The 72,089-nt window shown below is 36.3% G+C and overlaps 3 protein-coding genes across 6 annotated transcripts; 1 reads left to right on the top strand and 2 right to left on the bottom strand.

Moving 5' to 3' along the window:
• The first annotated feature begins 197 nt into the window (after window positions 1-197).
• Window positions 198-719, top strand: LOC113280338. Its single transcript, XM_026528979.1, has one exon. It carries the CDS (start codon window positions 198-200, stop codon window positions 717-719), a length of 522 nt encoding a protein of 173 aa, XP_026384764.1.
• A 13,041-nt stretch (window positions 720-13,760) lies between these two features.
• On the bottom strand, window positions 13,761-17,281 carry LOC113280337. The gene is made up of 8 exons (XM_026528978.1): window positions 16,208-17,281; window positions 15,737-16,048; window positions 15,243-15,460; window positions 14,992-15,075; window positions 14,611-14,934; window positions 14,434-14,533; window positions 14,286-14,352; window positions 13,761-14,188 (listed from the first exon to the last, which is right to left on the bottom strand). Exons 1-8 carry the CDS (start codon window positions 17,279-17,281, stop codon window positions 13,761-13,763), a joined length of 2,607 nt encoding a protein of 868 aa, XP_026384763.1.
• Window positions 17,282-44,023: 26,742 nt separating this feature from the next.
• On the bottom strand, window positions 44,024-52,127 carry LOC113283978 (leucine-rich repeat receptor protein kinase MSP1-like). 4 transcript variants are annotated; one of them, XM_026533360.1, is made up of 5 exons: window positions 52,002-52,127; window positions 51,753-51,797; window positions 50,397-50,501; window positions 48,891-48,971; window positions 44,024-48,268 (listed from the first exon to the last, which is right to left on the bottom strand). In XM_026533360.1, exon 5 carries the CDS (start codon window positions 48,166-48,168, stop codon window positions 44,296-44,298), a length of 3,873 nt encoding a protein of 1,290 aa, XP_026389145.1. In that variant the 5' UTR covers window positions 48,169-48,268; window positions 48,891-48,971; window positions 50,397-50,501; window positions 51,753-51,797; window positions 52,002-52,127; the 3' UTR covers window positions 44,024-44,295. The 4 variants fall into 4 exon arrangements, with proteins under 4 accessions (XP_026389145.1, XP_026389146.1, XP_026389147.1 ...); XM_026533361.1 differs by lacking the exons at window positions 51,753-51,797; window positions 52,002-52,127 and adding an exon at window positions 50,812-50,910; XM_026533362.1 differs by lacking the exons at window positions 50,397-50,501; window positions 51,753-51,797; window positions 52,002-52,127 and having other exon boundaries at window positions 48,891-49,159.
• Between the last annotated feature and the right edge of the window lie 19,962 nt (window positions 52,128-72,089).

Raw genomic sequence — 72,089 nt, 5'->3', positions numbered from 1 at the left:
AAATTTGGAGATCTGCTGCACTCATAACTGTAAAGGAAATATGCTTTCATAGAAACAGAATGGTGTACGATGATGAACAACCTAATGCAGAGGTTTTGAAGAGGAATATAGTTCAGTTCACTAAGGAATGTGAAGTCAGGATGAAAGGGCATATGTGAAATACGATTTAAGACTTACAAATCCTTAAAACCTTTGGCATGAAATGCATAAAAGTGAAGTATATCAGAATTCAAGCAATCTTCTTCTCCTTACCCATTAGACCTAACATATTATTATGTTGTGATGGTGCTGCAAGAAACAATCCTGGTGAAGCAGGATATGGATTTATTGGAAGAGATAGCGCAGGAGGGTTCGTAATTGCAGTAGCAGGTGGAATGGGTATTGCAAGCAATTATATGACTGAGATTTTTGCTGTTATAAAAGCATGTGAATGGGAAATAAATAAGGGATTCTTACAGCTATGCATAAGAACTGATTCAACATCAGCTATCAACTCTTTCTCTACCAGAAGAATACCCTGGTATGTACAATCCAGATGGAATAAAATTGTTGTTGCACTTATCAGTTTGGAATTCATACACAGTTTGAACTTCTCTGCAGATGGGTTAGCAAAGATGGGTGTCTCCTTGCCTAGAGGTGAGAAGAGAATTTTCTTGAATAAGCCAATTTTTTTGTCAAGTCTAGAACATCCAGATAAAGTTTATTATAGATTTGGGTAAAAATTGAGAGAGTTGAGTGATTGTAAACATTCACTTTGAATAACTTTTGTAATCTTTTCGGATTCAATAAAGTTTTATTATTAAGCAAAAAAAAAGTTGGTGACTGGATTTAATATGGTCTATAATTAAAATCAATCAGTGGAGATGGACTCACGATTTAACTCGGTAATGACTAAGATGACTTGATTTAACTCAGCTATAGTGAGGCGATTCGAGGGAATTGATGTCTTTTACTAAGCTGGATAACTACCACCTATGCACTAGCGGGTGTTTAGAAAAAAACTGGGTGGAAAAGGTCAAATGTGTGACACTAAATGAATTCTGAGAAAAGTAGTGGCACTTTCTTAAATATGAAATTGGAAGTGTAGCATTTTATTAAAATCTCCAACTTCTAAAAGAAACGAAGTATATATATTTTTCATGCTTACCTCGAATAAGGAAACAATGTTGAGGGCTAATGCCACCGTGATGCATCTTGGTAAAATCGATAGCGTCAAAGTTGGTTCTAAGCTTACGAGGCCTCCGATGAGAGCTGTTGAATACAACGAAAATATCGTCGCTATGATCACAGTTGTGAAGATCTCCGCTGCATGCCTCTTCACGAGTTGAATTATGCATAAACCTTATACTCCCTCCGTTCCACTATTAAGTGACCTAGTTTAAGTTTGCACAACTTAAGGCAAGCAAGAGAAAAGAGTATTTTTAAGCATATTTTACAATTATACCCTTATGGATAATAATTAGTGAAATTTTGAAATGATTTATCTCTCAAACTACACCACGGATGTTCGCAAACTTCACACCACTGAAAAGCATTTTAAAACGCCTACATAACGAATATAAACATGCCTATCAAATAATGCATATTTCTTATAATCAATTAAAAGGATAATTTTAGAAACGGGGGAAAATATTTCTAGCCCATTTTCCTTTTTTGTTATATCTAAAACCCACCAATAAAATGATAGATATCTAAAACCCATAATTAGTTTTAATTTTCCTATTTTTACTAAACTAACCTTAAACTAAATAAGGAGGTTATTTCTGATTTAGGAAAATATATAAAACATATTTAGGAAAAATATTACTGCCCGCAAAAGTCAAAAACAAAGATATTTAGGAAAATCCCCAAAATCTCGTTCACCAGTAATTGTTTGTAATTTTGGAGACTAATTCTGTTTTCAAAATTCGCAATCTTAGATTAGTGATTCTTTCATAAATTAAGGAACAAACAATTTTTTTTAACTAAAACAACCTGATTTTTTTTTCTAAAAAATGTTTTAGTTAATGATAATCCAAAAAGAATATCTACGTTCTATTTTTAATTTTTTTACTTCTCGTTAAGAGTGGAAGCATTCTTTTTTGTCTTTTTTAAATTGTAAGCACACACTGAAAAAAGTCATATGGTAGAAAAACACTGAAAGTTCGGCAAAATCACAATTAGCACGTTGAAATTTTTAGTTTTCACGTTTTGCAACAAGTTATGTCTTGAAAAAATTGCAAAAAACTATGATTTTTACATTTTTTTAAGAAAATTACAATTATCACCACTATTAAAAACTCGATTTTTCACAATTATCTTGGAAAAATTGCAATTATCACCATCAATGAAAACTCCGATTTTCAGAATTATATGATAATCAGAATTATAATCCTAATGAAAATTCTATTTTTCACAATTTCAATTTTGTGATAATCACAGTTTTCAACGAATTTTTAATATAAAATCAGAATTATCACCAGCTCGGTATCAAGGCAAACCCTAAAATAGAAAAAAAAAAATAAAAATTTTTTTAGAGATCATACGGGTTCTACTAGTTCAATGAGGAAGCAAGAACTTAAGCAAAGCAACTAATGATCCTTCATTGACAACCAGAAATATTTGATAGAGAAATCAGTGGGAGCTTCTTTGTTAAAAAGCCTTGGATCAGATGTGTATCATTCGTTAGGATGTTGACAAGATGTCAGTGGAACACCATTAGACTCCGAACATCTCATACAAAGAGAGCAATGCAACCCACTGTCATTAAGCACCACAAATTCTAGAATTTGCATTCACATACAGGAAAGAGAAAAAGATCTAGAAATCAGTGAAAACCAAAAGATTTATATTATTGACAAAAGATATTACTCAGGGTTAAAAAGATTCATTAAATACAACTTCCTCTTTTCTTTTCTGATCAAGCCTTTTTTAATCAATGAAAATTGTATTTGCAGCCGAAAACCTATTAGCGGTGAGAAAAAAATGATGGTAACGGGAATGAGAAGATACTCCGCCTAAAAAAACGTCTTTAGCCATCAACCTATTAAAACTGAAATATTTTTCTTAATTTTAGTAATGCGGTTGGATGAAAGGTGAATTTAGTCCTAACCAAAATGTGAAAATCTAATACCAATCTAATCCTATTAATCTTAACCGTAGATCTAGTATTTTGGGCTACACATATATGTAATTTTAATGATGGGTTACTAAAAGAGAGAAGAACCAAACTTGGGTTCCTCAGAAATTTCCACTTCCTTGTTTAGTGATATAGATCACTTAATAGTGGGACAAAATATAAAAGTAAATAAGTCACTTAATAGTGGGACGGAGAGAGTATCAAATACAATCTGTTATGTCGGATCTTGCACTATTTTGCCATTCTCTTTTTGAACATGGAGAACGCGAAAGAAATAATAACGGATCCTAAGAATCCCATTAACATATCGCCCGCTCCAGGATAGACGAAGTCTTCGTCAGGTAATATTCACTACCATGCTTCAAGAAGAAAGAAAAAAAAACTCGGTTCTTGTTGAGTTCATACCCGATGTACAAGTATACTCACTACCTGGGTTGCACAAACACTGCATTTTATGAGTCTTGTCTGTTGTAGCAAAAATGTTCCTATAACACTCCTCGAAATTTGTACAGAAATGATATAATCTTAACTGTTGGATGGCGTAAGATTAATACCTGATGGATGATTTGTAGACCGTTGAGATGATCCACAACTTTTCCTCGTGATGCGTCCTTGATGATAGGAAAAATCCTCCTCATCTCTTCAATGCTCTTGGATTTCTAATACTCTTAATGAATGTAGAAAAGGAGGGAGGTACCTGCAAAGACACTCTGATGCCTCAATGAGTAAGGAGCTCTAAACAAGTTTTAGTGGAGAGAAAAGGATTAGAATTGTGTACTTTTACTGTTGAAATCCCCCCTTATTTATAGGTAATAGAGGGTATGCATCCAGTCAGTTACCTGTCTGCATTCATTTTGATGGCACATCTGGATCAAATACCATCCAGATTCATTATTATTTAAATCATAATTATGTATCTAGACATTTAAAAATATATTTGTCCCAATAATTTACTTTTATCCATTCCCTCATTTTAGGGTGACCAGGTTAATAATGTACTTGGACCAAATATATATCTAGATTAATTCTAACTTCTTGGGTTGAACATATTCAACCCCTTTCAAGATACGATGAATGTAGTCACCTTTAACAAAGGCTAACATATTGGTTCTTAAATTTTTATGGGCTTAAGATTTAACCCATGAACAAAGATTTTTGTTTAAATCTAATGAGTTGATGACTCTATTAAGCCCATTCCAAATATATATGGTCCAAACATCGCCCCCTCTTAATTCCCAATTTATTGGTGGATTAAGAAGAGTGTCATGGATCAGTTGTATCATAGTTGTACTCTGACGGCCCCAAGCTATGTATTGAAACGGTATGGTAGTATGCTTGCGAACAAGGTTTCTCTTGGTGTTGCCGGACGAGAGTTTTCCGTAGTTGAATATGAAAGATGCTTCATGATTATATCACGAATTTCAAGTTATGTGTTTGTCGTTGTAATAGGTCTTCTTGCTTGCAGCACAAAAAAATATTTTTTTCGCTGTGTCAGATATTGCACTGGCTGCTATAAATGTTGACACGTCTCTTGGATAATTTTATCTCTTTTTTGAGACAAGAGTTCGTGGTTGCACTGGATATGAGTGCAAGACTTAACTCTTCACTTGTGATTTGAAGCCGTAGATGCCAACACAACGGAATACTTTCTGCTCGTAGTATAGTTGTTGTATAACTTCGCAGTACGGTCACAACTGCTCATGCATTGAGAGCTTGATAAGTGATGTTCTTCTGATGCTTTTTCGAGTGATGCTTCAATAAAGTTTCTTCATGCAAATATATATTTTTTTTCCTCATTTCAGCTCCAAGAAAGCTTCTTCATGTCGATTTAATTTTATTTTTTTTATCTCCTTTCGCTCCCGCTCCAGTAAAGCTTCCTTTTGAATATATATATATATATATATATATATATATATATATATATATTTCCATTTTCGCTCCTGCTCCAACAAAGTTTCTGCATGCTTTTCTTTTTTACTCCATCCAAGTTTCTTCGTTTTTTTTTTTGGTTTGTTCCTTAGGAATCTTTATTGAAATAATTTTTTTTTGTTATTATTATTTTTTTTAGACTGTGCAGCCTTTCCAATTCTGAATTTTCATTACCTTGAAACGGGGTTCCATTGCCTATGAAATAAGGTCCTTGCTCATTCTAAGCATGCGTTAATATTAGCTTGCTTATAAATTCGTGCAAGATTGGATAAGATTACGCGAGGTTTATATTCCCTCTAATCAAAGACAATTTGTTTAGTTCTCACTGCCCTGAGATGGGGTTCCATTGCCCATGGAACGAGGTCTTTGCTATTTTTGAGCCTGCGCTAAACCGGTTTAGCTTGCTCGCAAATTGCGCAAGTATTGACTAAGACCGTGCAAGGAAAATGTTTCCTCTAATCAAAGTCAAGTTGGAATCGGTGCTGGCTATGCGAGAGTCATTGCCTGACATCTCTTGCCAGTATGCGCGGAGTTTATGTCCGATCTTAGCTATGCGAGTATTATTTTTAAACGACTCTGGCTAGTATCGAAGTGTGTGCATCATGCATTTGTTTATGAATTGTGCACTTGTATGTGAATTATGCATTTGTTGTAGGACTATGAAATACGAATATTGAAAACAAATTAAGCAATCTTTTAGGTTTACCTTATGAGGCGTGAATGGATGCAACGTCGCAAATTTGCATTCCGCGGTCAATTGTGACCTATTTCCAAGTTGTCGAAGTTCCAAGTTTTGCGATCCATTTTGCTGCTCTTCACTCAATATAACTTTCTCTTGATAGCTTATGTATCAGGTATGGTCTTCCCCAGATGCCCCCAGCTGTTTGACTATCGTGAGTAAACTCGGAATGGTGTGTAGCTCCATTTGTTTTAAACTCGTGATAGTTTTAAGTTGTATCCATCTGATGGACCAAGGGTGAATGCGCAAGCAAGTAACTCTGGAATTGGAGTAGAGACATATTGAAGATGTTTCCTCTGATTTGTTGTGAGATACAACTTGAGATTACTGATATTTGCGAGGCTAGGCTAAGAAAATGTGTGTGGATTGAATATGCTGATTGTGTTGGCATATGACTATTGCCATAAACAACATCCATGGAAAATTTCTCTTATTTGAAGTTGAAACTTTCCTCTTTTTTTTTTCGAGGTATTCCCCTCGACTCTGATAGTCAAGGTATCTCTATCGCTGGCAACTGTTGTTCAGCCAATGTCTAGATACCTATTGTCGTTCAGATTCTACGATGGCGTGATGCCTTTTGTAGCTATCATTTTTCTTGGATATATTACTTGCTTCAGGAGATTTCCTTTCTGATGATTCAAGTGTCATATCGTGATCACTTCGTACCCGTCGCGCTCTCCAACCCTCATGTGAAGATCGTGCACGCTGGTATAGAATAATACTTTTATTACTTGTTTGTGTGTCTTATCCAGTGAGGCCTTCCGAACCTTCACGATTTTTCTTCTTGGAGTCGTCATCCGGATGATGTCTCACTTTGGATGGAATTTCTGTTGTCCCCTTCGTCAGTGACAACTTTGCTATTTTTTCCTTTTATGCCCTTGCATAGCTATCTGCCCTTGCGTATAATTCTTTGAGGTTTCCTACCGGATGTACGGTTAAGGAATTGAATGTCCCGAATTCTTCATAAGACAAGGAATTCTTGTATGCTTCAATGATGAGCTCAACACCAATCGCGCCGACTTCTCCAACTTCTCGGCGAAACCGTTGGTTGAAAGTTTCCAGACTTTCATTTGTTTCTTGATGAAATCCAAATAAGTGACTGCTACATTTTTTTCTTCCCAGATCGATCTTATATTGCTCGAAAAATGCGTCTGATAGCATCCCAAAGTTCGCAATTGAATTTGATTCCCATTGTGAGAACCAAGTCAAAGCTTTACCTATCAGTGTCACAAGAAAGGTTCTGCATAACAACTCATCGCTATATCCCCACAGACTCATTGAAGCTTGGAAATGTTGCACATGTGCCACTGGATCGCCGCTCTTTCCGTCGAATAACTCTTTGAACTGGGGCTGCACAAAGTTTGCTAGTGGGCGGATGATAGACACATTTTTGTGTCTGAATTGTCCTCAGTGTATCCATTGCTAGTGCTTGATTTTATAGTTATTATGGTGTTTTTATGTTTGTGTAGGTGTTTTTGGAGAAATACACTTGTGTGAAAAAAGTTGCTCAAAAAGTGTTATTTGGACCCCTGGAGGAAAATCGCTATACGGGCCCTCATTTTTGCTAAGTGTCACCCACGACTATATGTAGCCCATTTCTTTTCCACAACACCCATTTTTGTCCACAACACCCATCTTTCTCAAATTCAAATTTTCAAAATTGGTGGGAAAATAATGTTTATCACTGTCAAATTTCAATCAAGAATTTGGAGGTGTTATAGGGAGACTAAATGGCTGAAAATTTATGGAATTTTTCCTGGGACATATACAAAGCTATTACAAGTGTTTTGGTCGATCAAATTTGGCTGAAAAATCCGTGAGAAGAAAACAGGGCAGCACGTGCATGAGAGGAACAGTTCACGGGATTGCATGAGTTTTGGAGAATTTAAACATGTTCTGCTCATGTTTGATGACTCGAGCAACACTTTGGACCTTGACAAAGATAAATAAGGAGATTTTGCAGATGTAGAAACGCGTGAGAAGCTAAATCAGGGAAGAAAATATTCCCAGAATATTTTCTTTACTGTCCGAGTTCAATGAAGAATATTGAGAATTATGGCGTGATTAAATGAGGCTGAGGAGTATAAATAGATTGCCGAGACGGAGAGTTTGGGGTCGAGAGGAGAGCTCAGGAGGCGTGAATCAAGAGTTTTCAGAACTCTGTTTCTGCTGCTGCACCAAGAACACGAAGAACAAAAGACCACCAGAGGAAGTCGTTTATCAACAGTGACAACGACAGCCACACGAGGGTCGCAGAGATACAACAACAGTAGTTCTTTTTTATCGTTCTTTCTAACAGTGTTTTGCAACAATTATAAACGTTGCAAACACCCGATTTTCATCATTTTCTCCATTTCATCACTTGTACACCTACTTTGAGCAATGAAATCAACTTTTGAGCGTGTTTCCAACATCATGATGAGATAAACCCAATCCTTGGGGCTATGGAGGAAGCCGTTGTTTCGGTAAAAGTGATATATTCTCTATTATGATTTTTGCATTGAAATAAAAATTGTTTATATGATTTTGATTAGTTAGGTGTATTTTCTCTTGATAGAATATGCTTGCTTTAGGGTTTTGATATTCTATGCTTGGATTAACATCTATTCTTTTGGAAATCTACATGTCTAGGCAATACTATTAGAATCAATTTGAATGTTGAGTTGCATAATTATTGTTTTATTAAATCACTAATATCAACCAATGATGGAATCCTAGCCCCATTCTCTCCATAATTTTCACAACATCTTTTTAATTTAGTTTGTTATTTTTATTTATTAAAAAAAATCTAAAAATCCGCTTTCACAAGTCTTGAACGAATCATATTACTACAACAACTTTGAAAACACATCAAATTTTTGGCGCCGCCGACGCGGACTTGTCTTTAGGCTAGAGTTTTTTTAGATTTTTTTTTTAGGTTTTTATTTTTTTATTTGTTATTCTTTACGTTTTTGGGTTTTTGTCCTTTTTCTTACAGAATTCGGAATTTGGAGCGAAAGAAAATTTTGCGAAAGCTTTTGGTGAACACGTAAAGACTTCGAGTAAAAGGCAAAGCGAAAGGAGCGAAAGAAGAAGATTTTTTTATTTTAAAAAAAAGAGAGACATTTTTATTTTTGTAGATTTTTTTTTTAGACTTTCTTTTTCTTTTGCACTTTATATTTTTGGACTTTGGACTTTAAATTTTGGGACATTATTTTTTTAAACCCTACGGAAGGGTAGTTTAAATATAAACTGTTTGCAGAGAAGGACGGTGATTACGATACCACCTCGGCCCCTCGGGTTCGTACATTACATAGGAGTCGTGGCTCGAGTCGACTACAAAGGTTCATCCCCCGTCTGGTACGAGAGGTAAGTTTGTCGAAAAACTCGCGAATCCCCTGTCAGCGAGTTACTGTCTTCCTTCGTATGCATATATGTTGAGGACTTGAAAACGGCTGCTTTAATTTCCTAGTAAAGGGCAAGGAATGGCCATACAAGATAAGGGTTCGGATTTCATCACCGTTCTCTTCTTTCCCGCCTTAGGAAAACGACACCAAACGCGAACCTAAGCCTAAAATTTTGACTAGAACGAGACCGATAGGGTAACGAGCTTAACAGGAAAGTCATTCGAAAAATATTGGTTACCATTTTATGCATACTTCGAAGTTCTTGATGGTTTCTGTAAGTTGAATGCGTGACTGCGCCGCCTTGTAATACCGGTGAGGCCTTGGGTATCAAAGCTCCACCGAGCTTCCCACGCCTCTATTCAACTTACTTTAACAAGGATTGATTCCATAGGGGTTTGCTTAAATTATAATGAATTCCCGTTCGAAGGATTAGAAGTTGGTATAGAAACAATCTAAGTGGATCCATCATGCTTTTTGTTTGCTAGAAATCAGTAGGTTTGCTGTGATGGAGTCAGCCTATTTTGTGTTTGCATATAACATCCCTTCCTTTTTAGGACTTTTCTTTTTAATTTTGTTTTTTTAGTGTATGCTCGAAGTTTTTAAACGGTCTTGGAAAAGAAACACTCTAGGTCGTTTGATTAGTGACAAACCTAGTAGTTCTTGTTGTGAAGGCGGGGAGCTCGAAGACTCTTCTTTTGAGAGCCCTGTTTTTGGAAACTTCAGTTTTGAGAATCTGTCTCTTCGTGAGGAAAGTATCCCTAGTACTCCTAGTCCTTTGGTAGTGCCAGAAATGACAACTTTGAAAGCTTTGCTAAACCCAACTAGGACCTCTCGTCCGTCTTGTATCAAGTTAGCTGAAACCGAGGCAAATTATGAACTGAAACATGGGACTTTACAGATGCTCCCAATGTTTTTAGGGAAGAAAAATGAGAACCCCTTTTTTCATGATACGAAATTTGAGTAAGTTTGTAGTACTCTGAAAATTAAAAACCTAAGTGATGATGCATTGAAGCTTAGGTTATTACCCTTTTCCTTAAAAGATAAAGCCAAATCTTGGTTGTATAGTTTGGACTCTGAGTCAATTGAAACCTATGACCAACTTACTTCAGCCTTTATACATAAGTTTTTCCCAAGGCATAAAACACCGTCTATTAGGACACAATATGTACTTTTTCCCAACAAGAGGGAGAATATTTATATAGGTACTTAGAAAGGTTCAATGACTTGATATCTCAATGTCCTCATCATGGTTTGGGGAAGGTTAGGTTAGTTCAGATCCTCTACGAGGGTTTAGATTATTCAACAACAACCATGGTTGAGTCCTTATGCACAGGTGGGATTGAGAATAAAACTGTTGATGAAGCGATGACATTTTTGAATGAAATCGCCGATAAGACCCAACAATGGGAAAATAGTAGGGAACCCCATAAAACAATTCTTCTAAGTAGAGGAAATATTAATAGAGTAGAAGGATCTCATGAGTTAGATGCCAAAATAGAAGCTATAGCCAAAAGGTTAGAAGTCTTAGAATTAGGTCATTCTAGTGGTAGTAGTGAAAGAAATGAGCCTTTTTGGGAAGGCCATGCTGTTGAAGAGCAAGCCAATGTTCTTTATAACAACACTATGTTTGATAATCGACAGAAGTTTGACCCATATTCAGAAACCTATAGCCCTGGTTGGAGAAACCATCCAAACCTTTCTTGGTCCAAGGGACAGAATCAAGGTCAGTCTAGTAATGCTCAGGTTCCCCTAGGTTTTGGCTATACTAAGAATCCTTAAGCCCCGACACAGTTTCAACACCCTTCGGATAAGAAGATTATGAGTTTAGAAGAGTTTCTTGCTTTGTTAACTCGTGACACTGTGCAGTTTCAGCAATCTGTTGCTCAAGGTTTAGAAGAAAATAAGAGAATAGGTCAGGCTAACTCTCAGGCTATTTCCGAGTTGAAGAGAAAGAGGTAAGTTTGCTAGTCAGACTCAACCCAACCCTAGAGGAATTAATGAAATAGGTGAAAGACCATCTGATCATGTGAATGCTATTAAAACTCTTAGGAGTGGTAGAGTGATAGAAAACAAAGTTTCCATGCCTGATAATGAACATGTTGTAGTTCACCCTTCTGAACCAGAAACTGAGGAGACTGATAGAGTCTCTAAAGAGACCAATGAGGGTCATATTGAGCCGGGATTTGTCCTTAGAGACCCATTCCCACAACTGCTAGTTCCAACTAAGAGGGAGTCCAATTTTAATGATATATTGGAGGTTTTTAAGCAGGTAACTATGAACCTTCCACTACTAGATGCAATTAAGCAGATTCCCTCTTATGCCAAGTTTCTCAAGGATATGTTTACGCGAAAGCGAAAGCTTATTGTCCATAAGAAAGCCTTTTTAGCTAGTCAGGTGAGTTCTATTGTTCAGAATACCACTACTCCTAAGTATATAGACCCTACACTAGTACAAACCTTCACATAGGCCACGTTTTTTAGTGTACAGTCCAGCCACGTTTCAGGTTATTTGTGTGGCTATTGGTCATCAGTATAACTATAGCCACATTTTTTTTTACCATGTAGCCATAGTGCACCATTTAGTCATGGGTTTATTCCTAAACCCATCAACTGTATCCATAGGGTATCGTTTGGTCATGGTTTTCAGTTTAATCCAATCACATGTAGCCATAGATGCGTATATGGCCACATTAAATAATTTTGTATGTGTCAAAAGTGTCGGATGACAATAGACACACCTTTTAGACTGTGACGGAAAGAGGATTTATTTAGCCACATTGGTTTGTTTATGTGTCCATAATATCTGGTTTATTAGACACGCATATACTAAGGAATTGACACATTATATCAAACATGACAAAAGATTGACATATGGTTACTCCATATTTTTTTTTTGGGAGGATTATGATATGGCTACACGAAAAAAAAATTGTGAACATAGCGTCGGATCCATTAGACACATGAGATTGAATTTTAACTTTTAAAGTACTAGCCATGGTTGTTACCGAGTCTTTTCTAGGCCAAATGCTCCTAGTATGCTTAATTTTCAAGAAACATATGCTAGGGTAATGTTTATGCATGTTCACTGCAATAAAGAAACCTCAAGCTCTGGTGTATAGAAGGATACATTACAAGTGATTGTGGCTTCCAAGGTAATTGCAATACAGCGGGTGCAGCCGGGTGTTTTGTGAAAATAAAACATGTATAGTGGAGTTCTGTTGTGTTACTTTCTCCCAAAATTCCCGATATATAACCATGCCAAAATCCAAAATAGGAAACCATATCTTAAACTTTTCATACAAATCTAGAAGGGACTGCAAACGACAGGAGCCATCTGTGAGACCAACCAAACCTGTTTAACTTATCAATTCACAAAAGCTTTATATTTTTAGCCAATATATTTAATGAAAAAATTTAGATCTACAACCAATATTTTTTATTTACCTCTTTCCAAAAGAAAAAAACAAAAATATTACATCAAATTGATTTTGGAGCCAGCCACTCCAAAACTACGATTGCAGTAGGAATGCATTTCTTTTGCTCTTTATATAACAAGACAAAACAATCCCATAATCAAATTCTTGATGTTTTAGATGCAGAGTTCGTGTCCTACAATTAGAGTGTCAAACTTATAGAGGCATCTGATGGCATAAAAATGACTTCGTCAAAGCTCAGGGACAATGTAGAGTGTTGAATAGTCACAACGAACCTGCAACAGGAAAATAGGGTTCTGAGTTCAAAAAAAACAAGGAAGAAAGAACGAGGGCACAACAATTAATACAAGGTGTCAGCCCAACTCAACATAAATTGTGGTCAAGACTTCTTACAAAGAGGACTTTCACAAGATATGGGAAAAACCCTGTCAAGTATGGTATTCAAAACGGTTGAGGATTAAATTGGAACAAGGAAAATGAGATTAAAATTCACTATTCTTCACAGGCTACACAATACAAACTCCTCACACAAGCAAGTGAACCGCTCCATGCAATTCACTTAGGAAAAAGCATCAGTCCGCCCCCAAATGCTTTCACCATAAAATTGAGAACCATAAGACCTTTAGCACCATCATTTTAAATTTTTTTTTTTGTGGTTAATGAACTGGAGTTTCCATCATATATCTACAGGGTTACGAATCTAATTTGGGTACTTGGAATTCAATTTCACCATATGCTTTGAGTAATGTTATGAAGTGTATAAAAGATTTCTGAAATACAAGTACAACATGTAGTTATAGTGCATGTGCCCATAAATATATTCAAGCAATAGGACAAAAACATACCAACTCTCATTCTCTTGGATATCTATTTAAAAGTGACCAGAGTAGCAAGTTGTAAAGTACAGTAGTAGAAATTTCAATTGAAGTTCCATATGAGACACGGATAAAATGATGTTATTCATTTTACAAAGAATAAAGCACGCAAACATACAGAAAGCATGCTAAGGAACAGGATTAAACATAAGTTCCATCTTTATCGTTCTTTCAATATCATGTCACTAACCGAATAACCACAGATTAAAGGAAATAAAGCGATGTACCTGCGGGAGTGTGTCATTTTGGCTTGCGTATAAGTAAACCTCGGCAGTCAGTTCAGAAGTAATCATTTCGGGATTCTTTACCCAAGTCTTGTGGATCTACAGACGGCAAGATATTATCATTCGCAGAAAAGATTACTGTACTGAATTCCTCATCGTTGCCATCGTCATCTCTATAATTTTTGGGAGGTGTCACAAAAACAATAGACTTTTTCTTATCTAACTGGTCTTTGACATAAAATACCTGCTTAGCTTGTGAGGCTAAAATAAAAGGATCATTTTTGTATCCCAACATAGTAAGGTCAACAATCTTGTATCCAAGAGCATCTCTTTTGACCCCATGTTTATTATCAACCCAATTGCACTTGAACAGATGAACTTTTCTTTCACAGTAATCTAACTCCCATATCTCTTGCAAGACACCATAATAAGAGGCTTTACCATATGTAACATCATCATCTCTAGATATGTGCATGTCATTTGCTGCAACGCTAACCCCACTATTCTGGTGAATTCTACCATCACGGGATCTTGTGCGGAATAGATATCCATTGATGCGATATACAGTGTATTTCGTTACCTCGTAGTGCGGGCCGTCTTAAGTTCTCTGAGATACTTTCTCTGTCGTCTGCCAACTCTTTTTCAACCTGAAATTCATTATTAGGATGAACCTTGAGTTTAAAGGAATATAACACATCAAACAAGACACTTTTTCTATGACCTATTACCTCATTTTTTAACCAAGCGCCAAAAGTGTTAGAGTGCTCTTTCTCTAGCCATGCTCGCTTTTTAGTAGAATAGTTAGTTTCCAAATATAGCTTGTGTCGGCTGGTATGTACAATAACCAAATGTTATTATACTTTGTACAAAAAAAAAACAGGAAAAAAAAACAAATTAATACTTACTCTATGTAAGGCTCAATTTCAGGCGTGTTCTGCATTACATAGAAATGTGCTTGTCTCAACTGTTCAGGGGTAACTATACACGGCTCTTCAGCTGATAACGGTTCTCCCTCCTGAGATGTATTATGCCTATCTAGTGGAATACCAATTGTCCTGATGCTTTTATGGTACTCACAATATATCTCAATCGTCTCTTCTGCAACATTCTCTTCGGCAATGCATCCACAAGGTTGATTCTTGTTTCGCACATGCCCCTTTATAACCTTCATACACCTTTCGAAAGGATACATCCATCGAAAGCAAACCGGACCGCATAACTTCACTTCCCTGGTAAGATGTACAGTTAAATGAATCATGATGTCAAAGAAGGATGGAAGAAAATACTTCTCTAGTAAGCATAACGTCACACAGAGATCCTCTTGCAATTTATCTAGCTCTTCCACCATGATTTCTTTGGCAGATATTGATCTGAAAAAGAAACAAAACCTGATAATAGCATATCTCACAGGTGTAGGCATAATTGATCGAATAGCGACGGGCAAAAATGTTGCATAAGCATATGGTAATCATGTGATTTGAGTCCGATCAGCTTACGCTCTTTTAGGTTCACAAGGGTGGAAAAATCCGAACAATACCCTTCTGGAACTCTTAACTCGGATAGTGTCTCCAAGAATATGTCTTTTTCTTCCGTAGTTAATGTATAACATGCTGCGGGAAGTATCGTTCCTTTGTCATCTGTCTTAGGGTGTAACTCCGATTTTAACCCCAAACGCACCAAATCCTTTCTGGCGTTTAATCCATCTTTTGTATTCCCGTTGTGCAGCAACGTTCCAACAAGACTTTGTCCCACATTCTTTTCGACATGCATGAAATCAATACAATGTTGGACATCATTATAGCGCCAATATCTAAGTAGTCGCTGCCATATGTTGTACTTGCTCCAGTAAGTGGTTTCCCTGCCTTCCTCTTCCTCACCTGACCTATCGACTTCTTTTGATATTTTTCTGATGCGCTCAATTTTCGTTTTTCCGATGCGCTTCATCTTTCCACCTTTTCCAGGTGTAGCCTGCACGTCTTCCCCTTGAGTATTCGTCCCCTTCTTTCCCCATGAATTCTTTATACATTTTACCTCCTCATATATTTCTTCCCCGGTCATTGGTTCTGGAGCAGTCTCCCACTCTTGTTTTCCGCCAAATGCCCCCTTCTGCCTTCTGAACGGATGCTCATAGGGTAAAAATCTTCTATAACCAACATAAACATTCTTGTTTGAGTCATGAAGCCTAATACTGTGCGTTTTTTTACGACACACCACACAACCATGATATCCAGCGTAGCGACAACCACATAGTGTACCAAGAGCAGGATAATCGTTTATCGTCCACAAAACAACTGCACGTAGAGTAAACATTTCTTGGGCATATGCATCCCATGTTCTCTTTCCCTTCTCAAATAAGAATTGAAAATCTTTAACAAGAGGTTCTAAAAAGACATCGATGTTGTTTCCTGGCGCACCATCTATAAGTAACGACAACATGATGAACTTTCTCTTCATACACAGCCCCGGTGGAAGGTTGTAAATCACAACCAAAACTGGCCATACACTGTGATGTTTGGTGCCTGTGTTTACATCAACTCCATCAGCCGAAACAGCTAACCGCAGATTTCTTGGATCACCTTTAATTTCTGGGAAATTGTTATCTATCTCTCTCCAAGCATGTGAGTCTGCCGGATGACGTAAAACACCGTCTTTGTTTCTAGTGGTATCGTGCCATATCAAATCTTTTGCTGTGTGCTTCGATTGAAACAGCCGCTGAAATCTTGGGATGATGTCGAAGTACCACAATACCTTTGCTGGAACATTCTCGTAAACTTTACCATCCCTGTCAACTTTCCATCTGGGTGCTTTACAAGTAGGACACACTTTTTCATCCTTGTACTCATTCCAATAAAGAATGCAGTTGTTGATACATGCATGTATCTTTGTGTACCCTGAACCCATTGATTTCAATATTTTTTTTGCCTGATATGTACTCCTCGCCATTAAATTACCTTCTTTGGGAAGCATGTCCTTTAACAAGGGTAACAATTCATTAAAAAACATGTCTGATGCACCGTGCTTACTCTTCAACTTAAACAACTGCACAATTGCAGACAACTTTGTGAAGTTGGGACATCCTTCGTATAAGGGCTTTTCAGCATTTTCAAGTAACTTTTTAAACTTTATAGGGTCATCTGCGAACTCTTCTGCAGCCTGCATCATATCTATAGTGTCTGGAGCATCAGTGGGAGTTCCCATTCCAAAATCTTCGTCTGGAGCATCAGTGGGAGTTCCCATTTCAAATTCAGCGTGCATACCATTGTTGACGTTAACTGGCTTACTACTAGTTATTGCCTCATCCTTTTCCCCATGCTTATTCCAAATAGTATACGTTTGATCGATTCCATTTACGAATAAATGATCTTCTACGTCGCCAACGGAGCATGCACAGAGATTTAAACAATTTGTACACGGACACAACATAAGAAATTCATCATATGTCTCACCCTCCTCCTTGAGATGGTTGACAGCATACCGCAGAAACGCCGCAACTCCTTCTCTATAACGTTTCTTCGTTCTATCAGTACTCATCCAGGATTTATCCATTCTGAAACGCAAAGAGACCAGTAGATCCATCAGTTGCACTCCAATGAAAGCAAAAACTGATAAATCAATTCAGAAATACAAGCTTAGCATTAACTAATAAATATGTTTCATTTCAAAATAATAGTTATCCCCTAACTTGACAATTTAGACATACAAGTCTTGAAATTACCAATAAATTCAGCACCATTTGAAACATAAAAAATTTATATGGACAAACATGGTAATAACAGATGAAACAGGCAATATGCAATTTCCCTCATACAAACCGATAATCATGCCACACAAACCCATAATCAGACATCCAGTATTAACTCAGGAAAATTGGTCTAGTACTTTCAGTAAATGGAGTCATTTCAAGTTTTGGAATAACACATACTGAAGGGTCTGTATGTCAGCCGCAGTTGGGAGATTTCGCGAGAATGAATTGCAGCAGCTCTAGGGTCAGTGTGTTTGTTAAATTAGAGTAAACACTGATCTGTGCTCTAATTGATTAACTTAGAAATCAAAATGTCATTTCAAATAAGTACTCTAATTGATTAACTTAGAAATATCAGATCATAAGTAGTATGTCCCTAGTTCTATAATTGACATAGTTGGCAACTTTTATATCTCTGGGAGCTCAAATCTTCTTCTTTAGACAGATGTGAAGTCACATCTGTCGAGAAAGAGCTCTAATGTTCATGAAGAATGATTGCACAATGACAATGAGAAAAAAAATACGAAGTACTTAACACTGGTGCATAGTACATCAAGGCTTGAAAAACATACCTATAAGTAACTTTGAGTCAGTTTTAGTGATTCTTTAAAAAAATGCCTTCCTTTTCTGGCTTTTCTCTCCTCGTCTCAAAGTGCTGATTTAGTAGAAATTAGATCCAGAAACAACAAATCCCAGGCAACTGTTGCAAAAAGTTAAGAATTTTATCATTGCAAATTTTCAAATTCTTCCAAAGGTCTTAACTGAAAATGCTCGAAACTGCACGATAGTATTATACATAAAGCAAATCACTAAATCTGTCTCTCATGGAACTGGAAACTCAATGCTTTCACTGAAGAATAATGACACCCCTGAAACAGATTGAAAACAAATACATGTACCTACAATACATCACCCATTTAGCTACAGATTCAAAAACAAATAGGATAACATCAACCATTTAGTTTTATGAAACATCACCAGATTGAATGAAACATCACCCATTCAGCTACAATACATCACCCATTTAGCTACCCATTTTACTAGTCCCTCTAATAGGATAACATCACCAGATAAGTTCTATGAAACATGCTCACAGATTCAACATGATGTACTGAACAACAAAGCAGTAGTGAGCACAGATTCTATATGTTGCAGGAAAAAAATAGACACAAACTTTAGTGCAGCGAAAAAGAATTTTAGTGCACAAACTTCAGACACAAACTTTACTCAACAGATTCTATATGTTGCAGGAGTTAACAACATTTCAGGCAAACATGGGGTATATCATTCAAGACAGAGCATGAAAAGTTCAGAGGTTTAACTAAATTACAATGAGGTTACAGTTCAACAAGCTATCATGATAATTATCAGAGATAATAACTTTAAGGTTTGAGAATGATACCTCCAGTATAAACTGGGTTTAGGCACTACCACATATTGTGATGCTCCTTCTTACCCCCTCCTTGGTTTGTATTTCAGCCTCACAAGTACCTGGTTGCTCAAAAGAGATTGTCAGGACTAACAAATTCAGAGAGCATCAATGTTGACTAACATCAAGGGAACCAGATGAAGCTAACACAGAGTGCAATGGGTTACAACAAAATTCAAAAAGCTAACATAGTAACACTTATTACTACGCAAAAATCATCTAGTATAATGAGAATTTCAGCAATCTAAGAATGAATGCTACAACATACCTAAGATGGGAGTAAATCAGACTGATTTTAGGGTTGAATCTATAGATATTCTAAAACATCAAGGGGCAATAATCCCGCCCAAAAGTTATTTCTTTTGATTTCAACCCCAAAATAAAAAGGTTAGGGTTCAAATAAAAAAATAATTGACTGGGATTATTACCGCTAGATGTTCTCAATATTCTTGATTTCATCAGATTTTCATCCTAGGAGGTGCAGAAATATTCCAAAATTGAAGACTAAATCTTCCCTAAAAATCCCCTTATTTTCTGCCAGAATATCAGTTGGAGAATTTTTTTCCTTAAGATAGAGAGATATGGATGAAGTGATTTAGAGATTTAGGGATGAACTGATAGGCGTACATGCCTGTTTGAGAAGATACCCATTTACATTGTTAACATCAAAACCGAGCATGTGTTGTCTTTTTTTTTTAAAGTTAAATTATTTCCCCACACAAATTTAATTAAAATTAAATTATAGTTAATTATAAATTATTCAATTAAAATTAAATTATAAATTATCGATTAAATTAAATTAGTACTCGAACTCGTTCCGAATCGATCAATATTTCAGGTGAAGTGTCGAGTCTTGATTATGTAATAACTAAATTATGATTATGTAATAACTAAATTTTTCCGTGTCTCGATTCCAAAGGACGAAGTTCCGTTTTCATCAGTTTTACTCGAACTCGTTCCGAATCGATCAATATTTCAGGTGAAGTGTCGAGTCTTGATTATGTAACTAAATTTTGATCATGTATAACTAAATTTTGATTATGTAATAACTAAATTATGATTATGTAATAACTAAATTTTGTGTCTCGATTCCAAAGGACGAAGTTCCGTTTTCATCAGTTTTACTCGAACTCGTTCCGAATCGATCAATATTTCAGGTGAAGTGTCGAGTCTTGATTATGTAACTAAATTTTGATCATGTATAACTAAATTTTGATTATGTAATAACTAAATTATGATTATGTAATAACTAAATTTTGTCGTGTCTCGATTCCAAAGGACGAAGTTCCGTTTTCATCAGTTTTACTCGAACTCGTTCCGAATCGATCAATATTTCAGGTGAAGTGTCGAGTCTTGATTATGTAACTAAATTTGATCATGTAATAACTAAATTGATTATGTAATAACTAAATTTTTCCGTGTCTCGATTCCAAAGGACGAAGTTCCGTTTTCATCAGTTTTACTCGAACTCGTTCCGAATCGATCAATATTTCAGGTGAAGTGTCGAGTCTTGATTATGTAACTAAATTTTGATCATGTAATAACTAAATTTTGATTATGTAATAACTAAATTTGATTATGTAATAACTAATTTTTTTTCGTGTCTCGATTCCAAAGGACGAAGTTCCGTTTTCATCAGTTTTACTCGAACTCGTTCCGAATCGATCAATATTTCAGGTGAAGTGTCGAGTCTTGATTATGTAACTAAATTTTGATCATGTAATAACTAAATTTTGATTATGTAATAACTAAATTTGATTATGTAATAACTAAATTTTTCCGTGTCTCGATTCCAAAGGACGAAGTTCCGTTTTCATCAGTTTTACTCGAACTCGTTCCGAATCGATCAATATTTCAGGTGAAGTGTCGAGTCTTGATTATGTAACTAAATTTTGATCATGTAATAACTAAATTTTGATTATGTAATAACTAAATTATGATTATGTAATAACTAAATTTTGTCGTGTCTCGATTCCAAAGGACGAAGTTCCGTTTTCATCAGTTTTACTCGAACTCGTTCGAATCGATCAATATTTCAGGTGAAGTGTCGAGTCTTGATTATGTAACTAAATTTTGATCATGTAATAACTAAATTTTATTATGTAATAACTAAATTTGATTATGTAATAACTAAATTTTGTCGTCTCGATTCCAAAGGACGAAGTTCCGTTTTCATCAGTTTTACTCGAACTCGTTCCGAATCGATCAATATTTCAGGTGAAGTGTCGAGTCTTGATTATGTAACTAAATTTTGATCATGTATAACTAAATTTTATTATGTAATAACTAAATTTGATTATGTAATAACTAAATTTTTCCGTGTCTCGATTCCAAAGGACGAAGTTCCGTTTTCATCAGTTTTACTCGAACTCGTTCCGAATCGATCAATATTTCAGGTGAAGTGTCGAGTCTTGATTATGTAACTAAATTTTGATCATGTAATAACTAAATTTTGATTATGTAATAACTAAATTTGATTATGTAATAACTAAATTTTTCCGTGTCTCGATTCCAAAGGACGAAGTTCCGTTTTCATCAGTTTTACTCGAACTCGTTCCGAATCGATCAATATTTCAGGTGAAGTGTCGAGTCTTGATTATGTAACTAAATTTTGATCATGTAAAACTAAATTTTGATTATGTAATAACTAAATTATGATTATGTAATAACTAAATTTTGTCGTCTCGATTCCAAAGGACGAAGTTCCGTTTTCATCAGTTTTACTCGAACTCGTTCCGAATCGATCAATATTTCAGGTGAAGTGTCGAGTCTTGATTATGTAACTAAATTTTGATCATGTATAACTAAATTTTGATTATGTAATAACTAAATTATGATTATGTAATAACTAAATTTTGTCGTGTCTCGATTCCAAAGGACGAAGTTCCGTTTTCATCAGTTTTACTCGAACTCGTTCCGAATCGATCAATATTTCAGGTGAAGTGTCGAGTCTTGATTATGTAACTAAATTTTGATCATGTAATAACTAAATTTTGATTATGTAATAACTAAATTTGATTATGTAATAACTAAATTTTCGTGTCTCGATTCCAAAGGACGAAGTTCCGTTTTCATCAGTTTTACTCGAACTCGTTCCGAATCGATCAATATTTCAGGTGAAGTGTCGAGTCTTGATTATGTAACTAAATTTTGATCATGTAATAACTAAATTTTGATTATGTAATAACTAAATTATGATTATGTAATAACTAAATTTTCCGTGTCTCGATTCCAAAGGACGAAGTTCCGTTTTCATCAGTTTTACTCGAACTCGTTCCGAATCGATCAATATTTCAGGTGAAGTGTCGAGTCTTGATTATGTAACTAAATTTTGATCATGTAATAACTAAATTTTGATTATGTAATAACTAAATTTGATTATGTAATAACTAAATTTTCGTGTCTCGATTCCAAAGGACGAAGTTCCGTTTTCATCAGTTTTACTCGAACTCGTTCCGAATCGATCAATATTTCAGGTGAAGTGTCGAGTCTTGATTATGTAACTAAATTTTGATCATGTAATAACTAAATTTTGATTATGTAATAACTAAATTATGATTATGTAATAACTAAATTTTGTCGTGTCTCGATTCCAAAGGACGAAGTTCCGTTTTCATCAGTTTTACTCGAACTCGTTCCGAATCGATCAATATTTCAGGTGAAGTGTCGAGTCTTGATTATGTAACTAAATTTTGATCATGTAATAACTAAATTTTGATTATGTAATAACTAAATTATGATTATGTAATAACTAAATTTTTCGTGTCTCGATTCCAAAGGACGAAGTTCCGTTTTCATCAGTTTTACTCGAACTCGTTCGAATCGATCAATATTTCAGGTGAAGTGTCGAGTCTTGATTATGTAACTAAATTTTGATCATGTAATAACTAAATTTTTATTATGTAATAACTAAATTTTGATTATGTAATAACTAAATTTTTCCGTGTCTCGATTCCAAAGGACGAAGTTCCATTTTCATCAGTTTTACTCGAACTCGTTCCGAATCGATCAATATTTCAGGTGAAGTGTCGAGTCTTGATTATGTAACTAAATTTTGATTATGTAATAAAAAAAAAGTAAAAAAAAAAAAAGGAAAAAATGAAAAAAAATTTAAGTAAAAAATGAAAAATAATGAAAAAATTTATGCCACATTTATGTCCAGCCCAGTCAATTACATGGTTTAAGCTAACACTCCACTCCAGCCCTCCATTACGATTTTACTTATGTTATTTCAAAATGCATCGAATAGGATGTCCATAGTAAATCTAACGGTGAATATATTTATCACAAGCCCAACCAATAGTTAGATTAATAGGGAAGAACCTCTTATCTTACGCTATGTAACACCTCAAAATTCTGTTCGTTTTATCTTTCCTCCTAAACCAGAGTTACAGAGCGGAGAGAACTAGAGAAACCTAAGCAGAGTAAAAAGGGGATAAAGTTCTAGGCTTAAAATCAGGGAAACATTGAGATTTGTTAGAGTAAAAAGGGAAATCGGATTTCTAAAGTTTGGAAATATTTTTAGGTCTACCGTAGGATCAAAATCAAATGGTATTTTCTTAGGAGATTTTTCCGAAAAAAGGAAATCGTAGACCAAACTCAATCGATTTTTCAGTTCACCCTAAATAATTTTGAGCGGGATGAAAATGAAACGCAAAATATTTTCGGCGGGATTATTCAATCTGTGCGACTTTATAAAGGGCCGTATGGTGTTGAGGAATTGCATGGCTAAATCTTATAAAGGTATATCCTGTTCTCAATCTTTCTTTCGTCTAAAAAGCTTAGTTATTCAAACCCTAATTGATTCAAACCTTAATTTTTGAATCAGACCCAATTGATTCAAAGGTTAAGTTTTGACTCAAACCCTAATTCTTAATTTTTGATTCATTGAAAGCAGGGTTTATGCACCTGTTTATTTCTTATTAAGAAGAACAATGGTGTGCATGCATGTTTAAGCTTTTCCTATGTTATGCTTAGGATCTTTATGCAGATTGTATTCTAAGTTGCATAGTGGCTGGATAACAACTCAGTCTTCTATGGTTATGGAAATGCTATTCTTTTATGTTTTTTTCTTTCTTTTCCGATGAATCTGATTAATGTTTTTCACACTGCAAACAATAGTTTAAGCTTCTGTGGTTCTCCCTGAAACCACTCGACATCACATTCTTATCTCATTTAGCTGGCCACATTCTCTGTCGTGTATACTCCCGTGTCATTGACGTTTTGTATAATGGGATTATAATTATGTCAGAGCTAGGTCAATTGAATGTTATTCCTTGGTTTTTTTTGTCTATTCTGATGAATGTTTTTCACATTGCAAACCAATAGTTTAAACTTCTGTGGTTCTCCCTGAAACCACTAGAAATCACATTTTTATCTCATTTTCATCAACTTTAGCTGGTCAGTAAGCTTCCATGTCGTGTATACTCCCGAGTCATTGACATTTTGTATAATGGGATTATAATTATGTCGGAGATCGGCATCCGTCGTTTGTTTTTAGGGAACTTGGTAGGTTTACATAATTGTGTATGTTTGAACTGGAGTCTTGCTTGAGTTCTTTCAATGCTCTAGTAAAAACCTCAGCGATTAATAATTTTTTAATTGTTATATCTTTTAACAATTCTGAGACGGCATCCTGCTCTTGCATCTAATCATACTAATCAAGACCATGTTAGTACTGACATAATCAAGACCATGTTAATTGACTGTTATTTAATTTTGCTTGTGTCTAGCTTAATAACTTTTGACTTTTGATTGAAAAGAATTCAGACCTTATTTGATTGAATCATATACATGTATATGCAGTTTCCTATATGACTACACAAGAGAATTCGAGTTGGGAGCCAGAGTATGATGATGATGAGTATGCTGAAAATGAGACTGCAGCCCTGGAGGCTCAAGCCTTGCAGAATTTAGGAGAGTCAGAGGATGAAGACGAAGATTCCGATGGTAGTCGCACCGGTTCCGATGGTGATAGCTCCAGTTCTGATGATGAATCGACTGAAAGTCCTGAACAGCCTGGTAATGCTATACTAGCTTGTCTGTTTTTGTTTGCTTTGGACTTAAAAAATATGAGTACACTCTTACACCATGTTTACTCTTATTTTGGGTTTTTGAACTATAAAAAGACACAGGAGCTCCAAACAATACAGTAGAGTCTAAGGAGAATAATGTTCGAGGTTTAACAAGATTGAAGAAGCTAAAGAAAAATTTTGACGGCGAGAAGCATGTGATAGAATTTGATAATTTTGGTCGATTTAAGGGGAAATATAAAGCTGAAATTGCTAGTTACATGGGTGTATTGGTACGTCGAGACGTTGGTCTAAGGCACTTGAAGTGGAAGGAAGTGAATTCAGTGATGAGGGATAAGTTATGGCACGAACTATTGGTATGTATATGCTGATCTATATTGATTTTTAATACTATATTTGTTATTAATTTGTTACCTGCCGTTAACATCTCCATATTTTGGCAGCGGTTTTATGAAATTGAGGAGACTATGAGAAGACAAATTATGAAATATTTTGGGGAACATTTGCGCAACTTCAGAAGAAAGTTGTATGTAAAGTTCATAGTGCCCAATTTGGGTAAACCTGCTAAACTAAATACTGTTCCTAAACAATATCGTGTCATTGTGAACCAAGAACAATGGGACAAGTTCGTAAAGTGGAGGTTGTCTGATAAATGCAAGGTTGTATATTGCACGTTTTAGTTTGGAAATATTGATATTAATTTCATTAATTAGTCTAACTTTTTTATGAATGAAATTCTTTAAATCTGTATGCTCAGGAGTTGTCCATTAGGGGAGCTAAGGCGCGTAAGAACCACAAATATAACCACAGGACGGGAAGCAGGGTATGCAGGGCTGTTGGAAAAATTAGTAAGTCCAGTTTGTTATACAAAATTATTATTATTTCCAGTTTAAATTATAGTATTATCTATCTAATTTTTCTTCTTGTGTATTTTATAATTACTAGATTAATGAGAAAGAGATCCTTGAAGATGAAAATCCTTCACGGTCTTTACTATGGAGGAAGGCACATCAAAACAAAAATGGAGAATACGATGACGATGATGTTAGGGAAAAAGCAGCTCAGCTTGTAAGACGACTGAAACTATCTAGCTATTTGTTTTGTGCTTGAGTAAATGTGAAAATAATTTTGATTTAATTGATTATCACTTCTAATCCCTTAATTCTTTTTTGTGCAGGAGGATTTTGATAAGCAGCTGGAAGATGGAACTTTGAGAAAACAACCAGGCAATGATTCTATCACCCTTGTGTTTGGGGAAGAACATGCTGGGCGTGTAAGATGTATAGGCAAGGGAGTGACTCCAACAACGTACTGGCACCTGCCACGGAAAGGAGCATCCAAGGAGCACATTGAACTGAAGAAACAACTGGAAGATGAAAGACGCGCGAACCAAATGGAGAGAGATAGGAAGGATGCAGAAATGAAGGAAATGAAGGCAGCAATGAAGGCACAAGAAGAAATGATGAGCAGCTTAATGTCTCAGCTAAAATCTCAAGGCATATTGAAAAAGAAAATCAAAAGCAAAAAGGCACGGGTATGTTTAACATCATCCAAGTAATTTTGATTAAGTATGTATTTCCTAATAATTCTGCAGTATCTAATATGTCAACTGCACTATATAGAATCTCCTATTAGAGAGAAGTCTCTTATGCTTGAATTCCCTGTTACAAGCATTTCTCCGACTGAAAGGAATGAATCTAATACAAATAGAAATGACCCTGAATCTGAAAATGTATCTCAGTCTACGGGATCGAAAGATAGTTCTGAACTCCAAATGGTATGTTTCTTTTGCAGGTATTTAAAATATATAGTGCTTTGAGAGTTCCATTTTTTGTTGATGTTAATATAGCGTATATTTTTGTAGTCTGGAAAATACAAACAAAAGTCTCCTGCATCTGAGCATCTACCCCTTAGTTCACCAGACAATTCTCAATCGAAAGACAAAACTGAACTTTCAACGGTATGTCCTTTTCACAGGCATTTAAGCATTTTGAGATTTGAATCTGTTGATGTCAATATAAAATTTATGTTTTGCAGATTGGTAAATGCAAACTGGCTCATGCTTCACTGAGAAATATCATTGCATGGGTTTCAGTTCTTCCATCAGTGCCAGGTCAGAAGGTTCATGGAGATCCACTCCGGGATGATTGTGTCAGAGTGACGGTTGAAAAGTCGATATTAAAGAATCATTGTTTGCCAGTCCCATCTACTCATCTCAAAACAGTAGAGGATGCTGAAAAATCTATAGTAGCTTGGCCTAAAGAGTTTGTGATCTCTTTCTCTAGTGTAAGTTGCTTTACTATACATGTTTATTACCTTCTGCATCCTGACCATATAACTGTTAACATGGTTTTTTCCCTTAATTATACATCCACTGGCTTGCTGCAGGGCCATCCACTTTCAGACCCCGGTGAACATGATTCTGACCCAAACGATGAATATGATTCTGACCCAAACACTAAGAAGACAAAGAATAAGAAACCTTCATATATGAAGAGCGGGGAACTAAAGTCTCGGAGATCCAGCAAGAGACTCAAGACTGCATCCTAATTATTAATAGAAATAGTCGTGGACTATAGGATTTGGATGTTTAAACTTTTAAGTCTCTCTTTGAAAGTTTGTTTTCTCAAGGTTACTGCACAATTATCATATTGAGATGTTTATTATATTGTGAAATGAAATTATTTTGGTACAATTCTAATTGTAGTCTTCATTAATTTTTTATGGATGGTTATTTAGGTGATTTTTGAATAGCTACATTGAAAACACTTGATGTGTCCAAAAGGTGAACAATAGCTACATTCAAAACACTTGATGTGTCCAAAAGGTGAACAAAAGCTACATTCAAAAAACTTGATGTGTCCAAAAGGTGAACAATAGCTACATTGAAAACACTTGATGTGTCTAAAAGTTGAACAATAGCTACATTCAAAAAACTTGATGTGTCCAAAAGGTGAACAATAGCTACATTGAAAACACTTGATGTATCCAAAAGGTGAACAATAGCTACATTCAACACACTTGATGTGTCTTTCGAAAAAATTTAGCCACGGTGCTACAAATTTTTAGTAGCAATAACTTATTAATTGGCCATGTAAAATGTTTATCATGTGTCCAAAAATATGGATGGCCATGGTACCATAGATTAAACGTGACTACAAATCATGTATTAGCCATGTTAAATTATTTTCCGTGTGTCCAAATGATAGAGATGGCCATGGTTGAGAAAAATTAGTGTGACCGCAACTCATGAATTGGCCATGATAAAATGAATTTTGCGTGTCCAATTGATGACAAAGGCCACGACTATAATAAAATTTACGTGACTTTAAGGTAAACTTTAGCCACATATAATTAAATTGTGTGTCTATAAGGATCCTATGGCCACGGTGATAGTGAAAATGCTTAACTACCAAAAAAATATTGAGTACCATATAGACACGGTTTTAGAGTTATGGCCATGGTTAATCATATTTTATAGCCACTCAAAGTTTATGCAGCCATAGGGATACCTTTTTGTCTCGGCACCTGATGCCACATTTTTGGAGTGAAAAAAATCCATGACCAAAAGCCTATGGACACGGTGATTAAGTGTGGCCAATGTAAAGATTTGTACTAGTGCTAGGTCCCCGACCATTTCTTGGATAATAGGTAAATACGGTGTTAAGATAGCGTTGCTTGACTTAGGAGCTAGTGTGAACTTACTACCATATCATGTGTACCTTAATCTATGACTTGGTGAGATAAAACCTACCCAGATGACACTTCGGTTAGGTTATAGGTCCGTTAAAATTCCTCGTGGTGTGATCGAGGATGTTCTCATAGAAGTTGAAAAGTTTATTTATCCAATGGATTTTGTTATCCTAGATACCCAACTTGTCCCTGACCCAGAGAACCTGATACCGGTAATTTTAGGTCGCCCGATTTTAGCTACATCCAATGCGATCATTAACTGTCGAAATGATATTATGAAATTGTCTTTTGGTAATATGACTATTGAGCTGAACATTTTTAATATTAGTAAGCTACCCTCTGAACTAGATGACTCAAACATAGAAGAGGTGAACATGATATGAACATTAGTCGAGGAGTCATTACCAAACACTTTGTTAGAAGATCCATTAGAGAAATGCCTAGCTCACTTTGGGATTGATTTTTATGATGATAATGTGATTAATGAGGTGAATGCTTTGTTAGATTCAACCCCTTTGTTAGATACTAGTAATGGATGGAAACCTAATGTCGAACCACTACCAGTTTCTAAGTCTACCCTAGTTCCTTCATTAAAAGAGCCTCCTAAGTTGGACCTAAAACCATTTCCAGATTCCCTGAAATATAGGTTTTTAGGCCCGTCTGAGACTTTACCTGTGATTATTTCTTCCGTTTTGGATAGTGACCAGGAAAGTAGGCTAGTAACCGTCCTTCAAAACAACAAGGAAGCTTTAGGGTGGACCATATCTGACATTAAGGGTATAAGTCCCACTGTTTGTATGCATCAGATCTATTTAGAGAGTGATACCAAACCTTCTAGGGAGATGCAACGTCGACTAAAACCTAATATGAAAGAATTAGTTCAAAACGAGGTCCTTAAATTGTTAGATGCAGGTATTATCTACCCCATTTCAGACAGTAAGTGGTCAGCCCCGTTCAGGTTGTACCCAAGAAATCCGGTATTACTGTAGTCCAGAATGATAACGATGAGTTAATCCCGACCCGAGTGACCACGGGTTGGCGTGTTTGTATTGACTATAGGAAATTGAACAAGGTCACTAGGAAGGACCACTTTCCCCTTCCCTTCATCGACCAGATGCTAGAGAGATTAGCTGGACATAGTCATTACTGCTTTTTAGATGGATACTCTGGATATAATCAGATCGTTATTTCCCCAGAAGACCAAGAGAAAACTACTTTTACCTGTCCCTTTGGTACCTTTGCATATAGACGCATCCCTTTCGGGATTTGTAATGCCCCTGCGACTTTTCAGCGTTGCATGATGAGCATATTTTCTGACATGGTAGAACGGTTCTTAGAGGTCTTTATGGATGATTTTTCAATGTTTGGTTTGTCTTTCGATGAGTGCTTGCATCATTTGTCACTAGTGTTGACTAGGTGTAAGGAAAACAAATTAGTGCTTAATTGGGAGAAATGTCACTTCATGGTTCGTTCAGGAATTTTTTTAGGGCATATCGTTTCTTCTAAGGGTATAGAGGTAGATAAAGCCAAAGTTGACCTTATTAAGACTTTACATGTCCCAAAAACCGTAAGAGATATTAGGTCATTCTTAGGGCATGCAGGTTTTTATCGTCGATTCATTAAGGATTTTAGCCTAATTTCTAGACCTCTTTGCAAGTTACTTGCAAAATATGTTAAGTTTGTCTTTGATGATGCTTGTTTAGAGACTTTTTAGAAGCTTAAGAATTTATTCACTACCGCCCCCATAGTCCAGGCACCCAAATGGAACCTATCCTTTGAGATCATGTATGATGCTTCAGATTATGTTATTGGTGATGTGCTAGGTCAGCGAGAAAAAAAATTACTTCATGTGATTTACTATGCTAGCAAAACTCTGAATGATGCCCAGTTGAACTATACCACTACCGAGAAGGAACTGTTAGCCATTGTGTTTGCCTTAGTTTAGACCTTATCTCTTAGGTTCTAAGATCATCATATATACTGATCATGCTGCTTTGAAATATCTTTTGTCTAAGAAGGATACAAAACCTATATTGATTAGGTGGATCCTTTTGTTGCAAGAGTTTTCTCCAGACATTAGAGACAAAAAGGGTGCCGAAAATGTTGTAGCAGACCACTTGTCTAGGCTAGTTGTTAGTTCCTCTGATGATTCCCTTCCTATAAGGGATAGCTTTCCTGATGAACAATTATTATTTATTACCCAATTACCTTGGTATGCGAATATAGTGAACTATCTTGTTACTGGTCGAATGCCCCAACATTGGGGTAAACAAGATCGTTCTAGGTTTTTAGCTGAGGTTAAGCACTTCTTTTGGGATGATCCTTATTTGTTTAAGTATTGTCCAGACCAGATTATTAGGAGATGTATACCTGAGAGTGACCAGTCCAGTATTATTTCCTTTTGTCATGATCATGCTTGTGGGGATCACTTTAGTGCTAAGAAAACTGCTGCTAAGATATTGCAGTGTGGATTTTATTTTCCTTCGTTGTTTAAAGACTCCCACAATTACTGTGTGACTTGTGAAATGTTGCCAAAAATTAGGAACCATTTCTCGTAGGAACATGATGCCCTTGAACCCTATTTTAGTTGTGGAGGCCTTTGACGTGTGGGGTATTGACTTTATGGGTCTGTTTCCTAATTATTTTGGTAACTTATACATCCTTGTCACTATAGACTATGTCTCTAAGTGGATTGAGGCGGCTGCGTGTAAAACCAATGACCATAGGGTTGTGATTGAGTTCTTGAAAAATAATATACTTACACGTTTTGGTGCACCACGAGATATAATTAGTGATGGAGGGTCGCACTTTTGTAATGGACCTTTTAGGATTTTGATGAAGAAATATGGTATTATACATAAGGTACATACCCCGTATCATCCACAGACTAGTGGTCAGGTAGAAGTTTCCAATAGGGAGATAAAACGTATATTAGAGAAAACAGTTAATCCTAATCGGAAAGACTGGTAGTCTAGGCTTACTGATGCTTTATGGGCTTACCATACTGCATTTAAGGCCCCCATTGGAATGTCACCTTATCGACTTGTGTATGGCAAGGCATGTCACTTAACTTTTGAGTTAGAACATAGAGCTTATTGGGCTGTTAAGCAACTAAATTTTCACTTGAAAGGCATGAGCCCATAGGAACTCCATCTCAATGAGTTGGAAGAGATTCGTAGAGATGCATACGATAGTGCTAAGGAGTATAAGAACAAAATGAAACTTGTGCATGATATAAATATCTTAATAAAGTCATTTTCTCCAGGTCAAAAAGTTCTTCTGTATGATACCCGCTTGCATCTTAACCCTGGGAAGTTACGTTCTCGGTGGACGGGTCCTTTTATTATTCGCACTGTCTTTCCTCATGGAGCTGTTGAGATCGAGATACCGGATGGTAGTAGTTCTTCGAAGGTTAACGGTCAGAGATTGAAACCCTTTTTAGAGCCCTTTCCTACAAGTGATATTGAGGAGGTCCCTCTGGAGGACCCTGTTTACCCTTGATTGACCATCGAGGCGATTGTATGTTGTATATTAGTTTTTGATTTCTTTCTTCACCCAGGTACTATCTTTCCGACTTCTCTCTTTACTAATTCCTCATGTTACTTTACTGTTTGGTATTGCTCTTTCATTAGAAAAATTGAGAACAATGTTAGATTTAAGTTTGAGGGGTGGGGAAGAAACTTTTTGTTAGCTTTTAGTTGCAATAAATAAACTCCAGAGCCTAGAAATTTATGCTTATTAAGGTTGGTACTAACCAATCTAAGTAGATGGGAACATCTTGGTTGTAGGAGTTGAGGAACCAATCTGTTTAGATGGAAACATCTAAAGAGTCTATTCATAAAAGCACAGAGCTCAGGTGTTAGAATTAAAAAAAAACATGGTAGTTTCGCCATATCTCGTTGAATCCTAATCCTTCTGTTTTTATTTTTTAAGTGATTTGGTGGGGTACATGATTCAATTTGTTACCTTTGCTAGGGTGGAATAGAGTGATTGAGATACAAAAAAAAAACAGACCATTAGACCAACCGGAATAAATTCAATAAAGTCGACCACTGGTACCCTTGTATATGCCAGTTGTGTTGACCTAGAGTTAGGTTTATCGACCACTGGTTCCCTTGTATTTTTCAGTTGTGTTGATATTAGTCAGACCGGTATCTCAGTCCATTAGGATAGGTTCATCTTGGCAGAGGCCTTCAGACAAATATGGGAAACACCGTTCACTTTTAACCATCTCTTTATCCATCTTCTTAATCTTTCCATGTGATTGGTTGACTCCGGTTATGATGTACAGAAACTATCTGAGTAAAGCTCTGTCACTTATATATGAATTTTAGTATGTTGAGTGCAAACTCGTGTACAACAATTGGAATTTCGCATCAGGGTACTTCCTCCTGTAGTCAATAAGAGTATGCCAACCAAGGAGATTTATTAGTGCCTTCCAAAGTTCTGCGTAGATATCTAGGTTCTGGAGTAATGGTTTTGTGAGTACACCTCTGGTAAACCCTCCAGAGACAACACTCCGCCGCTAGGGCCACCTAGCGGTTTAACGGCTTGCTGCACGTGCTAAGTGTAGTCATTTTTATTTTCTAGATTAGATTTGCTCGAGGACTAGCAAATAATAAGTTTGGGGGTATTTGATAGACACATTTTTGTGTCTGAATTGTCCTAAGTGTCTTTATTACTAGTGCTTGATTTTGTACTTATTATGGTGTTTTTATGTTTGTGTAGGTGTTTTTGGAGAAATACACTTGTGTGGAAAAAGTTGCTCAAAAAGTGCTATTTGGACCCCTGGAGGAAAATTGCTATACGAACCCCCATTTTTGCTAAGTGTCACCCACGGCTATATGTAGCCCATTTTTGTCCACAACACCCATCTTTCTCATATTCAAATTTTCAAAATTGGCGGGAAAATAATGTTTATTCCTGTCAAATTTCAATCAAGAATTTGGAGGTGTTATAAGGAGACTAAATGGCTGAAAATTTATGGAATTGTTCCTGGGACATATACAAAGCTATTACAAGTGTTTTGGTCGATCAAATTTGGCTGAAAAATCCGTGAGAAGAAAACAGGGCAGCACGTGCATGAGAGGAACAGTTCACGGGATTGCATGAGTTTTGGAGAATTTAAACGTGTTCTGCTCATGTTTGATGACTCGAGCAACATTTTGGACCTTGACAAAGATAAATAAGGAGATTTTGCACATGTAGAAACGCGTGAGAAGCTAAATCAGGGAAGAAAATATTCCCAGAATATTTTCTTTTCTCCCCGAGTTCAATGAAGAATATTGAGAATTATGCCGTGATTAAATGAGGATGAGGAGTATAAATAGATTGCCGAGACGGAGAGTTTGGGGTCGAGAGGAGAGGAGAGATCAGGAGGCGTGAATCAAGAGTTTTCAGAACTCTATTTCTGTTGGTGCACCAAGAACACGAAGAACAAAAGACCACCAAAGGCAGTCGTTTATCAACAGTGATAACGACAGCCACATGAGAGTCGCAGAGATACAACAACAGCAGTTCTTTTTTATCGTTCTTTCTAACAGTGTTTTGCAACAATTATAAACGTTGCAAACACCCGATTTTCATCATTTTCTCCATTTCATCATTTGTACACCTACTTTGAGCAATGAAATCAACTTTTGAGCGTGTTTCCAACATCATGATGAGATAAACCCAATCCTTGGGGCTATGGAGGAAGCCGTTGTTTCGGTAAAAGTGATATATTTCTATTAATTACAACTTTATTATGATTTTTGCATTGAACTAAAAATTGTTTATATGATTTTGATTAGTTAGGTGTATTTTCTCTTGATAGAATATGTTTGCTTTAGGGTTTTGATATTCTATGCTTGGATTAACATCTATTCTTTTGGAAATCTGCATGTCTAGGCAATACTATTAGAATCAATTTGAATGTTGAGTTGCATAATTATTGTTTTATTAAATCACTAATATCAAGCAATAGTAGAATCCTAGCTCCATTCTCTCCATAATTTTCATAACATCTTTTTAATTTAGTTCGCTATTTTTATTTATCAAAAATAATCTAAAAATCCGCTTTCACAAGTCTTGAACGAATCATATTACTACAAAAACTTTGAAAACACATCAGCGGAACCACCTTATTTCTTCGACGAAAGTTGAGTCCATCGACCTTTTCATCGCTAAGACGTTGATAGACGCATTTATGTGTCTAATATATCTCAATTGTATATAGTGTTAGTGCTCGATTCTATACTTATTTGGTTATTTTATTTATTTGTAGGTTTTTTTAGAAGAATAAGGTTTTGCGGCGAAATTGGCTGAAAATGCGGCGTTTGGACCTCCGTTGATAGAGTACCGGAAGCACCTCAGAAATACCCCGGAGGAACCCCGAAAAAGTTCGGAAAATGTCCCAGAAAACTCACTATATGGACCCTCGATTTTGGATAAGGGGTAACCTAATTACTAAGGGGTGACCCATTTCCAGGCAGCTGCTAAAGGGACACCGGAGCTGGATAGGGGGCATCTCTTCTTCACATTTCAAATGAAGTTTTGGCGGGAAAGTGAGTTTGTTAACTGGCAGTTTTTGATCGGAATTTTTGAAGGAGCTATAGTGCGATTAAAGGGCTGGAAATGTTTGGGATTACTCTATGGACTTATAGGAAGCTAACAGGGGTGATTTTAAGGGCCAGAAGTGGCTGGAATGACCGGGAGAAACAATCAAAGTCCAAACAGGACACGTATGTTGTTGTTCACGTTCAAATATTTTGTGAGAAATTTTTGGGAGACTTTCACGCTAGATATACATGTATCTAGTTTTCTTCAGGTCAGGGGAGAGTTTTGTGGCAATGGGATAGCTAACAGACGCGTACAGAAGAGAGAAGAAGATAGAAACCCGTAACTGGCAGAGAAAAAAAAAAGATTCTATCGGGATTTCTTTGAGCTGTGAAGTATATAAGAGGTGGAGAGAAGTTAGAGAAGGTTGATCAAGAGTTTGGGGTCGAGCAGAGCATCTGAGGAGCAGAAACAATCGATATCCAGGAGCGGGTTCTACTGCTGCTGCTTCCATTAAAGAGCTTGAAGAACACGAAGAACAGACTATCCAGGACAGTCTTATTTTCAGCAGCGTCAACAGCAGTTGGCTTGTGTCGTTGTTTACAACAGCAAATTATTGTCGTTGTTCTATGGACGCTCAACGTGGGTCGTAGATCCACTGTTTTATCCTTTTTCAATCTTTTAAACACCTTGTGAGCTTGAATTATTATTTTGAGTGTGTGTTTGATATGAATAGCTAAACCCCAATACTGGGATGAAGGAGGAAGCCTTATTTCACAAACTTTTGGTAACTATAATCGATTTTTTATAACTTTTGCACTTGTTTTTCATCGTTTTATGATTTTTATTAATTAGTTGTGATTTCGTTTGATGGTGTATGCTTAGACGTAAGAGATTTTGATGCACCATGCTTGTGATTTACAATTCATGTTTTACAAAATCTATTTTTGGCAAATAAAAGAGTCAACAAAAGAGCTAGAATAGTTATGAGTCGTTATATGAACTGATTGAATGTGGTTAATGGTGGAATACGAAGTCCTAGTATCTCTTGATCGTGTGACATATTTTGTATATATTTTTGTTTTTAAATCTTTACAAGTCCGAGCAACGAACTCTTATTTACCGCAATCGAAATATTACAACAAAATGGCGCCGCCGACGCGGACTTGTATATAGATTTATTTTTATTTTTCGTAGGTTTATTTTTTTTATTATTTGTTCCTTTTTACTTTGTCTTTTTTTCTTTGATTTACAGGTTCGAAGTGGAGCACTAAGGACTTGGAGAGGAAAAAGCTTAAAGCGAAAAGAGAAGAAAAAAGAACAATTTTAGGATTTAATTTTTAATTTTTAATTTTTTTTAGAGTGTGTGAGGAAAACTGTAACTTTTTAATTTATTTTGGACTTTGGACTTTAAACAATTGGACTTTATTTCTTTTTTTTAACCCTACGGAAGGGTATTATTAAACAAAAAAAAAATTATATAAACTGTGTGCAGGGAAGGACGACTATTACTATATCGTCTCGACCCCTCGGGTTTGTACATGACATAGGAGTCGTGGCCCGAGTCGACTTCAACGGTTCATCCCCCGTCTGGTACGGGAGGTAAGTCCATCGAAACACTCGCGAATCTCCTGTCAGCGGGTTTACTGTATTCCTTAAGGTGATTCATTGATTGAGGACGAATTTGGACTGTTTTTAAATTCCTAGTAAAGGGCAAGGCCTGGCCAATACAAGATAAGGGTTTGGATTTTATCACCGCTCCCTTCTTGCCCGCCTTAGGAAAACGAAACCTAACGCGAACCCAAGCTTAAAATTTGGAATAGAACGAGACCGATAGGGTAACGAGCTTAATAGGAAACTCGTTCGAAAAATATTGGTTGCTCTTTAAGCACACTCCAAAGTTCATGATGGTTTCTGTGAGTTGAATGCGTGACTGCGCCGCCTTGTGATAGCGGTGAGGCCTTGGGTATCAAAGATCCACTGAGCTTCCCTCGCCTCAATTCAACTTACTTTGACTCGGATTGATTCCAGAGGGGTTTGCTTAAATTGTAACGAATTCCCTTTCGAAAGATAGAAGCTGGTCTAGAAACAATCTAAGTGGAGCCATCATGCTTTTTGTTTGCTAGATTTTATAGGTTTGATTTGGTCGAGTCATCCTTGTTTGTGATTGTGTAGAATTCCCTTGCAATTAAGAATGTCGAGCTGGTATGATAGAAGCCAATATAATGAATATCGACCTAAATTTGAATATGGACATCATCAGTTTTATTACCATGGTGGGAATAGTGGTTGGGAACGCCAAAATTTTCAAGGTTATGGTTCATACCATGGTGAGCCAAATCACTATCCTCACAACCATCAGTCATACGAGAAAAATTCTGCTAATTCCTCTTTACTTAAGTCGACACGTAAGTTAGCTAAGACAGCACGTAAGTTCGCTGAAATGAATAACTTAGTTATGGACGAAAATAATGCAATGAGTGAACTTTCTTTACCTGATTTCCTAGATTACGTCAGGAATTCATGTGAGTCGGCCCAAAAGCTTTTGTTAGAGACCCAGAATAGAACTTCTCTAAAAGATCTAAATTTCCAAAATATTGTTTCCAATTTTACCCTTGATGTAAATAGTGAATATTTGCCTAATCTAGAGGACGAGGTTAGAATAAAAGACACTACTTATTTAGATAAGGTTCAATCATCTTCGTACTATGATGATGAGGATAGTAGTAATGAAGAATCTGAAATATGTAGGCATAGTGATCAGGTCAGGAGTCTAGTAATCCAATTGAGCTGTATAGTGATTATATTATTTCTAGTTCAAATCCAAATAATTTTTATGATTATTCACCTATTCAAAAGGACGAGGATTTTATTAGGGATACCACCGTTTTAGACGATGTAGTTTTTCCTTTTGATTACGAAGCCGATAGTGGTTTAGAAGAACGTGTTCATTTCGAAAATACTGTTTTAGAGTCTAGCGACTTAGAAACAATAGTCTTGGAAGAAGAAGATAGACCCGTAGAGATGAGTAAAGATGCACTACTTGATAATAACTTAGAAGAATCTCTTGAATATTTTAAGGACTCTGAAGATACGGAAATTCAAGAAATAATTAGAGGTCTATCTAGAGACACTGAAAACTCTAAGTTTGGGGGTGATTATCACTTCCCTAGTGCCTTAACTTTAACTCTCAGAAAGTATCCACACTTAGGACTTGATATCTGTGCCTCGACCATTTTACAAGATTACCTTCATACTCGTTTTCCCGAGCCTAATGATGTCCAGGAAGAAGTTCAGTCATTAGAAACCCATCCTCTGGTTGATGTGGTTTGCCCAGGATATGATCCACAGATTGACTTTGTTTTCCCACCAAATAGTTTTGTTCCAACTGCGGGAACATTTATATTCCAAATGTGTCGAATATTAAGTTGTGAGACTAAACCTAAATGCTTTAGGATATTAGAATCGACACATTTTCTTAAGAATGACCACTACTCTCACTGTGGTCAATTATGTAAGTCAAACCTGATTGACTTAGAGGATCCTCAATTATTTAGGTTATTATTATGTGCTTCTAAGTTCTTATTTGAGTATTTACAGACTCTAGGACCTAATAATTCGGATCTCAATTTTGATGAGTTGCAGCCTAAAGAAATATATTTAGACCCTTTTATAGAACCTGAACCTGAACCACAATTAGATATAGATATCTTAATCAGGAAACTAGGTAAGGGGTTGCTAGTCTTGTTCATTTTCTTGGTTTATTGCAGTTTCCTTTGGTCATCTCTATTTGGTTTTGAAGACCCACAGTTATTTCGACTGTTACCATATGATTCGAGTTGACTAATCCTTGCTTAGTCTGGCTGAAGACTTTAAACTTAGCACTTCTTTGGAGGTAACCCAATATTCATGCGACACAGTAATATCTTTCCTTATCTCTTTTGCTTCAAATGGTAACAGTTTCTCCTTGTTCATGCTTTTAATTTCATCTTTAGAACATTGAGGACAATGTTAGATTTAAGTTTGGGGGTATGGGAAAAACTTTTTAGTTGCAGTATGAATAAATAAACTCCAGAGCCTAGAAATTTATGCCTATTGAGGATTGCACTAACCAATCTAAGTGGATGGAAGCATTTTGGTTGTAGGAGTTGAGGAACCAATCTGATTAGATGGCAACATCTAGAAGAGTCTATTCATAAAAGCACAGAGCTCAGGTGTTAGAAATAACATGATAGTTTCACCATATCTCGTTGAGTCCTTTTCACTTCTATTTTTATTTTATTTTGTTTTTAAACCATGTTTCTCTAAGTGATAGGTGGGGCCCACGATTCAAGTTGTTACCAATGCTAGGGTGAATTAGAGTGATTGAGATACCATGAAAAAAAAAAGTTGAAGAAGAAAAAGAGAAAAGAGGCGCCAAAAAAAAATGGTAGTTACCAAAAAGTTGAAAAAAAAAAAAAAAAAATATTGAGACCAGACCATTTGACCAAATAAATTCAATAAAGTCGACCACTGATACCCTTGTATATGCCAGTTGTGTTGACCTAGAGTTAGGTTATCGACCACTGGTACCCTTGTATATGCCAGTGTGTTGATATTAGTCAGACTAGTATCTCAATCCATTAGGATAGGTTCATTTTGGCGGAGGCCTTCAGACAGATATGGGAAACGCCGTTCACTTAGTAAACATCAAAACCATATATGTTTTTCTATATCCATCTTCTTGATCTATCCATGTGATTAGTTTTGACTCCGAATATGATGTCCATAGTGCAACTATCTAAGTAGAGCTCTGTCACTTTATATGAATTTTAGTATGCTTGAGTGCAAACTCGTGTACAACAATTGGAATTTCGCATCAGGGTACTTCTTCCTGTAGTCAATAAGTATGCCAACCAAGGAGATTCTTTAGTGCCTTCCAAGGTTCTGCGTAGATAGCTAAGGTCTGGAGTACAGGTTTTTTGGGTATATCTATGGTAAGCCCTCCCGAGACTATAACTCGGCCACTAGGGCCACCTAGGGGTTTAAAGGCTTATTGCATACGCTAAATGCAATCGACGATGCCTGCGACAGTGAGTTAGGATTTTATTTTGTAGTTTTGATTTGCTCGGGACTAGCAAATAATAAGTTTGGGGGTATTTGATAGACGCATTTATGTGTCTAATATATCTCAATTGTATATAGTGTTAGTGCTCGATTCTATACTTATTTAGTTATTTTATTTATTTGTAGGTTTTTTTAGAAGAATAAGGTTTTGCGGCGAAATTGGCTGAAAATGCGGCGTTTGGACCTCCGTTGATAGAGTACCGGAAGCACCTCAGAAATACCCCGGAGGAACCCTGAAAAAGCACGGAAAATGTCCCAAAAAACTCACTATACGGACCCTCGATTTTGGATAAGGGGTAACCTAATTACTAAGGGGTGACCCATTTCCAGGCAGCTGCTAAAGGGACACCGGAGCTGGATAGGGGCCATCTCTTCTTCACATTTCAAATGAAGTTTTGGCGGGAAAGTGAGTTTGTTAACTGGCAGTTTTTGACCGGAATTTTTGAAGGAGCTATAGTGCGATTAAAGGGCTGGAAATGTTTGGGATTACTCTATGGACTTATAGGAAGCTAACAGGGGTGATTTTAAGGTCCAGAAGTGGCTGGAATGACCGGGAGAAGCAATCAAAGTCCAAACAGGACACGTATGTTGCTGTTCACGTTCAAATATTTTGTGAGAAATTTTTGGGATACTTTCACGCTGGATATACATGTATCTAGTTTTGTTCAGGTCAGGAGAGAGTTTTGTGGCAATGGGATAGCTAACAGACGCGTACAGAAGAGAGAAGAAGATAGAAACCCGTAACTGGCAGAGAAAAAAAAAGAGATTCTATCGGGATTTCTTTGAGCTGTGAAGTATATAAGAGGTGGAGAGAAGTTAGAGAAGGTTGATCAAGAGTTTGGGGTCGAGCAGAGCCTCTGAGGAGCAGAAACAATCGATATCCAGGAACAGGTTCTGCTGCTGCTGCTGCCATTAAAGAGCTTGAAGAACACGAAGAACAGACTATCCAGGACAGTCTTATTTTCAGCAGCGTCAACAACAGTTGGCTTGTGTCGTTGTTTACAGCAGCAAAGCATTGTCGTTGTTCTCTGGACGCTCAGCGTGGGTCGTAAATCCACTGTTTTATCCTTTTTCAATCTTTTAAACACCTTGTGAGCTTGAATTATTATTTTGAGTTTGTGTTTGATATGAATAGCTAAACCCCAATACTGGGATGAAGGAGGAAGCCTTATTTCACAAACTTTTGGTAACTATAATCGATTCTTTATGACTTTTGCACTTGTTTTTCATCGTTTTATGATTTTTATTAATTAGTTGTGATTCGTTTGATGGTGTATGCTTATACGTAAGAGCTTTTGATGCACCATGCTTGTGATTTACAATTGATGTTTTACAAAATCTATTTTTGGCAAATAAAAGAGTCAACAAAAGAGCTAGAATAGTTATGAGTCGTTATATGAACTGATTGAATGTGGTTAATGGTGGAATCCGAAGTCCTAGTATCTCTTGATCGTGTGACATATTTTGTATATATTTTTGTTTTCAAATCTTTACAAGTCCGAGCAATGAACTTTTATTTACCGTAATCGAAATATTACACCAGACGTGTAGCCTTTCTTCCCTCGATCATTTCTCCTAGCTTTGTTTTATTGAGTTCCTCAATTTGTGACGAATCTCCTTTAGTCTCGGCGGATTCGTTCTTCGAGCGTAGGTTTTCGTCATAATACTCCTTTCTTTTTCTCCCGCCGAGGTACTCCTTTCTTCGATCGTTGAGGCACTCCATTTCACGCCTGTTGTTCTGCCAGTTGCTTGGTCCATACTATCGCTCCGCTTCTTCGATGAAGTGATTGCTTTGAAAGCGGTGATTCGGCTCACGATCCTTTGTAGCTTTCCTTTCGGGTGATCTATATCTCCCGTCGCGATCATTCCTCCCATGTCGTGCTCACCAACCCTCATGTGAAGGTCGTGCATGTCGGTGCGGAGTGACACTTTCTGAATGTTGGGTGCTACCAGTTTGTAGTCTCTTTTCCAAAGACGCTTTCAGTAGTATGTTTTCTTTTTTCTAACTCTTGCAATCTTTCTCGCAGAGTCAAATCTACGGGTGTTTCCACTTCCCTATCCGCTTGCACAATATGCGAGGACAAACGAAGGTCCCTATTTGTGAGGGAGTTCGGACGCGAGTTTAGCATATTTGTTTGGGGTTGGTTACCACCCCTTGGAGATACATTAAGATTGGCAGTATCACTTAAAAGTGGAGTTGAGATACGTATCCATCGATTTCCTTTACTTATCCCATGGGGATAAGTTCTTGTAGAAGGACACCTTGATGTCGTTGTTGCTGGTGACGTTTCAACTCCTTCCTGAAATGGGTGATCGACGTCGCTATGATTCCCTCGGACTCTGACGTCTATATTGACATTCCCATCATTTCGATTTGCTTGTGATGTGCCATGAATCTTGATCTATTTGTTTTTTGAAGAATCCTTCTCTGCCCCACGGTGGGCGCCAAAAGATGTTGTAGAAAAAAATTCCTACAAACACTCCTTGAGATTTGTACAGAAATGATATAATCTTAACCGTTGGATGGCGTAAGATTAATACCTGATGGATGATTTGTAGACCATTGAGATGATCCACAACTTTTCCTCGTGATGCGTCCTTGATGATAGGAAAAATCCTCCTCATCTCTTCAATGCTCTTGGCTTTCTAATACTCTTAATGAATGTAGAAAAGGAGGGGGTACCTGTAAAGACACTCCGATGCCTCAATGAGTAAGGAGCTCTAAACAGGTTTTAGTGGAGAGAAAAGGATTAGAATTGTATACCTTTACTGTTGAAATCCCTTCTAATATTTATAGGTAATAGAGGGTATGCATCCAGTCAATTACTTGTCTGCATTCATTTTGATGACGCATTTGGACCAAATATCGTCCAGGTTCATCATTATTTAAATCAGAATTATGTATCTAGACATTTAGAAATGTATTTGGCCCAATAATTAACCTTTATCCATTCCCTCATTTCAGGGTGACCAGGTTAATATTGTACTTGGACCAAATATATATCTAAGTTAATTCTAACTTCTTGGGTTGAACAGATCCATCCCCTTTCAAGATACGATGAATGTAGTCACCTTTAATAAAGGCTAACAGATTTGGTTCTTAACTTTTTATGGGCTTAAAATTTAACCCATGAACCAAGATTTCTGTTAAAGGCTAATGAGCTGATGACCCTATTAAGCCCATTCCAAATATATATGGTCCAAACGGCGTCCGCGTTCGACGCGCGTTTGACGCTGACACGACGCGCGTTTGACGCTGACACGACGCGTGTCCGATGCACCAATATGCGCGTTCTGCGTGCATCTGGTTTGGACGCACTGATGACTAGGATTTGAAGCGTTTTTTTATTTTATTTTTTTATTTTCATTTAAACTTCTTCTATTATTTTTACTATTATTAACCAAATGAAAAAAGACGAACATTTAGAACAATCATTTAGGCCTTTATTAAGGTTTTGTAATTGGAAATGACATCATGTATATCCTTGGTTGGGAATGTGTTGTTCTAAGAATGTATTTTAATTGTGCCATGTGCTCAATAATGATTGATTGCTTGACTTTCGGTATGTATAAACAAGCGATCTCTTCTTTTCTTTTAAAATGTGTACACATGTAACATCATTTTCTAATTTTTAGGATATCAAAACAGTAAACTTTGTTGTATAAATACATAATTATATATATAAAATAAATATAAATATATATGTCCGCGTCCTAGTATTTTAAAATATATATATACATGTCATGTGCAACCCAGCTCACTACTATTGACTCCCTGCTTGATTATAATAATTAAGACATAGTATAAATGAATCACACTTCAGAATTCTGAGTCAACCTACATCTGTTTTGCTTTATAGAATATTGTTGGAACTTTGCCAAACAACATTCTTATTTACAACAAGCAGATATTTAAATCTCGCTACAAATGTAAAAACAACAACACTGACACATTAAACCTAATGAAATTCGACGAGCACTACTTACTGATTTGCTTAACATATCTCCGAACAATGCTAATTATGGCCGCAGGAAACAGATTTCGGAGTCACTATTCTGAATCCTCCATCTTGACCTCTTTCAACAACTTCACAACCTCAAGCATTGTCGGCCTCTTCCATGGTTCGTCTAGGGTACATTTTCGTGCAATTTCTAGAACACATCTCATTTGATCCCTGAACGACCCATTCATCGAAACCACACATGGATCAAGTACCTCATCATCCATTCCCATCTCCATCATCCATCTAACCCATCCAACAAGATTTCCCCCCTCAATATCTGTTTGGCCAGTTGGTGCTCGCCCTGTCAGCAGTTCTAACATTACCACCCCAAAGCTATACACATCACCCTTTGTTGTTGCCACCATAATCTGTCCATACTCGGGAGGTATATATCCAAATGTTCCTGCAAGAACAGTACTGACGTGGCTCTCACATGCACTAATGATCCTTGCTAGCCCAAAATCAGCAACCCTTGCCTCCAACTTCTTATCCAGCAGTATATTGCTTGACTTGATATCCCTGTGAATAATGTGAGGAACGAAACCATGATGAAGAAAAGCAAGCCCTCGAGCTGAACCCAAACAGATTTTGAACCTCGCTGGCCAATTAAGGGATTCGACTGCATCTGCACGGTTTCTTAACCACATATCTAGACTACCATTCTCCATGTATTCATATATCAAGAATCTTTCATCACCAAAAACACAATAACCTTGAAGTGGAACCAGGTTTTCATGTTTAACCTTTCCGATAGTTTCCATCTCAGCTAAAAATTCACGATCACCCTGAAAGTGCCCACCATTTAGCCGTTTCACAGCAATAGTTTTTCCCTCAGGTAGCAATCCTTTGTATACAGTACCAAAACCACCATCACCTATAATATGAGTCTTACTGAAATTTTCAGTTGCTGTTAGAATATCTGAAGCGCTTACCCGTAGCAGAGAGTGCTCAAAAGTAGCAATGTTGATGCTCAGTGGCTCTTTAGGCTTTTTCAGAAGAAACTCGTCACTCGTTGCGGATTCGTTTACAATTACAGACTTGTTTTTGCCCAGAGTAAGAGCCGTAGACTCATTCTTTAGCATTCTCCACCTGAGCAAACCGAATAAGAGGAAGAGGAAACTGAAAGTTGCACCAAGTGTAATTCCCCATACACATGCTTTGTTCAGAGCTGGAGAAGAAGGGTCGGTTTGCACAGTAGAGTAATTTTTCGACGGACACGAACCAGATATTGTGCACTTTTTATGCTCATAAAGTTCATTGCCGGAAAAATTCATGTATGCAAGATCGGGCATGTTACAAATAGCACAAGGTATGTAGTGGAAATCATTATTGGAAACATCAAGATACGCCAAAGTAGATACTTTGGAGAGTGATGAAGGAAAAGTTCCAGTGAGACTGTTGTTGTGAAGGTCAAGAACAGCAAGGGTTGTCAGGTTAGATAGAGATTCAGATAGGGTGCCAGAAAAGAGGTTATTACTGGCATTTAACAGCAGAAGAGAGGTTCCGCCATTTGGAGTAGGGATTGAAATAGACCCAGAGAGAAAATTGTGGCTAATATCAATGTAGCTCAAGCTCTTAACATTGAAGACAGTTGATGGCAAGGCACCAGATAAAAGGTTTCTAGAGAGATTGAGTTTTGCTAAGCTCGGCATCATCGAACCCAGATCCTCGGGGATTGATCCATTCAATTGGTTATGAGAAAGGAAAAGACCTTGGAGATTTTTCGATGCAAAGAAATGAGGTATAGCAGGGCCTGTTAGATAATTTGAAGATAAATCAAGGACAGTTAAGTTGACCAGACCTGACAACTCGCGAGGAATGCTGCCGTTGAGCTTATTTCCTTGCAACAGCAACTCAGATAAAATTGTGCACTGCTCTATGGTTGTTGGAATAGGACCCACTAGCTCATTATAAGACAGATCCAGCATGCCGTAATGCTGGGTGAACTCAGAATCTGGCAAAGGCGCCTTCTGATACCCAGAGCATATCTCATTGGGGATTGAACCAGAGAGTTGATTTTGACTTAGAACCAGATTGTCAAGCAGTTTCAGACGAGAAATGGATCTAGGAATTGAGCCTGTCAGCTTGTTTGCACCTAAATCCAGAGATACAATATTGATGCAATCGAATAGCTCCAGAGGGATCTCTCCGGATAACTGGTTACCATGGAGTGACAGATTAGTCAGGTTTTTTAGTTCTCCAACTGAATGAGGGATGGGACCATCAAAAAGATTGTTATCCAGTTGTAGCCTCTGTAGAGACGTTAAACTTGCTATGGCACTTGGAATTCGACCCACAAGAAAATTGTTGCTGAAAGAGATCTCCATAAGAGTCAGTGATTTCCAAAGTTCATCAGGAAGTCCGCCAGAAAAATTATTGTGTGATAATTCCAATGTTACCAGCTGAAGCCCACCTAGATAACCTGGTATTTCCCCAGAGAAATTGTTCCCAATCAACTGCAAATCTGTGAGGGACAAACATCTCCTGAACGTATTCTGAATACTGCCACTAAGCAGGTTTTCTGACAGAGTAAGAGTTGTTAATGAATCTGCAAGGCATATTTCTTCTGGGATCTCACCAGAAAGCTGGTTTGAAGTGGCGTCAAATCGGGTCAGGTGAGGTAGATGTAATGGTGGCAAAGACTCATTAAATTGGTTCCTGCTCAGCATTATTGAGTTCACTCTTGTCCAATTTGAAATCCAACTGGGAATCGGTCCTGATAAATGGTTAGAATCAAGCACAAGTGAACTGAGTGATTCAAGCCCCATGAGTCCCTCTGGTAAAGTCCCGGACAGAGAGTTGAAAGACAGATTCAGAATCTTGAGCTTCTTGCAGTTTCCCAAATTCCCCGGAATTCTTCCACTCAGCCCTGAATTTGCTGCTACAAGGTAAATTAGATTGGACAATTCACCAAAACTGGAAGGAATTTCTCCTTCAAAATTGTTCCGCGCTATATTTAGTAATGTCAAATTTCTCAGGTAGGAAAGTTCATTCGGAAGTTCCCCTATAAGCTGACAATTCTCTAGATCAAGCACCTGCAGTTCTCTCAAATTTCCTACCGTTGTCGGTAGTTCTCCAAGAAGATTATTGTTCCCCAGTGTCAGAGATTGTAGGACAGACATTCTTCCTATTTCCAAAGGTATAGGTCCTTCCAGTAAATTCCACGAAAGATCGAGTTTACTGAGTTGTACCAGATTACCAAGCTCTTGAGGAATCACTCCAGTGAATTTGTTATGATTAGCATCCAAGTATAGAAGCCTTGTAAGATTTCCAATGCTTGGAGGCAGACTTCCAGAGAAGAGGTTCATGCTCAGGTCTAGTGATACCAAATTCTGAAGATTCCCAAGCCCCGGAGGAAGATTCCCAGATAATGAATTCCCATGAACTGACAGTTCGATGAGGTTTACAAGTTCTCCAATCGTGGAAGGTAAGCTGCCAGTGAAGCTATTCTCATCAAGTATTAGTTCCTTGAGCATTTTAAGGTTGGACAAAGACGGAGGTAGAGTCCCAACCAATCTGTTACCACCCAAGTCTAGAGACTCTAAATTCTCCAAATTCCATATATTTGTAGGAAGAGGGCCTGTGAGGGCGCAGTAGCTGACATTAAGGCGCTTCAGTGCTCTGAGTTCCCCAAGGTGGCTTGGAAACGGAAGCTGTAGTGGGAACTGAGCACATGATAAATCTACCTCATGAACTTTGGAACCAACGCATCTTATACCAGACCAATTACATGGCGAAACCTCTGTGTTGTTGAACCAGCTTGGAAGGAGATCTCTTCTTAAGAAGAGAGAATCTTTGAGAGTGATCAATATCTGAATATCATTAGAAACATTTGCTTCACAGAAGGATGAACAGATGAAGCAGGCAGCGATGAGACTGAAAAGGAGCCTAGAGTGCAGAATATGAGCGGGTGGGACCATTCTGGAGCTTCTACTGTGGATGAAGAAGAATCAAGGAAAACACCCTGGGGCTCGATAAGACTTGCAAGTTTGAGAAACCATTCACTGAACACAGAAGTATCTGAGAAAGCAGAACAAGGAAAGCGGTAAGTAAACTATTCGTTAAGATGTTTTTCTAGTTCAGTATAAGCAATGCAATCTCAAACTGTCACTAGCAATAACATGGTGGAGAAGTTGTACCCTGTAAACTCTAAAGAAACAGAACAGAAGCAAATATATTTGACCATTCTCATATCCATCAGACATGTTTCAAACGCAACATTTGGAAAAACATACAGAAATAACAGATAACAAAATCAATTTCTGGGACAACTCAAGGTGCATACAAGTAAGACGGAAAATCATCGATACTTAATTTTCATTATCTATATTCTTTAATATTGGGAGTAGAGTACAACTGGTGATGGTGATCCACATCACTAGTTCTACTAAATTAATAAAACAGAGCTACTTGTAAGCACTAGTTGAGTTATATTTTTTCTCTTTAAAAGAAAATGGGTTGGAGAACTAGTAGAAAGTATCCTATTGAGTGTTTAACTTTTCTCTTTTAGAGTTTCTGGGGGTTCAACATAACACTTCTGGGCCATATTGAGGTCAGGGTAGTTCAAACTTTAATAATTTATTGATAATTAGAGCATAAAAAACAGCATACATCTGATAACATGGGTAATTAAAAATCTCACCTGCAGCTTTGAGGGGCCGCTAAATTTACCGAAGAAACTCACGCACAGATAACATCTGCAAACTGTACCGCACCCGCTTCCCTGTACATGATGATAAAAGCAAACAGAAAATCATTTTTGAGTGTGGGTTTGTTTATTAATCTGATGTAACATGAACAAAGAGATATGGAGATGTTATTAGAATTTGCGAGAATTTAACAAGCTCTTGGCAGATCTGCTATTTCTGCCTACAATGATAAACATCCGCAGGACAAGAAGAACTTAAAATGTTTTTGGATTCTTTTGTGCTAGGCAGGAGACCAAGATGCCAAATATTTACAAAAGTCATAAAACTCGTTATTACAGAATCATGCCCCTTTGTTCACAATAGATGGTTGTAAATCCTTTCACATGGTCCTTTCATTCAGCGGCCACGATTGATTCACTTATCACCAGATTCGCAAGCAACACATGATTCAAACCAAACGAGAACAAAAATGAAAGGACCAGGAGTTACATCCCACTTACACCTCTCTGTGGGACATAATACTAAAGCAATTAATGATCTCAGGGCGAAAAGGCTTTAATACTCCCTCCGTCTCCTATATGTAGGCGGAGAAGTAGAATTCTCTTAGAATAAGAAAAAAAATTGTTTCTATAAATTTTTCTGATGTTGCCTGATTTACCCTCATCAATTCCAATGTATTTGTCTAGGAAACATAAAAAATATTAATAAAATAAGAGTTTTTATCCACTAAAATATTAAAATAGTATAATTCTTCTTGGAAATTACCAAAGACATTAACTAAGTTTGTTAATGTCATACTCTTTAATAAGGATAAATATGGAAGAAACCAAATTGAAATTGGTTTTATGACTATCTATTGAGACTAAAGAATTTTACTTCTCCGCATTTATATTAGAGATGGAGGGAGTATAAATGAATTAAATGAAATTAAATGTTTTAATATGATGTGATTTTTATCTAGATGCTCTAAATGGCCTAAATGATAACCAAATCATGCTTCATAAGAAATTATTCTCATGGCATCTCCACATATCATAAGAAATCATTCTCAGGGCATCTCCATATAAAGTGATAAACCCATTAAGCAGGTGCAGTGATACATAGTGAAGCAGTAACATACGTAGTAGAATAGTTGCAAGTAGAACTCTCCATCAAATAGTAATAGGAACTTGAATGCCTTTTGTCCGATCCTAATACTTTACAAAATAAACTAAAATGAGGGAGTTCCTCTTTAATGGCAATACAATTTCTTGTACTAGTCAAAGAAAGTTCAGCATGGAGGTCAATCTCATTCTCAAGAGAAAATGATTTAGCAAATCAACAGCCAAAGTAAACTTGCTTAAATTAACTCAGCATTCAAGAAAAACATTGAAAGACAACAAAAGGAGAGAAGCCTGTTGGAATAACTTGAAACCAGACAAAATCTCATCAGGATTAAGAAAAACAAGTATTCTTAAACATAAATATAGCAAACCAACCGGCCCCTTGGATTAACTTACCTGGTATCAATTTTGGAAACCCCAGTTTCTATAGCAACACAGTTAATAAGGAAGCATTTAAAGAACATCCTCCATTGATTAGGTAATCTTCAGACTTCAATGACCCTACCACCATTAAAAATACCATAAACATCATCAGGAAAACAGATAGAGAATCATTAAATAGCAACTTAATATACAGTAAAAACAAAGACTACAACTGAAAACAAACACCCAATTCTGCATTACTAAAAAGATGAATAACAGCTAAGACTTCATTTACTGTAACCCTAATAACATCACATCAAACACTGTCCCAACTCTGAAGTGAACTCAATCTTCTTCAATGACCCCACCAGCAAATCAACAAGAACCCATAAAAAAACAAATTCAAAGTAATTAAACAAAGACTTCAATTGAAATTCAAAACCCTAACCTCAAATCAACACCACAGACCAAATCTCAGTAGAACTCAAAATACAAAAGCAGAGAGAAGTTCTCGGAAATTCTAAAGCTAGCTCATGTGTATCTTGATCTTGTATCAATGGAGACAAAACCCAGAAAACCAGTAATTTTAAAACAATTTATAAAAAGCATTGGAGTCTTACAAAAAGAGATGGAATATGTGATGGCTTTATGAGTTTTAATCGGCGCACTAACTGTATAATTTATTTGTTTCTACTACTAGTATAGAATCTAGCATTTTCCACTTAATCGATTAAACAAACCAGAAAAATCGATACCAAATAATTACCAATTTGAAAATTGAAAAAATACTGGAGAAATGAAGAGTTCATGATTAAAGGCAGGGATCACCAAAAGCAAACCTATAAAATAGTAATTCGTTTGGTGAACTTCCACAAATTCAGTTTTTATGTCTGATAATTTTATGTCAATCCAAACATATCTTAACAAAAAAATCTTAATTAAGAAACTCAGATTAAATTATTATCAAAGAAGAATTAGAAGAGCAGATTATGTTATGATTGAAGCCGTTATCTGTAAACAACAACATCAACAAAAACCTTCGGAAGTAAAAATTAAACAAGCTAACCCTAGAAATCTAGCTTTAACACAGAAAAATCAACACAAAAACACAAAATCAGTTCAAAAAATTCAATTCTCCTCAAGAACAACAGAAAATCAATCAATGCTGTCAAGAAATTATACGATCAGAAACTCACAAAAACCAATTCTCCTCAAAAACTTCATACTATACACACAGTGGACGCCGAAATTCACAAAATTAGTTCAAATCATACAGAAAAGAAAACTAAATCAATCAATGCTATTAAAAAAAAAAAAGAAAAAAATCGCAAAATCAATTTTCTTCAGAAACTACACACAGTAGAGAGATTCAGAAGTAGATTCACACACCTTTGAAAAACACCAGCAGCAGCTCCAACCACTCCTCCAAATGAACTTCAATTAGTAGCAGAGAAAAAGTAGAAGTACCAACACTATTAGAAAGAAGCAGTCAAAGAAAATAATACAACAACAACAACAAAGAAGAAGAACAAGTAATAATTTCTTCTCTGAAACAAACGAATAATAATGCAGAAATGATGATGATGGATTCCCAGAAAATAAAGAAAAAAGATTCTTCTCATCACTTTAAACACTTACTTATACAGAAACCGAAAAAAGAAGTCTGAATTCTTCTCCTCTGCAGAGAGATTACGATAGGTTAGTTTTTTTTTTGTTTCAGAAACGTTTTCGTACGTTTTCTTTTTTTCTTTCTTCCATGAAAATATATATTTGGTTATTTTATTTTGTTTTACTCAGGAATTTTCACCGCTTGCTTTTTTGTGTGTTGCTTTCATCTCAGAGGCGCGTTTTTCGGATTCGCTATCAAGAGGGAGGGAGGGAGGGGGACCTGTGCTGTTGTACTTGGGCATGAAAGGCGTGATGCAGCAGCTATAGCCACATGTCCATCTCTACACGCCTATATGGTTATGTAAATGTACCCAGCCAGCCAGGATATGATTCCTTCTTTCCGCAGGGCAATGTTATGGTGCTGCTGGATCGACACTGGGATTTCTTTGAACCGGTGGATGGTTTTGCGATTGGATTTTGAGTGTTGATTTGGTAAAAAGTGGGTTGTTGATGGGGGTATGGTGTTACAGGTGACTGTGACAGTTTGTAAGTGGTGGCCCGGGGGTTTGCTTTCTTAGGTTCATTTTGTGATTTTGTTGGACCCACAATGAGATATCCGCTCAGAATCATGGAGTTGAAGACACGTATAGAGTGGTCTAATCTTGCTTGAAAAGCTTGTTGAGATGACAAGCCAAAAGTGAAGGAGTACAAATTTCTCATAAATAAGAGCAAGGAGTCCAAGACTGCAAGCTATATCTGTCAATTTGTTAACCGGCCTGAGGATTGACCTTAACCGGCTTGGATCGGTGGCAAAACAGTCAGGGTTTGGGTTGGCATTTGTAGAAATGAACCCCCATCCCAAAGTTAATGGGTTTTAGACTCTCTAGTCCTCCACTCTCAAGCATGATATTTCCTGATCAAAATTTGCTCAATCGTGTACCAGTCGGTCATTTTTTGAACGATTCAGTCCAAAGCTAGTTTTTACGATAACAAAAATGGCCCTCGTGTAAAAATCAGAAGACTTAGTTTGTTTTAGTTCATTTCATTTCTTCGTTATCGTTCGACAACAAAATTCTGCAGCGAAACTGATTTAGGTCTCATGTATCTATCCCGTTTTATCTCGATTGTACGAAGTGTTTAACGTTGTTGTCAATTTGTTACCTGGCTCGTGAATTTAACGTTGTTGGTCCGGGTTAGGGTTGGCATGTATGAACTTGGGTCAACCCTCAAATTATCCGCCAACGTGTCATTTTTTACTGATTTTGTAGTTTTATGGTTTTTCCTTTGGAAACTAAAATGTGCTCCCCATGTAGCACTAAACATCATCATCATTTCTATCAAAAGTTTCATTTGAAAGAGTGAAAATTGATTATTACTATTTCAGATCTCTACGAAGAATAAAAAAAATCAATTACAATCATCAATTGGTACACATATTATGAGAACCCACATCAATTAATGAATAAAGATATGAATTCTTATAGCCTACCTAGTTTGAGGTCTAGGGATTTTATTTGACGCCTATGAATTTCGATCATCTAATATCTCTGTAGCGTCATTTCTTTCAGAAAAATTAGTACTTAGTTAATCTTTTATAGTTTCCATGCAGATTTTAAATCTAATTTAGTTTGTTTTATCTTAATATCTATGTTTGTGCTATTTCAATAGTTACTATTCTTATCTCTACTAATTTTATTTTCTCATCTTTGCTTATGGATTTCTAATCTTTTCTTTTTGGAGGAAATTTTGTTTATTCCAAAATAGAAGCATTTCAGTACTGGAACCTTGTGTCAAAGGTTATCCTTCTTTTTACAGTATTGACTCAATCCAAGATAATGTTGTCATCATCTCAGCCAGCAGTTTTGCAATCCATCAACAATATGATGGAATCTCAACGTGTGTTCCAGTATCATTGTCTCTATCATGTGTATGATTTTACTGATGTTAGTCTAGATCACCATTACAACTCAGTGATTCATTGTCGAGTCAGAAACCACAAAATTTTGAAATTCCCTCTAATTTCTCTCCGAAATTATAGGAATTACCAGACCAAGCCGGAATTACCTCTACCATTGACGTACAAATTCGATACGAATCTTCTAGCCTATATCTCCGAGATTATTTCACTATCCTCATTGAATACATGAAATTTTCTCAAGTAACTAATTATGATTACTATCAATATTTTCTCAAATCTTATAAGCAGAATCAGTTTTTGAAGAAGAGCAATATACCTAAAATCAAAAACACAGTATTATCAGTTAATCCAAAAATGACTTCTTCCTCAAGAAACCAGATGGCCTCGATCGTTGGTCAAATGCAACTTGCTAATGTAAGGGATATATGTGCTAGAAGAGTGAGAAAATATGTGAGTACAAGGAAAGTTGTATAAGATGGTTCTGAAAAATGGAGTAATAGATTGATTGGAAAACATTTTTTGCTGATACAATTCCAACAAATGATGTCAAAAAAGAAATCAATATCCTTTGGAGAATATGGAGAATCAAGGAAATTCGATGTGTGGATAAGAACTAATTTATATTCAAGTATAACTCAAGTGAAGTCTTAAAGAATGTTCTAATATATCTATCTCGTCAATCCCCATAAAGGATTGGGTCTTCAATCGCCAAGAATGGAATGCGCAATTTCAACATCTCATGCTAGAGCACCAATCAAAAACGATAGTGTATGAGGCTGTAGAAGAGTTGGGTAAGAAAATTTATGTAGATCCAAAAAATTGCAGGCCAAGATTAGGCAATTTGGTCCCTGCAAGGGTTGAAATCGATCTGACAAAACCTTTGCACATAGGAGGTTGGTGGAATACTACAGCTGGAGGTGTATCTTGTGTTAGAGCATTGCTCGATCGAACTCACAAGTATTTCTATCTCAAGCTTGTTATCAGATTTAGTTGTCAAAACTATATCTTGATTTCTAATCTACATTTAGTCATGTCTCGGATTAGGATAAAAGTGTGTAATTGAGAATCAGATATCACCGCGTTTTACCGTTTGAAGGCGAAGATCAACAGGAGCTTTGGAGAACTTCAACATCAAAAGGTAAGTGCACTGAACCACCTATTTCTCAAGTTTTCACCTTTCTATCTATGAAACATTGTCGCATGACTAAACTAGACAGTACATGCATAACAGAAATTTCGAGTCAACTTTATCTTGAATGTAGCTCTCAAAATATGACTACTTATACTTAAGAACATTTGTTCATACTTGGTGAACTTGGTTAAGAACAATTTATTGTTCATAACTTAAATTATGATTCAAGATTTAATCATTTGAAAATAGCCTGAAACAGTGATATGTTTCATTGATGTTTTTCAGGAATGTTTCGAATTGATTATTAGAGAGATATAAAACTACTGTTAATTTGGATACAGGAAAGTTTGCATACCAGTTCACATACTGGGAGAACTTTTATAAGTCCAGAGCCGCAGTACATGTACCCAATAGACGTACCGACGTAGCTATATATATAGTTCGGAAGCGAGTTTGTGGCACGCATACCCGGTTCCATACCACAAAAAGACTGTGACTCGTGAACTAAGAACAGTACGTATACCCAGTATGCAAACAAGAAAGATTTTTTGGTTTTAATACCGAAAAACGGTACACATACCCGGTATGCAAACCATAAAAGATTTGTGAGTACCTGAATTTGTTTGTTGTCTTAAGGGTATCCATACCCGGTACACGTACCATGAAAAAGACATTCACGAATAGGTATAGTACACGTAGCATGTACCCGTACTTATCCTGTCGAATATTTTCATACGCATCGAAATTATTTCTATGAGATAATCCCCATTTGATCAACTCTCTAGATACACTATCTATACATTTTTGATCATATGTGTGATTCATGAAAAGTCGAAAGGTTTTATATGAAAATGGTTAGGTATATAGTTCAATTGGATAGTTTCGGCTAACCTACATGATTTGGTCACTATACACGGTTCGGTTATGGTTCATGCAAACCAGAGTTTATATTCTACTATATTAATCTCAGAGGAGAAAATGAATTTTTATAAATGCAACTTGATAATGTAAGGGATATTTATGCTAGAAGAATGAGAAAATTTCTGGGTACTAGGAAAGTTGTATCAGATGGTCTGAAGAATGAAGTAATAGCTTGATTGGAAAAATATTTTCTACTGATCAAATTCCAAAAGATGATGTCAAAATAGAAATCAATATCCGTTGGAGAAAATTGAGCATCAAGGAAATCCGATGTGTGGATAAGAACATATTTAAATTCAAGTTTAACTCAAGTGAAGTCTTAAACGATGTTTAAAAAAAATTCTCCATGGAATGTAAAGAAATACCAATTGAATCTCAAAGAATATATCTCATTAATCCCCATTAAGGATTGGGTCTTCAATCGCCAAGAATGGAATGTGTTATTTCAACATCTCATGCTACATCACCAATCAAAAACGATAGCGCATGAGGCTGTAGAAAAGTTGGGTAAGAAGATTTATGTACATTTAGAAAATTGCAGGCCCAGATTATGCAATTTGGTCACTACAAGGGTTGAAATCAATCTGACAAAACCTTTGCACAAATGAGATTGGTGGAATACTGCAGTTGGAGGTGTAGTTTGGGTTCGATACTATTGGGAGAGACATTCACATAGTCTCTGTCAAGAATGTTTAACTATTAATCATGACGATGGTAGATGTGAAGAAGTGGCTGATGATTTGAAGATTAGACGTATGACTAATAAATAATATATCCTGTATTTCCATGAACTAGCTAGAGCTTACGGGGTTGAAATTATTGATGATATAGATCTTATCCTGAAAAGAGTCTGTGAAGCTAGTATTTGACAAAAGAATTTGGAGATGAAAAATCAAGAGTAGGAGGACACTAGGAAAAAAAAAGGTCTAGGAGCAACACATATGAGATAGAAGAAGTTCTATGAGCAATACAAATGAGATAGAAGATGATGATAACAACAGGGAGAATAATACTGGAAGTAGTTCATCTGGAATGGCACGCGTTCCACTCACACATGCGATATGCTAAACAAAATTATCAACTGTTATTAGACACTAATAATGGCTAAAAAACATAAAACTAAACTAATAATTACTGGTACATCTGCACCCAATTGGTACCTAATAGAACCTTTAGCGGGACATGAAAATATACCAAAGTTTTGTAAAAGAATTAGTATATACTTCCTTGACATATTGATCATAAAAGAATGACCAAGTCACTAATACTAGAGATACATATATATACTTCATATGTTATGTTTTCTTTCTAAATGACTTATAGAATGAAAACAAGTCAAGTGTTTATTACTAACCTCGTACATAAGGATGATGTGTTCGTTGATGCCGATACGTCTTAAGGTTCTTCAGAGTAACACGAGCTTGTCTCAACAGTTCTAATGTTCCTAGTATAACCTACCGAAGACTCTAGTAATCTAATCAAGAGACTTCGAGTTTTTGAGCTAAAATATGACAACCAAACTTGACATACTAAGACTGTATGGGTTCAACAGAGCAATGCTTTATTTTAGCGTTAGTCAATTAAATCAATGATCGAAAACTAAAATAATAATATGACTCTTAGTGTCCCACCAATGGTACTACTAGACCTTCTTTGATCCCGTATAAGTCTTTAGACAAAGTGCACATAATAGATTTCACCTAATTAGGAAAGTTTCCTCTTTAAAGAGGATTACATGTTAGAGCCTTACTAGGTTAGTTGATCACCTAACTAGTGCTACGATGGAATAAGATGAGGAAGCACATAAAATGAAAGGATAAAATTTGTAAATATCAAAACATGTTGACATTCGAAAGTCTAACATGATCAAGTAACTTGAATGTTGCTTTCAGTCGGGTATTTTCTTGATGGGCTTAATAGATATCCATGAATCAATAATGTCAATAAGGCTCATATTGATACCAATTTTTTGATGTTTAGGGTTTCAAAAAATAAACTTTGGTTTCAAAGATTATTGCTTAACAAATACGCCATGGTTTGGGGTTGCAATGTTTCAATTTGTTTTTTCTTTTTAGTTCCTTCAAATCCAAGTTAAATTTCTTTAACTTGGAGGCAAAATCTTCCAATTGCGCGATAAACTCATTATAATTTTCTCAGTTTAAATACAATTTATTTAGTGAACAATGGATTAGAAGAAATTGAAAAACGTCTTTAAATGTTGAATTGTAATTGATTTTCATTTCTTCTAATACTTTTAAATCTAATCTAAATTTCTTCATTTTTTTTTTGTTTTTGAAATCTTCAAATATCCCTTGAAACTTAATATAGTTACTCAAAATTCATTAAAATCTTTCGAATGAAGACTGAATTAAATCAAATTTTTAATCGACCTACAAGGGATAATATTTTAATTCAATAGTATTTTAGTCTGGTTACTTGAAATCCAAAGGATATATACTTGAAATCTAATATATATGTACGAGATGTTTTTTAATTGAAGTTACTGTTTTAATTTCTTAAAAATTCATTGATTTAAGATGAAACTAGCATTTTCAACTTTTTAGTGCAGAAATGTAGTTTGGTCTACGATTATTTTCGTATTTGACCAAGAATAGTTTATATTTTAATTCCATTGGTAGCATAGGTAGCAAGTCAGAGAGTGTGCATATAAAAGAACTTTAACTACTATAATTGTCAAATGCGTAAGATCCAAAGAAATTTATACATGAATCAATCAACATTTTTATTTTGGACTTGAATAAATAAGACATCGAACCGTCACTGAAATTGGACTACATGGTTGCACAAATTTATTTACCCCTACCATGGTATTTACTCTTTCATACCCGTCACTAGGGATGGAAACTATTTATACGAATTTTCACTAAAAGGAAAGAATATTCAATAGAATTTTACATTAATGACACTTTTATCACGAGTCTAATGCAAAAGATAATAAAATCCCTATTAGATTTTATAAATTTAATGAAGAAATCGTAATCAAGTTTTATTTTCCAATAAAGACGTGCATGAAGTAAATGCGTCTTTGTTTTTGTGTATATATGGAAATGCATATGCAGATGGAATCATCTTCAACCAAAGAAAAAATGGTTATTCTTATAATTAGCAATAAAGGTTTCTGCGCACTTGCTTACTTTTCTCTTTTTGCAGTATTATTTCGCGAGTGTTTATCATCTGAAGAAAATTCTCCTAACATTCAAGTGAAAAATTTTAACCAAATAAACAATGGCTTAGATGTGTAGATACATTGTTGGAAAAAAGGGTGGAACAGACATGAGAATACGTCTTGGTGATAATAACACTTTCGATTGGTCATTTAAGTTGAAATTGATCGGGAAAACTTACTATTCGTGTAATTTTCAATGGAATACTATAGAGGTAATTGCGGTTGATAAAACCGTGCAGGTATATAACGAGAGATTTGATCATTATTGCGAGAATTATTGTTGGTGGGCACCTCATCGAGATGGGATTTATCGAACTAATCTTGCTCTTTGCCTATGGGAGTTCGTTAAAAATTGGTATAAGGATAACCCATCAACAAACTAATTTAAGCATAAGAGTTTGAGCGACAATACCAAAATAGTATGTGCATTGTCTATGCTTCATATATAAGTTGCATAAGAAATAAAATAAATGCTTTAATGAATTGATTAATAAAAAGCTTCAAATGTTGAAGCTTTGAAGCAGAGGATAATGCATAATACTAAGGACTATGAAGTTATAATGAATGTTATATGTGGAGGACCTACAAATTTTGAAAACCTTTGGAATGAAATGCAGGAGAGTGAAGCATATCAAAATACATGAAGTTTTCTTTTCCTTTCCCACTGGTGATAAAATTTTATTATGTTGTGATGGAGTAGCAAGAAACAACCCTGGAAAGCCAGGATATGGGTTTGTAGGGAGAGATTCAACTGGCACTGTCTTAATTGATATTGCAGGTGGAATGGGTATTGCAACAAATTACATGGCAGAGATTTATGCAGTCATAAATGCATGTGAATGGGCTATTAGCAAAGGTTTATTGAAGATATGCATTAGATATGATTCCAAATCAGTTATAAAATCTTTTTCAGCCGGTAAAGTTCCTTGGTTGTGCAAGCAAGATGGAACAAAATAGTTGGTATTCTTATTAGCTGTCAATTCATTCATAGCTACAGGGAAGTTAACTTCTCAGCTGATGGTATTGCAAATATGGAAGCTCTCTTACCTAGAGGTGACAAGAGAATTTTCTTATGCAGACCTTCCTTTATGATACACATGAAAAAGCTTGATATTCCATATTATAGATTTAATTGAAAAAATGTAAGGAAGCTTGCTTGTTTACTTCTATTTTTGAGCTTTGTTATTATTTTTGAATAACTTTTGTACATTCATTTTTAAAAATCAATACAAATATTATTAAGCAAAAAAAGAAAAGATTCAATTTGACTCAAACTTTTCGTGTTTTATGGCATTCCCTACTGTCAAATTAGGTGTGCTAATTACAGTATAATCCCTTATAACGTTAGGTTCGGAAAAATTTATCAACTTATCGCAATATTAAACTATCGATAAGATAATATTTACTAATTCATATATTTATTTATTATTATAACAAACTAGTTGGAAACCTAATAAGCTAAGCTTTAACAGCGTACTACTATGTTATTGTAGTAATTCATCAATACAATGTTTAGTTCCAAACACTAAGTAGGGATTATATGAGCTTTCAAAATGCATTATCATTGCCAACCTTTTCGTAATTTTTTGGAGGGTTATGAAGCATAAAAACAAAATCCGGGAAGATTAATGTTTTGTAAGCAGTGAACCTTATCTTTTTAGCTTGGACAATAAATGTTCATGCAAAGCCATTGCATATTTTTTCGCCATTGTAGGATTATTTTCAATTGATGACACCATGTAAGAGAAATGAATCCACTAGAGAACTGCAAAATTTAATCGAAGGATTGAACTATCACCACAGAATGAACATGCCTTTGGAATTGTCCTCAAGAGGATACTATTTCGTATTTGAATAAATGTCGAGGAGATGTTTAAGAGTGTCATAGGAAACCAGAAAAGTAATGTTGCGGAAGCCGAAGGTGAAAGTGTAGTTACGGAGACCTTCGTGTAAAGAAGCTATCAAAGTTGTGAAGGCATTGAATAGGTTTTTATTGCTTCACGAAACCATAACACCAAAATCTTTTCTGATGTTAAGAAAATACAATATGAAACTAAATGTGACATAGGAAATCCAATATCGGAAGGGACCTAGAGGCAGTCCCATATATTTTATTATTTTATAAATTCAACGAATTATTAATTTATCACGTTGGCCCAAATGTCGGACCACAAAAATTTATTAATTTATCAAAGATTAATATATAAAAGTTTCACTGTAATATTGTTGTTCCCAAAAATATTAAAGTATCAGTGATGTTTCATGGCTTCTTGGATAGTTCATTTCTAGCTTATTTCTTATAGGTACTTTTGGAGGATCATGTAAGTAGGGAGTATTTTTAAGTTCCTTAGAAAATTATTTACCCGAAGATTAATAGAATCGGTAAAGGATGATGGTCAAAATTCTCAGTTTTTGATGCTTGGAATGCATGGTTTGCCATATTGGTCAGTATGGGCTTAAACGAGATTTGTAGATTCTAAACTAATCCGATCCCCGTCCTACTTCCGCTAACCTTTTCAGGTTGTATATCATTTTTTTTCTATTTGACAAAAACACAAGGCTATCTATATAGTAGGAATCTGGATTCTAGTTAGTAATTCACCGTCTTACTTGCGAATAGTACACGAATCTTTCCCAAATATCTAATGGATGATTAAAATGTTGATCTGCTTATAAATGAAGTTGGATCCGAGTTAGTAGTTCACCGTTTTAATCACGATTATTTTCCCCAAGTATCTGTATTATTGTAATTCTAATTCCGAATTCGCACATCTAAGAACCAAGGCCCTAACCATTTTGATATAAGTTTTTTTTCGAATAACATAACACATATGGTATATATATACAATACATATAAACCATAATATTTTTACTGCCGTAAAAATTGATACTAATTGTTATTTTCCAATCATACGATACATAAATATACAAAATTTAATCTTTAAAAATAATAAATATTCATTAGTTCATTACATAAGAGCCAAAAAATATATATTTATAAATATATATTATTTTTATTTACCAAATTTATATATTCTAAACGAAGTATACATGTATTACTATCATTTAGAATTTTTTCGTTTGTTTACCCTTTGAATTTTCCCTACACCAAATCGCAAACTAGGTCCTCGATGATACTGAAGAGATATCATGAAAAGAAAATTCTAGTATTGAGGAAGAAAATACATTCCCTTGATACTACTAAGAAAGCCCTCACTTTCCACAATTGTGTCAGCATTTACTTATTCAACTCCCATGCTTACACTGAAATATATGTTACTAAAACATACTTCATATTCTCCCTTTCAGATAAGGTCACGTCACTAACAAAATGCGTAACTAATAAAGCAAAATAGCTTAACCTAATATATTGAAGTAAGAAAACATTCCCATAATGATGGTTCGACGATATAAAAACATAATAACAGTAGTCAAAGCATATTACTCCCCAAGACAATGTCATTAGCATTTAAGTTCAGACAACAGTAACTACTTGTAATCCAATTTCAAAATGGAACATAACGAAAATTACCAGTTTATAAGTAGGCATCCACGGTCTCATCCTCCTACAGCTAGTTGAAAAGGCTGATTATGGTTTCTCTCCTCAATTTCAACTGACTCCAGTATCTTTGTATCTTTTTCCCCTAATTCTTCCAACGAAACGAAACTGTGCTTGTGAGAGAATACTGCATCAAACTGTTCTTTAAAATCCACAATCCTTTTTAAGGTTGAAGCTTCTGGGTACTGAATGTTTATACAGTTATCACAGTAAGCTAAGAAATGGTAACTCTTCGTAACGGCAAACAATTCTCCGTCTAAAAAATTAAACTCGTCACTGTAAAAAACCCTATACTCTGCACTCCAACCCATTGACTGATGTTTGTCTCGTCCTTTATTGTCATAATTATCGTTCTCCTTTTTCAATAGCCACCCATGCAAACAATAAGCTCCATCGACAACTAGATTGATAGCAAAATACAAACACCAATCCAAAACCCCTAGTTTAACATCACTACTGAAATCATTTTGTGGCAGTGGAGGTGAAAGATGTTCACAAAACTTTTCTTCAGCCAAATCGAATGTAATGATCATATCTAAATAATGATTCATCCAGTAAAGAGTTTCATTGACACAGACACATTCTCCCGAATCTTCTTTACTGGATTCAAACTTGAACTTACCAAGATTTCTCCATCCAAGGCCACTCCCTAAAGTGTATATGTAAACTTCTATAGATTTGGTCTTGTTCTCCAACATCATACTTACAAATTTGTAGTCATTAGTGCAAGAAACATAACTAAATACGTTCACCTCAAGATCCATTTTAACACTCTTAATTTCTGGAAGCATAATATATTATCTAGTAATGGGGTTGCAAATATACACTGCATCTACTGAATGGTTTCGAGCAAGACAAGAATAATCCATTACAAGACCCAAAAAATTTAGTAAACCCAACAAATGGAGCTTTGAATTTAAACCTTTTGATTCTCTCGATGGATTCATTATCATCATTATATTCAAATACTGAAAACTTTCATTCTTCCTCCCAACAGGATAAGTCAAAGCAAAGAAACCCAACTTACCAGAATCCTCATGATGATTAGAATGATGCATATGCATCTTGCAGAATGATTTACTACGAATAATACTTCTCCAATTTGTGCAAACAGCCTTGCATTGAAGAACCGATTCGGATGGAAGTCTGCTGATGATGTCTAATGTAATTTCTTCCGGTAGACGATCGAAATTCTCCATCAGATTCAAAACCCCAATCTTATTTTAACAAAGAAAGATTACAGATGATAGTATGGAGAAATTCTAGGGTTTCAGAAATAAAGCTGAAATGAATCTGTGAAATGAATGTAAGATTTCCACATTTATCCCCGTAACATTTCTCGGAAGAAAACGACATTTTTACCCATTGACCAAAAATCGGGAACATTAAAAATGTAGCCATGTCCAAGACACCAAAGGCGATATAAAATACTCCCTGTGTTTCTGGAAAAGATATACTTTCACTTTTTTATTTTAGCCTAAAAAAATGTCAAATTGAAAAAGTGAAAGTATCTATTTTTCAGCAACGGAGGGAGTAGTATGCTACCACCAAATTACGGTTATGGATTGTTTTCATTTTTTTCATGGGTACTAAAATTTCATTTGTATGCAGTTCATGCAACATTTTTTTTTTTTTGAAAATATCATTAACTAAAAAATATAATACAATAAGTTTAAGATTTCAATTTTATCAGATACTTGTTTTTAGGACTCTCTATTGTAGATGAGCTGATATATGTTGAAGGTTCTTTATCTTGCTTCTTTAGTTGTGGAATCTGTAATTGAGTTACGTTTTCAGATTGTATAAATGACCTTAGCTGGGGATAATTTTTCTGGTATCAAGAAAGCTTTCTACATTGTGTTTTCAGCAGTACATGGATATACTTATGTACCAAAGCTTTGCAGTCTATTACTATGGATATACTTGGAAAGATGTTTTCGCTTAACCGCTTGATTTCTTTTAACAAAGTTTTTTTCTTTACATGGAAAGCTGACGATGCCCACTCTAACACTGCTGAAATGTACATGAAAGTCTCTTGATCCACTGAGTAAGGATAAAGACCTAGCCCATGGAATAATCATCTTTTTTAAAAGCAACATCAATAAAGACTATCCAACCAGTGTCTAATTCTGACCATTTAGGTCTAGAAATTTTTATTCCCTTAGGCATATAAAAGTATTTTTTTAAGGTATTTGTTGCAAAAAAATATCTTAATTTGTTTTATAAGATTTGTCGGATTTGGAATGGCCTTTCAAAAACAACCGAATATCTATGTTCCTAGACGAACCAATATGATGGAAAGTTTTTCAGAATTCTGCAAAGTCGAGATCCATGATCCAACCTTTAACACAAGAATTATCAAATTCGTAACAATTTTAGTATTAATAGTTACTAATGAAAACCCAAACCATATGGCTCTTGAAAATGGAAAATACTTACGCAGGTGTTGTTCAGTTTCCTTGTCCTGAGAGTTACATATTGGGAATTCGGGGGATATGTCTGAGTTGTGGGCCTCTGAATCTTGAAGAAGTTGGGATATCCTTTTGGATTAATTTCCAAATAAATAATTTAATTCTTGGGATTGCTTTGGATTTTCCATATCTTTTTCCATGGGAACTTACTTAAACATGCGTTAGGGTTTGGATTAATTACCTCGATCTTGTCTCGTCTAATTTTTCTTGGTCCCAATTATATAACTCTTATATATTTATGGATTTGGGAATAATACATGCGTTAGGGGCCTATCTATTTTCCCATATTTTTTGTAGACTTTCTGTTTCAAACTTGCCGGACGAAATTACCTTTAATAAGGTTTAGTCCTTTTTTGGATACTTGTCCAGATCCATGAAAAATTAGAAGTCCTAGAAGCTTACAGGGGATGTGAATTTAAGAAGTATTTATATTTTAGAAGTTGGACCATCATTAATCTTGTTCGGCATTTATCCTACTGTTTGAGAGTGAAAACGGTTTCTGCTGATTCCGATAATTTCGTGTGTGTTGGTGATAAACGTGTCTAAACCTAAACAATGTACTGCAAGGTAGTACTTTGATTTGAGAGATCAATCTGTAGAAATCCGGCCTAAACCAAGAAATGATCATTCCAGAATTGTTTCGGTCACAAAGTGAAGGAGAAGGGTTGGTCTAGGGAGGGAAGCGAAGAGAGTGTTGAGACCAGAATAGTTGATTCAGAAAGAGTAGTTGTTTGACGACTTGTATCAGAAAGTGGAAAGCTAATAGATGGGAAAGATAACAAGTGATTTATGAGTGTTGTATTATCCTGACCAAAAACTTGTCTTTGGTGGAAATAGGTGAGACATATTTATACAAGTCGCAACGAAACGTACCCTGGTCTCGTAAGAAGTGGAAACGGTTGAGTAAATGGAAGTAAATGGTAACGGATAACGCCTAGAATTGGTGTATCCATAATGAAGGAAACGTTTCACCATTACTTCTTGTACTTACTAACCGCCTCACCCTTATGACACTTTCCGGTAATGGGCGTAGTGTGCGCCGCACGCTGTAAACCGCCAAACCAATACCCTGATGAGCACCCCCCAGTTTATGACATGTGTTTGATGTCTCGAGTGTTTTTGTGGAAAACGTGTAGCATGCTGCTACGTGTGGTGTGGCCAAAGGATTTTGCGTTTGTATCCAAGTTGGTGCCGTGACCAAAGAATAGGCATCGTAGCCAGGTTGGTGTCGTGACCAGAGAGTTAGCATCGCAGCCAAGTTGGTACTGTGACCAAGATTTAGCATCGCAGCCAAGACATTTCCACGAGTCGTTTGGTGGCAGGTTTGTACGGATGAGATCCGCATCTCAGGAGGAAGGGTAGTTGCAACCCTTCGTTTGGAAACCAGCGGCATGGTTGCAGCTCTTGCATGCTCTTGGTACGTCCAAATTAGGGTTTTGGCGTCGTGGCCAAGAATTGGAGCCGTGGACAAGAGATTGCCATAAATCGTTTGGTGGAAAGTTTGTATGGCTGAGATTCGTATCTCAGGAGGAAGGGCGGCCATTGGTTGTTGCAACCCTTCGTTTGGAAGCCAGTGGCATGTGGTAGGGCCGGCATGGCTTTGGCATGTTTTAGGCGCGGCCAAAATGAGGGTTTTTGCATAAACCGTGATGTTTGTCCTTGGTCCGGAAGTTGTCATGCGTTAGATGGCGAACTTGTACGGCTGAGATCTGCATCACAGATGGAAGGGTAGACGTTGATTGTTGCAACCCTTCGTTTGGCAGCCAACGACATGGTGGTAGCGCCTCATGGCTTTGGCATGTTTTAGCGCGGCCAAAATTAGGTTTTGGCATAAACGGTGATGTTTGGCCTTGGGCCAGAAGTTGCCATGCGTTAGGTGGCGAACTTGTACGGCTGAGATCTGCATCTCAGATGGAAGGGTAGCCGTTGATTGTTGCAACCCTTCGTTCGGCAGACATCGACATGGTAGTAGGTCCGCATGGCTTTGGCATGTTTTAGGTGCGGCCAAAATTAGGGTTTTGGCATAAACCGTGATGTTTGGCCTTGGGACGGAAGTTTCCATGCGTTAGGTGGCAAACTTGTATGGTTGAGATCTGCATCTCAGATGGAAGGGTAGTCGTTGATTGTTGCAACCATTCGTTTGGCAGCCATCAACATGGTGGTAAGGCCGCATGGCTTTGGCATGTTTTAGGCTCGGCCAAAATTAGGGTTTTGGCATAAACCATGATGTTTGGACTTGGGCCGGAAGTTGCCACGCGTTGGGTGGCGAACTTGTACGGCTGAGATATGCATCTCAGATGGAAGGGTAGTCTAGCGGCATGGTGGTAGGGCCGCATGGCTTTGGCACAGTGGCGCGGCTGGCATGCCTTTGGCGCGGAAATGTGGATGGCATGGCATTGGCATTGTGGTGTGGCTGGCATGGTTGGCATGCCTTGGCGCGGAGATGTGGCTGACATGGCATGCCTTTGGCACAGTGGCGCGGCTGGCATGGTTGGCATGCCTTGGCGCGGAGATGTGGCTGGCATGGCATTCCTTTGATACAGTGGTGCGGCTGGCATGGTTGGCATGCCTTGGCGCAGAGATGTGGCTGGCATGGCATGCCATTGGCACGTTTGGCTAGCATGCGTGGCTGGCATGTGTAGAGATGATGCCAGTCAGTACCGAGGGCTCTGCCGTGGAGCATGGCATATACATAAAAAAGGTACCCCGGTAATTTTACACAGTCATGTTGAATGGTTCAATAAATGTACTATTGGCGACATTATTACTCAAGTGTGATGTCACTGTTTGACTAAGGTTTTACGATTTTAATCCTAAGCTAAAAACCATCATCAACACCTCTTTGACAGTTCTGTGAGGAAAGCCATGTTAAATTGGTGGGAGTTATTAATTAATTCCTAGCCCTCTTTGAGATACATGCTTGCAAATACTGGGCTGGGATTTTACATGTCCTCCTCTACTCTTTGATTTATTTTTATTCCATCATGAGTCTTTTTGGATGCTATCCAAATCTAACCCTAGTTTGAGACTTGACTTGAGTAATTGATGATACTATACTACCATACCTAACCCTAGTCAAAGACTTGACTTTAGTAAACTAGAAATCAAGATATATTTTTGTGCACTTAACACTGGCAACAAGGTTAGATAGAAAAAATTATAACTAACACCAATTATTTAGAGGGTAAACTAAAAGACCCTTTTATGAAATCCAGTTAATTCCAGAAAGCACATTCCTTTTAAAGAAAAGGAAACAAGCGACTCGTTATAACAAAACGAAGAAAATTTATTATCAAAAAAAAAATCGGTTGAAAATATTAGGGTATCAAAATAAACCACCAACTTTTTCGTATGCAATCTGTATGGATAAACTCAACACAACTCCTAGAGTTAAAACTCAATCAAGGAAAGTGTCTAGATTTATATCTCAATATCTCTTGTTTTTAGAACATTTATAGAGTTTAATCCATAAAACTAATTACAAAGAGAGTTCTTGGACGGTACCAAAGACCAATGTCCAAGCTCACTCAATTCTTATCCACCAAACCAGGTGGGACGTATCTACTGTGATTGATCAAGGCACAACCTGTGATATTTCAATTATTAAGATAAACCATAAAATGCGGAAAAATAAATAACACAAACAGCAAAAATTTTGTTAATGAGGAAACCACAAATGCAGAAAAACTCCGGGACCTAGTCCAGATTGAATACCAAACTGTATTAAGCCGCTACAGACACTATCCTACTACCAATTAACTTTGTTCTTGAATGTAGTTGAGCCGTGAACTCAGACTCCCACTGATTCATGTACATTCGCGCTCCTTACGCCTCTTGAATCCTAGTAGTGTTAGAGCATTGCTTGGTGTAACTCGCAAGCATGTTTGTCAAGTTTAGTTGTCAAAACTATATGTCTTGATTTCTAGACTACTTATAGCCAAGTATCGGACTAGGACAGTTAAGTGTAGTTGAGATCCAGACTCCACGACGATCATCTTACGAAGACGAAGAACTACTCAAGGAACCAGTGGAACTTCATCTGACTAAAAGGTATGTGGAGACTTGAACTTATCTATCACTCAAAATTCTACCTCGAGGTAATTTTTGTTACCTCCCTTGGCGAAGATCATAATTAGAGTTACCTCCCCCATAGAGATAAAATTAGTGAAACCTCTCCTCGTTACATTTTCCGTCCAAAGCTGGTTATCTTAATCAGCAACTTTGTACAGGTGGAAAAATCGAACACGTGTCACATTTCTTACCCCCATCTGTTCATGGCTATTTTTTTATGTCGGCAAGAACAAAGTATGTTCTCTTCTTCCCCATTTGTTCGGTTTGCACCCAAGTTTTCTTTCTTTCTCTTATTGCACCAGAAATTAAAAGAGAAGGTATGGCGGCTCTATCTAATCAAGAGAAGGAGTTGTTGATACATAAATCTCGAGCAAATAAACTCAAGCTGCTGCCATCGTCAAAAGAAAGAAATTGAAGTAGCTTCAGACAAATTTGAATGGATTGATGGTTCAATGCAATTATGAAGATCTTGACATGAGTTTTCTGGGAGAGGATAAATTAGATAGAAGATGGTGGAGAATTGATGGGATCTGTTAATGGTCGCTGTTAAGAAGATGGGGGTTTGTAAAGGATTGAAGAGAGACGCTCGGAGCTATACAAAATCTGGCAATGACAAATTAATTGAATCTGGCAGTTAGGCCTGGTGTTTCTGAAATGGATTGATGACTTGAGGGATTTGAACAACAATCAGAAGTAATAAGAGATGTTGCTTGGAAATGTGTATGAGAAAAAAGAAGAGCATGGATCTGGAACTTAAGTTGCCATTAATTTCTAGTGATCTGGGGAAGTTGATGGATCTGGCTTCAACCAATTAACAGCGGTCACAATAAGATTTTGGATTTTATTTATTTTTTCAATTTGATTTCTTCATCTTCAATTACAAATATTCTGGCATAGGGTTATGTTGGTTGGGGTTAGAACTAACAGAGGGTTGTGTAATTGGAGATTAATTGAGGATATTCTTCCAAATCAAACACGGCAATGGCTATGATTATTTTTCTTTGGATTCGATGCATTTGAAAGTGAATATGAAACTGGGTGTAATTGGGTTATATAATCGGGTGGCTATGAATCAGTGGGGGTTATGTTACCGGGTGTTTTCTGTTTCCAGTTTGATGAACCGGAGAAGATGAGAATATTTTAAGTAGTTGACTAATTTTTCTTTGCCACCTGTACAAAACTGCTGACTCAGGTAACAATGTTGGACTGAAAATGTAAGGAGGGGAGGTTTCACTAATTTGATCTATGTAGGGGAGGTTTCAGGTTTCAAATTATCATCTTCGCCAGGGGAGGTAACGCAAATTACCCCTTCTACCTCTCTATCTCCTATTCTTGAGACAAAGTCGTATAAGTATGATAGTTTTCATACATACACATTTGCTATTTCGAGCCGAGTTCACTCGCCTATCCTTTTCTCGAAATATGTGTTGGTAAGCTTTCGCTTTTATCACTTTTCATATTAACCCGTGACGAAAGTCATGATGACGTTTCAATCTTGAAAATAGCTTTGATGACGATAGTTGTGAATAACGACTGTTATAACATTATAGAAAAATGTTTCAATGATTGAAATGTAGAATTGAAATTACGTAACCAACTATGGATATAAGCATATATAGTGTGTTCGCACATTAGTGTATAAATCCATGTGCCGGAAACCAAGTTTCTTCGTATGTGTGCATACGGTATTGGTGAAGGAGACAGGTACGCGTACCCGTACGCGTACCAGCGGAAGTTTTCCACCGAAAATTTCTGCTAAGTTTGTAAGTTTGCAAACTGTTAAACCATTAACCTTAGGTACGCGTACCCACGGAAGTTTTCGAACCGAAAATTTCTGCTGAGTTTCTAAACTCAAATTCGGTAGCTATTGTACACGTACCCGTACGCGTACCCAAGCTGGTTATATTTCTCAAATCGGAAGTTCATGAACTTAAACAATAAATCAATAAGGAATGAAATCTTTTCAAACCATGGCTATATTTTTCATGAATTGATTCAAGTGAATTAAACCGATTTTGTTTCAATTGTGTCTATTCATAAAGACCTAAGCAATTGAACAACTCTTCAACTAGTTCTTTTAAAGTCATTTGAACTAGTTGTGAAGAAGATGAATACGGTTAATATGAAAGTGCTCTGTGTGATAATAGTTGGTTTTTCTAGATCCGGTTCTCCTTTAACCTTAGGTTTCTCCTCGAGACCCTGTAGGTTAACGACTGAAAGACTTCATTGGGATTGTGAAGCCAGACGAAACTACTTCTCTTGTAGTTGTGCGATCTGATCTTGACATTTTCTTTCGTACGAGTTCAATTGTAAGATTGGATTGAGATTATATCTCTCATAGGGCAAGATTAAGAGAAATCACAAACATCTTCGTCTCATCGTTTGTGATTATGCAATATCTAGTATTGCTACCATACGATTTAGATTATTTTGAGGTGATTGATAATTGTAGGATGTTCTTGGGGAATATAAGTCCGGGTTATTGATTGGTTCCTGTTCACCTTGATCTTATCATAAGATGGAACAAATTAAACTCTTAGGTTTATCTGTGGGAGACAGATTTATCTATTGTCGTAGACTTTTCTGTGTGATACAGATTTGTTTATTAAATTCTTCGACTTTGGTTTGTAACAACTCTTGGTTGTGGGTGATATCAGCTAAGGGAATCAAGTGAGTAGTATCCTGATGGGATCAGAGACGTAAGTAGCGCAACTGTACCTTGAATCAGTGTGAGATTGATTGGGGTTCAACTACATTCCTGACCGAAATTAGTTTTTAGTAGGCTAGTGTCTATAGCGGCTTAATATAGTGTGGTGTTCAATCTGGACTAGGTCCCGGGGTTTTTCTGCATTTGCGGTT

The sequence above is a fragment of the Papaver somniferum genome, chromosome 5 (assembly GCF_003573695.1).
Source record: "Papaver somniferum cultivar HN1 chromosome 5, ASM357369v1, whole genome shotgun sequence".
In the NCBI taxonomy this organism is placed as follows: domain Eukaryota; kingdom Viridiplantae; phylum Streptophyta; class Magnoliopsida; order Ranunculales; family Papaveraceae; genus Papaver; species Papaver somniferum.
This window is presented reverse-complemented; position numbering and strand designations above follow the sequence as displayed.

What these genes read in the sequence shown, in the direction of transcription:
- LOC113280337 (XM_026528978.1), bottom strand. Translation starts at nt 17,281, where the DNA reads ATGGATCTACTGGTCTCTTTGCGTTTCAGAATGGATAAATCCTGGATG. An exon ending in CAGGCACCAAACATCACAGT is followed by an intron (nt 16,049 to 16,207) that starts GTATGGCCAGTT and finishes TTATTTGAGAAG; the next exon opens with GGAAAGAGAACATGGGATGC. An exon ending in GAGTTAAGAGTTCCAGAAGG is followed by an intron (nt 15,076 to 15,242) that starts GTATTGTTCGGA and finishes TTTCTTTTTCAG; the next exon opens with ATCAATATCTGCCAAAGAAA.
- LOC113280338 (XM_026528979.1), top strand. Translation starts at nt 198, where the DNA reads ATGAAATGCATAAAAGTGAAGTATATCAGAATTCAAGCAATCTTCTTC.
- LOC113283978 (XM_026533360.1), bottom strand. Translation starts at nt 48,168, where the DNA reads ATGGTCCCACCCGCTCATATTCTGCACTCTAGGCTCCTTTTCAGTCTC.